This window comes from Oncorhynchus tshawytscha, linkage group LG22, assembly GCF_018296145.1.
Source record: "Oncorhynchus tshawytscha isolate Ot180627B linkage group LG22, Otsh_v2.0, whole genome shotgun sequence".
NCBI lineage: Eukaryota > Metazoa > Chordata > Actinopteri > Salmoniformes > Salmonidae > Oncorhynchus > Oncorhynchus tshawytscha.
The window spans coordinates 26,280,721-26,352,809 of record NC_056450.1 but is presented as its reverse complement, the minus strand read 5'-3'; the positions used below and the strand labels follow the sequence as shown (position 1 = coordinate 26,352,809).

Genomic DNA, 72,089 nt, shown 5'->3' with positions numbered 1-72,089 from the left:
AATCAGCTGTGTAGTGCTAGGGTAAAAAACAAATCGTGCACCCAGGACCAAGTTTGGGAATCCCTGACTTGGTAGAGGATTAGGCCTATTCATTTAGCATTAGAATTAAGTAATGGAATGTCTTCATTTTATGTTCTACATTTTATGTTCTACTACTCTAACCTTAAGTTGAGACCCCAAGATACATTTTGAGATTTTGCTATCCCCTCATGCGGACAATTACAACCTATTCCTGACTGTTTTGCATGATTTGACTAAATGTATACCCATACTTTTACTTTGAAAAATCAAGCAGTCACTTTTCGACTATTGAGTTGTCACGTCTTCCGCCGAAGTTGGCTCCCCTGCCTGTTCGGGCGGTGCTCGGCGGTCGTCGTCACCGTCCTACTAGACGCCACCGATCCCTTTTTCGTTTGTCTGTTTGTTTTGTCTTATTAGTTTCACCTGTGTTTCTGTCGTTTGGTTTAATGAGCTTCCCTATTTTTAGTAGGTGGACCCGCCCTTGTTTTGTGCGGGATTGTCTTTATGTTACGTGTGTGCATTTTAGGTAGAGGTGGATTTATTTTCTTAACTTGGCACCCTGTGTTTTTTCGGTTGTATGTCACGTTGTATGAACGCGCCCTGTATTGTTGGGCTTATCATTTTGTGTGTCGAAGTACAGAGCATTTTTCCCCAGTGGAACTCTCTGCGTCTGATTCCTTCACCCACCTAGTCCCACGTGACATGAGTTGTGTTCTATATTTCAATGTATTGCTGTATGTTTTTGAAGAAGTGTGGAATGTCGTGGTAATTCCCTGTATTACTAAGTGAAAGGAGAGTTTACAAACCACACACAAGTCAGAGTTATACTTTAAAATCCATCTTTTAATAATATGAGCTTCACCAATAGCCTTTTGACTCTCAGATCAATTTACTGTCTATAAATGAATTCTGAGAGTGCTTACAAAACAATTCTTAATATCATTTTTAGCCAAGACACACCCATCTCAACTCACATGACGAAACACAGATCTCAGGAACAGTTCACAAATAACCTTTTACTTGAAAGTGGAGTATCCCATAGCTAGATAGCATTAGCTATAAATTATCGTTCAGTTTGCTCTCTTAGACGAGGTTCTACTTCTCGTTCTTGGTACAACATAGTACCAAAACATTACCTCATCCAAAGGCATGTATCAATTGTCAACTCTAGATAATCCCATCTCAAATACAACCCCGCCTGGACAAGCTCACGGAGAGGAGAGTGAGCCTCTAGGTCAAGATAAGGGCAACATCAGAGGGGACATACAATGGTTCCAGACACTGCCATACTCTTCCCCCCAAATGGGAAAAGTAGGGAGTGACTAGCACACAGACATTGTGGAGCCCTTCACATGTTTGAACAGATACCCTCAACAATGAAGACAATCCTTACCTCTCCCCTCTCTGGGCCCCAAGTGACTTTCCCCACATAAGCATATTTATGAAAATTTATAAAACATCTTATTTATCAATGTTACCTAACTAATTCTGATTCTGCTTCGACATTCCCTTCTCAAGGGACTTGTCCCTTCTGGTGAATCAGAACATACTACAATATTTACTCAATATTTACTCAATATTTAAAATAAAATAAAAAATCAAATCCCTTCAAAGTGAAATACCTTAGCTTATATGTAAGCTTTCTCCCTTCTGAAACTAAGTTTACAACCTTTATTCTACAAGACAAACTTGCACAGGTTTAATCACACAGAATAATCCATTGTTGAGAAAAATAAAAACATAACATTGAAATGCTCCCTAAGTTACAGGAGAACCAGTGTCTAAACACAGGCCTCATCACAACATATAGGACAGGCATCCCTCTAAGTCCTTATGATCAGAGATGTAGTCAGGAATAAAAAAAATAGGTCAGGGAAATCATTCATATTCCAAATCATAATTAAAAACACAACTAATTATACAATTATCCCAAAATTTAGAATGACATTGCTCAGAGATTCAAATTGGTCTTATCACACAAAGTAAAAAACTCAATTTAACACACATCAATATTGGCAGAATTTAAATTCATATTAACATTCAGTATAATTATCCTATAATTCTACTATTAACATTTAAAAAAATACCTAAAGTTGTATTACAAAAGTAGCTCAAAATGTTTTGGCAAAGTTTACAGGCAACTTTTGAGATATTTTGTATTGATGTTGTGCAAATTGGAAGTTGTTTTTTTCTGGATCAAACGCGCCAAATAAATGGACATTTTGGATATATATGGACGGAATTAATTGAACAAAAGGACCAATTGTGATGTTTATGGGACATATTGGAGTGCCACCAAAAGAAGCTCGTCAAAGGTAAGGCATGTTTTATATTTTATTTCTGCATTTTGTGTGGTACCTGCAGGGTTGAAATATGCTACTCTCTTTGTTTACTGTTGTGCTATCATCAGATAATAGCTTCTTATGCTTTCGCCAAAAAGCCTTTTTAAAATCTGACATGTTGGCTGGATTCACAACGAGTGTAGCTTTAATTTAGTATCTTACATGTGTGATTTAATGAAAGTTAGATTTTTATATCATTTTATTTGAATTGCCGCGCTGCATTTTCCCTGGCTTTTGGCTGTAAAACATAATTTCTAAATCTGAGACGACAGGTGGATTAACAAAAGGTTAAGCGGTGTTTTGCAATATTGCACTTGTGATTTCATGAATATGAATATTTTTTGTAATATTATTTGGCTGTGGCGCTATGCTATTCAGCAGTTGCTGATGACAATTATCCCGCTTAAGGGATGGGTAGCGTCAAGAAGTTAATCCACCTGTCGTGTCAGAATTTGAAAATATGCTTTACAGCGAAGGCAATCCAAGCGTTTGTGTAAGTTTATCGATCATTAGACAAAACATTATGAACACCTGGCATCACAGTAGCTTGGTCACGAAAATCAGAAAAGCAATCAAATTAATCGCTTACCTTTGATGAGCTTCAGATTTTTTCACTCACGAGACTCCCAGTTACACAATAAATGTTCCTTTTGTTCAATAAAGATTTTTTTTATATCCAAAATACCTCCGTTTGTTTAGCGGGTTATGTTCAGAAATCCACAGGCTCGAGCGGTCACGACAACGCAGATGAAAACTCCAAATTGTATCCGTAATGTCCACAGAAACATGTCAAACGTTTTTTATAATCAATCCTCAGGTGTTTTTAAAATATATAATCGATAATATATCAACAGGCACTGTCTCTTTTTCAGTAGGAGAGGGAGACACAATGGCTGCCCAAGCTCTGTTGCGCAAGCAAAACTCATGCGAACACCTGACGCAATGTTATCTTTCTCGCTCAATTTTCAAAATAAATGCCTGAAACTATGTCTAAATTCTGTTGACACCTTCTGGAAGCGATAGGAAAAGGAATCTGGTTGATATCCCTTTAAATGGAGCAAAGACAGGCTATGGAACATGGAGCTTTCAAAATAGAAGCCACTTCCTGGTTTGATTTTCCTCAGGTTTCGCCTGCAATATCAGTTCTGTTATACTCACAGACAATATTTTGACAGTTTTGGAAACTTTAGAGTGTTTTCTATCCTAATCTGTCAACTATATGCATATTCTAGTATATGGGCCTGAGAAATAGGCTGTTTACATTTGGAACATTATTTTTCCAAACATAAAAATAGTGCCCCCTAGCTGAAAGAGGTTAATAAAAGTCGATTATGTTTACTCATGCAACGTATTTCAATTACTTAACTACATCACATTAATCGCACGATGATAATTAGTTTGATGGAAACCTTAGGCTTTGTACGACATTATGAATTACGTCTAGAATCCCTCTTAATTCGCTCTAACTTTATAGAAAACAGTTTATTCAATAAATCCCGCAACTCCTCTCATACTGGCAGTTTTATTTCAAATGTTTTACACAGAGCGTTTCAATTGTTGTGAAAAAGGCTTCAGGGTGCCCGAGAAAGTCCAGCAAGGTCCAGGACTGTCTCCTAAAGTTGATTCAGCTGCGGGATCGGGGCACCACCAGTAAAGAGCTTGCTCAGGAATGGCAGCAGTTAGGTGTGAGTGCATCTGCACGCACAGTGAGGCGTAGACTTTTGGAGGATGTCCTGGTGTTAAGAAGGGCAGCAAAGAGGCAACTTCTCTCCAGGAAAAACATCAGGGACAGACTGATATTCTGCAAAAGGTATAGGGATTGGACTGCTGAGGACTGGGGTTTAGTCATTTTCTCTGATGAATCCCCTTTCTGATTGTTTGGGACATCCGGAAAAAAACTTGTCCGGAGAAAACAAGGTGAGCACTACCATCAGTCCTGTGTCATGCCAACAGTAAAGTATCCTGAGACCATTCATGTGTGGGGTTTCTTCTCAGCCAAGGGAGTGGGCTCACTCACAATTTTGCCTAAGAACACAACCATGAATAAAGAATGGTACCAACACATCCTACGAGAGCAACTTCTCCCAACCATCCAGGAACAGTTTGGTGACGAACAATGCCTTTTCCAGCATGATGGAGCACCTTGCCATAAGGCAAAAGTGATAACAAAGTGGCTCGGGGAACAAAACATTGATATGTTGAGTCCATGGCCAGGAAGCTCCCCAGACCTTAATCCCATTGAGAACGTGTGGTCAATCCTCAAGACAAAACCCCCCCCACAAATTCTGACAAACTCCAAGCATTGATTATGCAAGAATTGGCTGCCATCAGTCAGGATGAGGTCCAGAAAAAGAAAAAGAAGGGTCAACACTGCAAATATTGACTCTTTGCATCAACTTCATGTAATTGTCAATAAAAGCCTTTGACACTCATGACATGCTTGTAATTGTACTTCAGTATTCCATAGTAATATTTGACAAAAACATCTAAAGACACTGAAGCAGCAAACTTTGTGGAAATTAATATTTGTGTCATTCTCAAAACCTTTGGCCACGACTGTAGATGTCCTAACTGACTTGCCAAAAATATAGTTTGTTAACAAGAAATTTGTGGAGTGGATAAAAAACGAATTTTAATGACTCCAACATAAGTGTACATGTATGTAAACTTCTGGCTTCAACTGTACATATACATGTACATATACATGTAATACAGACTATATTTTTTACTTTGCAAAATAATATTTTTATTTGTATTAGATCCTGTAAAAGCAATTACTTCTCTACTTCGGAGTGATATTCTATATTGAAATGTATTTCTTTATGTTTTAATAGAAGTGTGAAATTAAGCAAATCTCATTGATTCAAATGTTCAGCTCCTGTAACGGTTTTCTTGTGGCGAAGGAGAGGCGTGGTTATTTTGATTCATGTTTAATAAAGCACTTCACATGAACAAACTAACAAAAACAAGAAACGTGAGAAAACCCAAAACAGCCCTATCTGGTGCAAACACAGAGACAGGAACAATCACCCACAAACACACAGTGAAACCCAGGCTACCTAAATATGATTCTCAATCAGAGACAACTAATGACACCTGCCTCTGATTGAGAACCATACTAGGCCAAAACATAGAAATACCCAAATCATAGAAAAACAAACATAGACTGCCCACCCCAACTCACGCCCTGACCATACTAAATAATGACAAAACAAAGGAAATAAAGGTCAGAACGTGACAGCTCCCTGTCTGTCGCTTATGATTACAGCATGTCATCAAATATGTATCCCCGTTGAGCGGAGTAGCCTACACTTTACAGACCATGCTGTTTCTTATATAGCTTATATAGCAAGAATGCTCAGGCATGACTGGTTCAACCCTTCCGATATACATTGGCAGGCACCATAGGCCACTTTAGGTTCATCCTGTGGTCATCTGCCTCTGGTGTTGTCTCCCAGATGCAAGGACAATTAGGAATACTGAGGCCTTTGTCCGGTTCCTCCCGGCTATCTCTATCTCGTTGACACCCACCACATCTTATCTATGCAATGCCAGCTGTAGGTTTTAAGGCTCCTCTCAGATCACACAGACATTTAATAGAACATAAATGCCTTAGTGTTTAGTTAAGTATATAATCATCAAATATCCAACAAATCAGGTAAATATGTGGTTATAGAGTAAACATGCTATATGAGGTCAGAGCTCAGGCCAAGCTCATGGTCTTTGAATTACATAGCTGTACAGGATTCTGACAAGACATTCTAAATGTAAGCACCAAGCGCAGAAATCAAGTGGTCATACCTTAACTATTACCAACAAAGGCTAGTGACTTTCGTACATAAAAAATGACATAAATATGATAATTTATTTATTTTAATGCAGACCCACCTAAACTAAATAGTGAGCACACAATTAAAAAGACAGTTCAAACTTAATTTAACCAATGAAAATGTCTCAACAGAATAAAATACAACAGGTGTTTGCATATTTAAGAAACTGGTTTTGATTAATAAATAGGTTTACAATAATAACAATGATATACAATAATAATGATCAAACTAATTATTATACATAAGAAAATAAATACTTGTAAACATCCTCCATCCTACCTCAACAGCGAGTTCTACATTAGCCTGCATTTGACCAAGCCAACTTGGCCCGATTACACTTTTATTTATAGGCTTTAAAAAACTATATCTTCAAAAAGCCTGCAATTATCAGCTAATGGAAACCCTGGGATATTTTACTATCAGAGTTGTGTTTCCATCAAATTGACTTGTTGAGCATAAACGTTTGTGTATAATTACGTAGTGCACATAAACATTACTTTTGTAGTTAAATTCCCCAAAATGGGTTTCCATCACAATTTTTACTTGAACTACTGATGGTTTTGTCACTAAAAATGTTATGTACCTATACCAAATGTGTCCATTTTGGTATTGCCATGTGCGCTCTTGCCAACAGCTTGCTGATACACTGTGGGTAAAATATAACCTACTACATGATGAGATTATTATGGACAACAGTGTGAGATTATTTGTATTTGTTAAATGTCAACAATGCATTGACCATCCTGTCAACATGCACTTTACCCACTCTGTGAAGTTCATCATAATTGGTTTGATCTCTAGCCTAATAAACTGCATGCTTTCCCATGATGTCGTAAAAAATAATATCTGACATGAGCTACTTTTCTCGCATAAAAAGGTTGGATGGAAACCCGATTAATGTCAAGCCATTTGGAGGATGTTGGAATTATGTTTTGGATGAACGTGCGCAAGGAGAAGGAGCAAAATGTTGAGTTTTTCTAAATAACTGGGCCTGTTTGAAGTATATGTGACCACATTATTATAGAAGACTTGGGAGAATGATGATTTGCAACAGACAGTGCATTCAGTTTCAGAAGTAAAAGTATTCTCGCATTGAACAACCTTCATTTCTCAGTACAAGAATAGACTGATGAGTTTCAGAAGAAAGTTATTTGGTTCTGGCCATTTTGAGACTGTAATCGAAACCACAAATGCTGATGCTCCAGATACTCAACTAGTCTAAAGAAGGACAGTTTTATTGCTTCTTTAATCAGGCCAACAATTTTCAGCTGTGCTAACATAATTGAAAAAGTGTTTTCTAATTATCAATTAGCCTTTTAAAAGGATAAACTTGGATTAGCTAACACAGAGTGTCTTTGGAACACATGAGTGATGGTTGCTGATAATGGGCCTCTGTACGCCTACTTAGATATTCCATAAAAAATCTGCCTTTTCCAGCTACAATAGTAATTTACAACATTAGCAATGTCTAAACTGTGGTTCTGATCAATTTGACGTTATTTGAAATGCCATTTATTTACATTTTCTTGCAAATGATTGTGTATGTCTGAAGTCCATTTGACTTGATTATGTGAAAGAGTCCCTTTGCAGGTGGCTGGACTTACCTGGGGCTGGGACAGACGGGTGCTGAGTGATATCAGTGATGATCCTTCAATTTCTGCTCAGGCCAAATTGCTAATAACTGAGCCTTGAAATGCCATCTCTGTGTGTGTGTGTGTGTGTGTGTATGTGTGTACGTGTGTGTGTACGTGTGTTTGTGTGTGTGTGTACGTGTGTTTGTGTGTGTGTGTGTGTGTGTACGTGTGTGTGTGTGTGTGTGTGTGTGTGTGTGTGTCCGTGTGTGTGTGTGTGTGTGTGTGTGTGTGTGTGTGTGTGTGTGTGTGTGTGTGTGTGTGTGTGTGTGCATTTGGATAATCTGTATTTTGTTCCTGGTGATAGGATTAGATAGGATTTCTAGGCAAATAAAATGACCTGCTGTACACTAAACATACAATGGTGCTCAATTCATCAATGCACACAGGTGTGTGTATGTAAATAGAACAACATGTGCCTTGTTAGGAGGAACACAGGACAGAGAGCTTGGTCAAAAATCACTCATTCATGTAGGCGTTGTCCAATCGGGTTGTTCTCAGAGTTCTGCTGTAGAGAGAAGTATGAATATTGCAAAGAAAGGTCTGCGTTACCAAAACAACTAAGTCTGCGTTTACCAAAACAACTAAGTCTGCGTTTACCAAAACAACTAAGGTAGGTTATTTTCCATTTTAACATAATTGAAAATATTATCTTTAGCTGAACATTTTGCATGTTTTCTTTGTGTTTTCAGTCAGACTTTCTGAGACAATGCACATTGTTTTGGCTGAAAAAACAGTAGACCTACATGTATCTAAGTATTTGTTATGTATGTTGACATCAGCATTTTGCATCAGTATACTGCATCAGTACATTGCCAACAATATATTAAAACATAAAATCATAAATCTTGTAATCTCCCCTCTCTCATATCTTAGTTGGCTTAGATATTGTTCAAGAAGAATGAATGCCTCTTCAGGAAACAACACACAGCTCAGCTGGTATGTTTGCATTGACCAGGGCTATGCTGTGCAAATGCTGTTCGGTGCTGCCCAGGCCCTGTGCTTCCTCCTGGGGACGCCAGCCTTGGTCTGGTGCCTCTGGCTCTCTCTGAGTGGAAGTCTCTGGAGGTCTCAAACCCACCCAGGTCTTCCCTATTAACCTGTTTGCAGTGGAGCTGGTGTTCTGTGTCCAGTGTCTCCTTGAGGTGATCAGCTACCTATTCATCCCGAATTCTACAATGTTACGTCAGGCTGTGTATTTCCTCTATATCGTCTCCTGGACCTGCAGGCCCCTGATCCAGAGCTGCATCTGTGTGGAGAGATACCTGGCGGTGGCCCAACCTGTGACATTCCTCAAGTACAGACTCCGGAGGTACAGGGTGGTGTGTTCAACCATTGTCTGGGTGTTGTCACTCACTCATGCATGTTTCCCTATCGCTTTAATTGGTTTTAAAAAAACAGCAGCTTATGTGCTCATTAGTGTCTATTGCCTTGGGTGGCTGTCATTTCTCTCTGCTGCTTCTTCATCCTGCGTGTGCTGAAGCAGCCTGGTCCAGGAGAGGTAGAGGGAGGCAGAGGGGGAGAGAAGAAACAGGGGATGACAGACCCACATAAGATGAGAGCTTTTGTGATCATCTTATCCAAGTTGGTGATCATCTTGACGTGCTCCATCCTGGTGGTTGTTGGTTGGGCTACTCTGTCATCTAGTCTTGAAATAACCTGCAATGTCTTCCCCATGTTAATGATTGTCAACATCTTCAGTGTCCTGGTCTCACCCCTGATGCACCTCTACAGGGAGGGAAGGCTGTCATGCCGAAGAGGGCCAGAGACACGTTAGACTTACTGTTTTGGGCACTAAAAGAACACGTTTGTGACAAACTATCGCTAGCAGTCATTGTGTTAAATACTCATTGAATTAAAATTGTTCTGTCAATCCTGAGGCGCAGCCTAACTTCTTAGTGCCTGCAACTGAAGTTTAAATATTCATAGACACATCAAAGGCGTTGAAATTTAGTGTCGTTTTTTGTTTAATAAATCGTTTTCATTATTTTGATTTGGTGGCAAGTTGCAATAGCATTTTGTGAGATATAGCTTGTTATCATTAAAGTTGTTGTGAAAAGGGCAATCTGCAGTTCAATCAATAACAAAGTGGATTCCCTACCTCTGTTTTGGTATAAGGTTGGGTGATGGTGATGGAGAAACTATCAAATGTTGAGGCTGTACAGTGTTTTTTTAAAAACATTTATATTGTTTACAAACAAAGGAGTTAAACCAAATCATAGTTTTGGTTCTGATAGGGTGTGAAAGTTGAACTAAGCTCATGATGCATTTATGAGTTATATTTCCTAAGAGTCCAAGATTTAATGTAGCAATCACAGATTGTCACTTTAAATATAGCTGTGTCACATATTTAGAATTCAAAGTAAATGTTGGTTTGTTTTATTCATTATACAATTAATATTAGGATGAATGGCTTGATAGGTGACTAGGCTTTTTAATTTCGCATCATACTTAAATAATGGATTGTCTTCTTCAAAATATATTGTTTTTTAAAGATTAAGTTATGATATATGGGGACTGACTGTGCATGAGACTTGGCTAATGGTGTCAATGATACACAACATTCTAGCCCTTTCAGTGCAAAATCCTAGAAAGCCATGAGGCTCCATCCACACTGGAAAAAACATGGACTCCACTGACGTAAACGCTTGCTATTTGAATGACAGGTGCACATCAATTCAAATGTCAATGCGTTATCCAGATATAGGCTTTTCTAGATGAGTGTCATCTTGTTTTGATCACCCTTCAAAGCATACTGTAGGTGCCGAACCCCTGGGCAGAGGTATAGAAGGGAGGGAAACTGATAAAGAAGAGAGACTCCTGTACCGTACACATCATCCTGCTGACTTTGATGCTGAACCACACTCTTACGATCATCAGGGAAATCCTTCAGCATGTAGGGTAGCTTTAATCAGCCCCTTCTCTACCACCTCAGGGTTGGGAAACTGGCCTGCATTGGGAGTTAAAGGGAAGGATAACTCCTCTGTAGGGGAAAGGTTGTCTTGTATTTCTCTGTTCATTGTGCTCTTCCATTCCCTTTAATCATATTGTTCATGCTATTTAGAGGTTTTGACATTTTTAGTAAGTTAGTCATAGTTCAACTATGTAGTGTGTGTGGGGGGAGGGATGTGGGGTGGGGGAAGGGATGTGGAGTGGGGGAGGCTCTGCCATTTAATTTATCTTGTATAGCTGTTAATCTAAGGGAAATTAGGGAGATACATTGTGAGATTTCACTATCACCTCATGCTCACAATTCCAACCTATTCCTGACTGTTTTGCCTGTTTTTACTAAATATATCCCCATACTTTCATGTAGCTAAATCATCTTTTAACTTGTATTACATCCTGTAAAGCACTTTCTTCTCTACTATTGAGTGGGGTTCTATATTGAAATGTATTGCTGTATGTTTTAAAAGAAGTGTGGAATAAAGTATCTGTTTGATTCAACAGTTAAAGTCCCCGTCTCTCTGTCACATGATTAAAACATGTCTTTCAAATTTCAAGTTTTCAAGTTTAATTTATTTAAAATCATGTACTGTAGCAGTCAATACAAACTGAAATATATGATCATACAACATGTTAATGGATAAGAAACAACAACAACAAATAAATATTAAGAGTAAAAAAATGTAAAACAAAAATGCTGTCTTTGCGCCAATCAATAATCAATGAGCAGAAATATTATTGACCTCATGTTCCATACTTTGGTAAAGTAAGTTTGTTTTGGCAGCGCGTGTTCCTGCCTGTAACTGTGATTCGGTCAGGAGGTAGCCAGTCTCTGAACTTAGATTTTAGGAGGCTGACAGCGAAGGCAGTGCAGAGTTGTGTCCGTCTTTCATGAAGCCAGGTAGAGACAGGGTCTGAAATAACTCAGTATAACCAAAGTTTCTCCAGGATGGTGTGGCATGCCCTCTCCAGTTCATCACACTGGGCCTGGGTCAGTGAGCTGTGCCAAGCAGGAGCGGCATACTCCAGGTGGTGGAGTATTTAGCCGGTGTAAAAATGGTCCTTCTGTACCATTATCCCTAAACTCTTCACACTATCACACACTTTGAGATCCTGACACTCGATCCGGAAAGGGCAGTGGATAGGTGTATTTCTTGTGAAGGTCAATGATAGGACCTTGGACTTGGCAGGGGTCAGTGACATCATTTGCAAAATAGCCCCCAATACCTTACTCAACAAATTGGATGCAGTCTATCACAGTGCCATCCGTTTTGTCACCAAAGCCCCATATACTACCACCACTGCGACCTGTACACTCTCGTTGGCTGGCCCTCACTTCATACTCGTCGCCAAACCCACTGGCTCCATGTCATCTACAAGACCCTGTTAGGTAAAGTCCCCCCTTATCTCAGCTCGCTGGTCACCATAGCAGCACCCACCTGTAGCACGCGCTCCAGTAGGTATATCTCTCTGGTCACCCCCAAAACCAATTCTTCCTTTGGCTGCCTCTCCTTCCAGTTCTCTGCTGCCAATGACTGGAAGGAACTACAAAAATCTCTGAAACTGGAAACCCTTATCTCCCTCACTAGCTTTAAGCACCAGCTGTCAGAGCAGCTCACAGATTACTGCACCTGTACATCTATAATTTAGCCCAAACAACTACCTCTCACCCTACTGTATTTATTCATTTATTTATTTTGCTCCTTTACACCCCATTATTTCTATCTCTACTTTGCACATTCTTCCATTGCAAATCTACCATTCCAGGTTTTACTTGCTATATTGTATTTACTTTGCCACCATGGCCTTTTTTGCCTTTACCTCCCTTATCTCACCTCATTTGCTCACATCATATATAGACTTATTTTTCTAATGTATTATTGACTGTATGTTTGTTTTACTCCATGTGTAACTCTGTGTTGTTGTATGTGTCATACTGCTTTGCTTTATCTTAGCCAGGTTGCAGTTGTAAATGAGAACTTGTTCTCAACTGGCCTACCTGGTTAAATAAAGGTGAAATAAATCAATAAAAAATAGGCGGTGACCTGGCCCAAGTTAAAATTATTTAGCAAATGTGCCTGTGTGTGTGTGTGTGTGTGTGTGTGTGTGTGTGTGTGTGTGTGTGTGTGTGTGTGTGTGTGTGTGTGCGTTTGTATATATCAGTGGAAAACTACCCAATTGTCAGACTTGAGTAAGAGTAAAGATACCTTAATAGAAAATGACTGAAGTAAAAGTGAAAGTCACCCAGTAAAATACTACTTGTCTAAGAGTCTACACGTATTTGGTTTTAAATATACTTAAGCATCAAAGGTAAATGTAATTGCTAAAATATACTTAAGCATCAAAAGTAAAAGTATAAATAATGTTAAGCAAACCAGACAACACAATTTAAGTTTTTTATTTATTTATGTATAGGCAGGGGGATACTCTAACACTCAGACATACTTTACAAACCAAGCATTTGTGTTTAGTGAGTCTCCCAGATCAGAGTCAGTAGGGATGACTAGGGTTGTTCTCTTGATAAGTGAGTGAATTGGACCATTTTCTGTCCTGCTAAGCATTCAAAATGCAACAAGTACTTTTGGGTGTCAGGTAAAATGTGTGGAGTAAAAAGTACACAATTTTCTTAAGGAATGTAGTGAAGTAAAAGTAATTGTTGTCAAAAATAGAAATAGTAAAGTAAATTAATGTACAGATACCACAAAAAAATACTTAAATTGTACTTACAAATATTTTTACTTAAGCACTTTACACCACTGGTATGTATGATCTCTGTGGTTACTTCTTGTTGTTCAGAGTGAACTCTGATGACATTGTATGCAATTGTACTACCCAGCCCACCCTCTCAGTTCATCACACATAGACGTGACCCCCTTCTTAGAGGATGTTGGCCTTGTTGATCTGATTGGATATTTTAGTTTTACTGCCTTTGGTTTGGTCTGTGGATTGGTCAACAATTGATTTGGAATACAAACAAGTCAGACCTGATATGAATGGAATGAAATGCCTTTGTGGTCTCTCTTATCCTGTATCCAGTCCATGGAGGAAGGTTGTATGATCAATTCTCATTTCCTAGGCTTCTAGACCTCTGGCCTAGCAGGCATCTCTTTCTTCATGCCTTTTATTGTAAGTTAACCTTAGGTTTATGTGAATCCATTCATTTATTAAATAATACTTGCTTTGATATTCACCTCTCATGACCATTCGTTGATCTTAGTCAGCTAAACACATAATACTTAATTGCACATGGTTTTACTATAATGTTAAATGGAGTCAGATATACCTTTGTTTATTAATTTCATAGTCTTATTTTGGGTTACAAGTGGGGTATATAATATGCATATATGATAATTATTACCCCGCTATAGTTATTCCTCTGCTCCCAAGTGGTGCAGTGGTCTAAGGCACTGCATCTCAGTTCTAGAGGCGTCACTACAGACCCTGGTTAAATTCCAGGCTGTATCACAACCGGACGAAATTGGGAGTCCCGTAGGGCACCGCACAATTGGCCTGGCGTCGTCCTGGTTAGGGGAGGGTTTGGACGGGGTAGGCTGTAGGCTGACAAAACCCTGATACCCATACGCACGCACACACAAACGCACACGCACACACACAAACACACACACACACACACACACACACACACACACACACAGTGATGTCCTATCCGTGCCCTGCCGGCAGAGCGGGCCGGGTGGCAGGAGGGAAACTGGAGCTGGGTTAGAGTGCTGACACAGGGAACAGACCCAGAGAGAGAGGAGCACATTGTGCTAAAAGAGAGGATTGTTACACACACACAACCCTTTCTCCATCTGCTTTGAGGCTTCAGCCAATGTGTCCCAACCAGCTACTGGCAGGACAGCCTGCCCAGACTTTACACTCACATTCATGCCTTTCTGTCTTTCATCCCTCACTCACTGAATATCACTCTCTTCATTCTCTTTATTTTTTATTTATTCAACCTTTAGTTAACTAGGCAAGTCATTTAAGAACAAATTCTTATTTACATTGACAGCCTACCTCCCTGGCCAAACCCTCCCCTAACAAGGACGAACCTGGGCCAATTGTGCACCGCCCTGTGGGACTCCCAATCACGGCCAGTTGTGACACAGCCTGGGAACGAATCAGACTCTATAGTGACGCCTCTAGCACTGCACTAGGGTACCTTAGACCATTGCACCACTCAGGAGGCCCTCTCTATTTCTCTACGTCTCCCTCCCGTTTACTACGTTTTTGTGTCTGAATGCTTCTGCATTCTGTCCTTTCTCTTCTGTTTATAAAAGCTGCTGGAAAAAGTTGTGTCCACTGTAGACTTCTAGGAATGAGTTTGTGTGTGTGTGTGTGTGTGTGTGTGTGTGTGTGTGTGTGTGTGTGTGTGTGTGTGTGTGTGTGTGTGTGTGCGTGCTTGTTTATGCATGTGTGCGTGTGTGTGCATACGTGCGTGCGTGTATGTGCATGTGTTTGTCCGCGCGTGTGTGTACATACTGTATGTGTGCTTACATCTCTTGAATCCTCTTCTCCAAAATAAACATGAGCCTTTTGTACTATTGTAATACATACATTGCATAAAGCAACTCACTTTGTCACCTACTAAAAAGGTGAAAGACTAATCCAGACATGCCCAGATGGCTTCCACTGCCCTCTGGTTTTTCCTGCCAACCCCTTCAATTCAAAGGGGCTTTATTGGCATTGGAAACATGTCTACATTGACAAAGTAAGTGATTGAAACAATTAACAAAAGTGAGAAGAAACAAAAAACAACAACAGCAAAAAATCTACAGCAAACACTGCACTCATAAAAGTTTAAAAACGATGAATTACAGGGGCTGGGTCACTGGCTTACTGGGGCTCTCTCATGCCGTCCCTGGAGGGGGTGCGTCACCTGAGTGGGTTGATTCACTGTTGTGGTCATCCTGTCTGGGTTGGCGCCCCCCCCTTGGGTTGTGCCGTGGCGGAGATCTTTGTGGGCTATACTCAGCCTTGTCTCAGGATGGTAAGTTGGTGGTTGAAGATATCCCTCTAGTGGTGTGGGGGCTGTGCTTTGGCAAAGTGGGTGGGGTTATATCCTTCCTGTTTGGCCCTGTCCGGGGTGACCTCGGATGGGGCCACAGTGTCTCCTGACCCCTCCTGTCTCAGCCTCCAGTATTTATGCTGCAGTAGTTTATGTGTCGGGGGCTGGGGTCAGTTTGTTATATCTGGAGTACTTCTCCTGTCCTATTCGGTGTCCTGTGTGAATCTAAGTGTGCGTTCTCTAATTCTCTCCTTCTCTCTTTCTTTCTCTCTCTCGGAGGACCTGAGCCCTAGGACCTGAGCTCCAGGACTACCTGACATGATGACTCCTTGCTGTCCCCAGTCCACCTGGCCATGCTGCTGTTCCAGTTTCAACTGACCTGAGCCCTAGGACCATGCCCCAGGACTACCTGACATGATGACTCCTTGCTGTCCCCAGTCCACCTGGCCATGCTGCTGCTCCAGTTTCAACTTCCACCTGACTGTGCTGCTGCTCCAGTTTCAACTGTTCTGCCTTATTATTATTCGACCATGCTGGTCATTTATGAACATTTGAACATCTTGGCCATGTTCTGTTATAATCTCCACCCAGCACAGCCAGAAGAGGACTGGCCACCCCACATAGCCTGGTTCCTCTCTAGGTTTCTTCCTAGGTTTTGGCCTTTTTAGGGAGTTTTTCCTAGCCACCGTGCTTCTACACCTGCATTGCTTGCTGTTTGGGGTTTTAGGCTGGGTTTCTGTACAGCACTTTGAGATATCAGCTGATGTACGAAGGGCTATATAAATAAATTTGATTTGATTTGATTTGATGAATACGTTTCCAATATTCTATTATCAACAAGGACAACAACCACCCGAGCCACTGCCTGTTCACCCCACTATCATCCAGAAGGCGAGGTCAGTACAGGTGCATCAAAGCAGGGACCAAGAGACTGAAAAACAGCTTCTATGTCAAGGCCATCAGACTGTTAAACAGCCATCACTAACATTAAGGGGCTGCTGCCAACATACTGACTCATCTCTAGCCACTTTAATAATGAAAAATTGATGTAATAAATGTATCACTAGCCACTTTAAACAATGCCACTTGATATAATGTTTACATACCCTACATTACTCATCTCATATGTATATACTGAATTCTATACCATCTACTGCATCTTGCCTATGCCGTTCGTCCATCGCTCATTCATATATTTGTATGTACATATTCTTATTCATTACTTTACACTTGTGTGTATAAGGTAGTTGTTGTGAAATTGTTAGGTTAGATTACTTGTTAGATATTGCTGCATGGTCAGAACTAGAAGAAGACCTGACAGAAGACCTGACCACTGTGACTGACCAAAAATTAAGGACATACACTCTCAGCATAGCCTTGCTATTGAGATAAGCCGCCGTACGTAGACCTGGCTCTCAAGAGAAGACAGGCTATGTGCACAATGCTCGCAAAATTAGGTAAAAACTGAGCTGCACTTCCTAATCTCCTGCCAAATATATGACCATATTAGAGACACATATTTCCCTCAGATTACACAGACCTACAAAGAATTTGAAAAAACAAATCCAATTTTGATTAACTCCCATATCTATTGGGTGAAATACCACAGTGTGTAATCACAGCAGCAATATTTGTGACCAGATGCCACAAGAAAAGGGCAACCAGTGAAGAACAAACACCACTGTAAATACAACCCATATTTATTCTAAATGAGTATTGTTCTCAACTAGCCTACCTGGTTAAATAAAGGTGAAATAAAAGTATAATTCTTTTACAATCGAAAATAAAATGTATGTTTATTGTACTTGAACTATTTGCACATCGCTACAATGCCATAATATGCCATTTTAAATGTCTTTATTATTTTGGAACTTTTGTGAGTGTAATGTTTACTGTAGAGAGAGAGAGAGAGAGAGAGAGAGAGAGAGAGAGAGAGAGAGAGAGAGAGAGAGAGAGAGAGAGCAGGGGGAGAAAGATAGAGAGAGAGTTGACAGGCTACACTTGCGACTTGTAAGGAAATAAATAAATAACAAGTTCTCACTGCAGCGTTCACACTATGTAACTCGTGAGAGTCTGGCAAGGAAAGAGAGAGGTGTCAATGTAAGATCACAGTACTGCTGTTTCTATGGTAACGGCTATCTCAGGGAGACCCCGGACCGTAGTGATGATCTCTGGGGACTGTTTAAATTGAAACTGATTTAAGGTCAGCTTAGAGTTTCCCTTCCTAATGGTTTAGGTTGAGGCAGATCCTTTCTCTGTGCATAAGGGCAACTTCATCCAGAGGCTGCTCAATAACTCTTTTGCCATCTTTATGATTAGTAAAAACTGTTATGTAAGAGACGATCAGTCACAATCTGACATGGTCACACCTCTGCACCCCAACCTCCATCAAATGCAATATACACAGTGCATTCAGAAGGTATTCACACCCCTTGGCTTTTTCCACATTTTGTTACGTTACAGCCTTGTTCTAAAATGTATTTTTAAAAATCCCTCATTAATCTACACACAATACCCCTTAATGGCAAAGCAAAAACAGGTTTTAGACATTTTTGTAAATGTTTTACAAATAAAAAACTGAAATATCACATTTACATAAGTATTCAGACCGTTTACTCAGCACTTTGTTGAAGCGCCTTTGGCAGCGATTACAGCATCGAGTCTTTTTGGGTATGACGCTACAAGCTTGGCAAACCTGTATTTAGGGAAGTTCTCCCATTCTTCTCTACAGATCTACAGGCCATCATTGTAAATAGGAATTTGTTCTTAACTGACTTGCCTAGTTAAATAAAGTTGTTTTGTTTTTCAAACAGATCCTCTCAGATCCTCTCAGATCCAGCTCTGTCAGGTTGGAAGTGGAGCGTTGCTGTACAGCTATTTTCAGGTCTCTCCAGAGATGTTCGATCGGGTTCAAGTTCGGGCTCTGGCTGGGCCACTCAAGGACATTCAGAGTCTTGTCCAGAAGACACTCCTGCATTATTTTGTCTGTGTGCTTAGGGTCGTTGTCCTGTTGGAAGGTCAACCTTCACCCCAGTCTGAGGTCCTGAGTGCTCTGGAGCAGGTTTTCATCAAGGATCTCTCTGTACTTTGCACCGTTCATCTTTGCCTCGATCCTGATGTCTCCCAGTCCCTGTCGCTGAAAAACATCACCACAGCATGACGCTGCCACCACCATGATTCACAGTAGGGATGATACCAGGTTTCCTCCAGACGTGACGCTTGGCATTCAGGCCAAAGAGTTCAATCTTGGTTTCATCAAACCAGAGAGTCTTTACGTACGAGAGAGAAAGAGAAAGGGTGAGGCCGATCTGACACAGAGACATGACACAGGATACTTGTTATTTATGTGGAGGAAGGATAATGTGTGTGAGAGAGACTATATACAGTTGAAGTCGGAAGTTTACATACACTTAGGTTGGAGTCATTCAAACTTGTTTTTCAACCACTCCACAAATTTCTTGTTAATAAACTATAGTTTTGGCAAGTCGGTTAGGACATCTACTTTGTGCATGACACAGGTCATTTTTCCAACAATTGTTTACAGACAGATTATTTCACTAATAATTCACTGTATCACAATTCCAGTGGTTCAGAAGTTTACATACACTAAATTGACTGTGCCTTTAAACAGCTTGGAAAATTCCAGAAAATGATGCCATGGCTTTAGAAGCTTCCGATAGGCTAACTGACGTTTTTTTAGTCAATTGGAGGTGTACCTGTGGATGTATTTCAAGACCTCGGGGAAAAAAAATGTAGACCTCCACAAGTCTTGTTCATCCTTGGGAGCAATTTCCAAACGCCTGAAGGTATCTCTTCATCATCTGTACAAACAACAGTACTTTGGAGATAACGTACTTTGGTGCGAAATGTGCAAATCAATCCCAGAACAACAGCAAAGGACCTTGTGAAGATGCTGGAGGAAACAGGTACAAAATTATCTATATCCACAGTAAAATGAGTCCTATATCGACATAACCTGAAGGGCCGCTCAGCAAGGAAGAAGCAACTGCTCCAAAACTGCCATAAAAAAGCCAGACTACGGTTTGCAACTGCACATGGGGACAAAGATCGTACTTATGGAGAAATGTCCTCTGGTCTGTTGAAACAAAAATAGAACTGTTTGGCCATAACGACCATCGTTATGTTTGGAGGAAAAGGGGACACTTGCAAGCCGAAGAACACCATCCCAGTCGTGAAGTACGGGGTTTGCAGCATCATGTTGTGGGGGTGCTTTGCTGCAGGAGGGACTGGTGCATTTCACAAAATAGATGGCATAATGAGGGAGGAAAATTATGTGGATATATTGAAGCAACATCTCAAGACAGTGGGCAGAACTCAGAAAGCGTGTGCGAGCAAGGAGGCCTACAAACATGACTCAGTTCCTGCAGCTCTGTCAGGAGGAAAGGGCCAAATTCACCCAACTTATTGTGGGAAGTTTGTGGAAGGCTACCTGAAACGTTTGACCCAAGTTATAAAATGTAAAGGCAATGCTACCAAATACTAATTAAGAGTATGTAAAGTTCTGATCCACTGGGAATGTGATGAAAGAAATAAAAGCTGAAATAAATCAATCTCTCTACTATTATTCTTAAAATAAAGTGGTGCTCCTAACTGACCTAAAGACAGGGATTTTTACTTGGATTAAATGTCATGAATTGTGAAAAACTGAGTTTAAATGTACTTGGCTAAGGTGTATGTAAACTTCTGACTTCAACTGTATATAAAAGGTAGGCCGTCATTGTAAAATGCAATTTTTTTCTTAACTGACTTGCCTGGTTAAATAACGGTTAAAAAAGGATGATCAATGGAAATAGGATGCACCTGAGCTGAATTTGAGTCTAATAGCAAAGGGTCTGAATACCTTGTTGGTTTGTGTGTGTTTGGCTGGTGTGTGTGTGCCTGTGTGTGTGTGTGTGTGTGTCTGTTAGCCCTACCTGTGTTTTGTCAGCCTCGTTCTTCTCATGATCACAGTGATATTTGTGCGGCCTGCCATCTGGATACATCCCACACACATGTGAAAGAGACCGGCCTGGTTTAGGTCTGACTCACTTCAAACACACTCACATGCACCAACACACACTCAATCAGAGAGAAAAAAAAAGAGAGAGAGAGAGAGAGAGAGAGAGAGAGAGAGAGAGAGGGAGAGAGAGAGAGAGAGAGACGAAAGATAAGGTGTGTACTGAGTGCACAAAACATTAGGAACACCTGCTCTTTCCATGACATACACTGACCAGGTGAATCTAGGTGAAATCTATGATCCCCTATTGATGTTACTTGTTAAATCCACTTCAATTTGTGTAGATGAAGTGGAGGAGACAGGGGGTAGAGAAGGATTTGAAAGCCTTGAGACAATTGAGACAAGGATTGTATATGTGTGCCATTCAGAGGGTGAATGGGCAGACAACATATTTAAGTGCATTTAAACAGGATATGGTAGTATGTGCCAGGCGCACTGGTTTGAGTGTGTCAAAAACAGCAATGCTACTGGGTTTTTCACAGTTTCCCGTTTGTATCAAGAATGGACCACCACCCAAAGGACATCCAGTCAACTTGACACAACTTTGGGAGGCATTGGAGTCAACATGGGCCAGCATCCCTGTGGAATGCTTTCAACACCTTGTAGAGTCCATGCCTCTATGAATTGAGGCTGTTCTGAGGGAAAAGGAGGTGCAACTCAATATTAGGAAGGTATTGCTGTTTCCTACACTCCGTTTAATTTGTCAAAGTAAAAACAATTTTGAAGAACAATCAATCAATGTGTTTGTTGTGTTTCAGTTGTGATTGAATGTATGCATCAATCTGTGGAACAACCCGTGTGTGTGTGTGTGTGTGTGTGTGTGTGTGTGTGTGTGTGTGTGTGTGTGTGTGTGTGTGCGTGTGTGCGTGGAGAGACAGATCTAGGATACATCAGATGATCATCATCACAAGCAGACATTGCATTGAAGGGTTTTAGCAGAATACACAGCCCATTCAAAGAAAATCCAACCTGGATTGAGAGAGAGAGAGAGAGAGAGAGAGAGAGAGAGAAAGTGTCTTTATCTCTGAATATCTATGTTTCTGGGGCACCCGCTGAATGAGTGCAGCTTGAGAAATCCTTACACTGCACTGCCAGAGAAATAGAGAGAGAGAGAGAGAGAGAGAGACAGAGAGAGGGAGAGAGAGAGAGTGTGTGTATGAAAAAGAAAGAGACAGAAATGGAGAGAGCACAAGAGAGATATACACATCCTCCTCACCACAAAGTTTTCTGTGCTTATGATTAATTCACTGTGCTCTTTGATACTATGTGTGTGTGTGTGCGTGTGTGTGTGTGTGTGTGTGTGTGTGTGTGTGTGTGTGTGTGTGTGTGTGTGTGTGTGTGTGTGTGTGTGTGTGTGTGTGTGTGTGTGTGTGTGTGTGTGTGTGTGTGAGAGAGACATTTCTATGAAAAATGCTGAATGTGGAGAAGTTGTGTGCCCTGGTTTCAGAACACGCTGCCCCACTGATAACTAGGCTAATTATCAACATCAGTCTGAACATCAAACCCAGTTTCAGTATGACAAGGTAGAAACACATAGAGAGATAGTAAAGGGTAAACACCAATATTACAAAGGTGAACCACAATGAACCAGGAGTCATTACCAAACAATCTCTTTTAACACAGTGTTTGAATGTTGTATAGTATGGATGTGGTGGTCTGAGACTCAGTCTATAAGGCTTCATCTAAACAATAAAAATGGCTGCCATTGGATTTCTCCATCTCTATATTATCTCTAGGTAATACTTTCAACGAGGAAATACTCAGATGGACTAACGTGTGTTTGTGTTGACAGGTGGGAGTTTTTGTATTGGTTTGAAGAAGTGTGGTGTTTGAATCTGGCTATGTAAGAGCAGTATGAAAGTCCTATTTAACACTGTGGAGGTTTCTCCGGACTGTGTGATATATTTCTGTGGGCTTGTATGTGCATGTGAAAGCTGTTTCATAAAAGCTGCTGTAATGTTCACTAATATGCTAGAAAACTGCTGCATACTGTGTGGGTTCTTCTCATCACACCCCCTTCCTCTTCTGCCTCTTCCTCCTTTCTCTTTCGTTCGTTCGTACTTTCTTTCTCACCCTCTCTCTCTCTCGCTCTCTCTCTCTCTCTCTCTCCTCTCTCCTCTCTCCTCTCTCCTCTCTCCTCTCTTGCTCTGCCTGCCCTCTCTCTCTACCCCCCTGTCTATTTACACCCTCCTTTCTCTCTCTGCCTGCCTTCTCTCTCATCTATAATTGAGTGTTCCCACTTTAACAAATTCATTTGCTGCCTGTGAATAATGAATGAGACACAGAGTGGAGGCGCTTTTTCCCCTCCACTGGTTTGATACCCGATTAGCCGTTTATCTGCGCTATCCGTGACCAGGCCCGGGGGCGTGGGCATAATCCACCGGGTGCCACCCAGGGAAAGAGACTACCAGAAGGATTCTGTGAATGGAATCGCCAGGGGAAAAGCCAAAACGGCACGAAAATGCATCTGTCCCTCTTTATCAACATCATTAGGAAGAGGTCACGGATTTACAGTACTCACATGCAAGCCCATCAGTGGAGGAAAGGGAGGACCATCCTCCTCAGTGAATTTCATAAAAATAAAATAGTGAAACATTAAAAAAACATATCATTTTTTAGAGAAAACTATACTAAATATATTCACATGCCACAAAATAATTGATTAAAACACATTGTTTTGCAATGAAGGTGTACAGTAGACTCAAAAGCACTATTTAAGGTAACACCATGATGTAGCCGGAGGATAGGTAGTTTCCATCCTCCTCTGGGTACATTGACTACTGTAAAAACCTATGAGGCTCGTGGTTCTGACCCCCTTCCATAGATTTACACAGTAATTATGACAACTTTCGGGGGATGTCCTCGAACCTATCAGAGCTTGTGCAACATGTTGTCCACCCAATTAAAGGATCAAAGAATGAATCTAGTACTGAAAGCATACGCTACAGCTAGCTAGAACTGCAGTACTGTATAGAAAATGTGGTCAGTAGTTGACTCAAAAGACAATCGTTGAAAGAGAAGCAAAAGAGAGAGATTGTTTTTTTTTCACTTTCACTTACTTAGCTAGTGAATGTACCTAGCTAGTTTAGCCTATTCAAACACCTGACTCAAACAGAGAGGGATGCTATGTTACCTAGCTGGCTATGGCTATTCAACACTGGAACTCTTCCAAGGCAAGCTTTTGGTTTTATTAATTAATGCCAACTGGGTGCACCAATGTAACGGTTAAACTGCCTGCTAACTGTATACGGTACTGCATTATTGTAGAGATTTACTAACCCATTAGTTCTAGTAGCTATGTTGACTTGATTAATATGGTGACAACAATATAGGCTTTGTGTAGCCGTTAGTGGTTATGATATGAAGATTTGGCTTGGAAAGTTTTTTTCACCTGGTCACAGACTTCTGATGTGTTGTGCACTGAAGTCCACAAGTGAAGGGAAAAGTTGAGAGGAGGAGAGCGCGTAGATGCAAGAAGCAATTATCCAACTATCAATTATCCAACTATCAAAGAGATCATGCTACTCGTATGTGGCTGCAATGAAAGTCAACTGTGTTTGCAATTCTGTTGAAAAACGTTTCTTAAATGAAAGCAAACTAAACGAAACAGGGATAAACATAACTGAATTTGTCCAATAGAAACTCTCATTTGTAACTGTTGGACTAGTGATTACACCCTAGATCAGCTAGATGCAAGCAAGATTGTGCAAGGTGGTATTGAATGTGTAAATGTCTGTCACCTTGATTCTCAGGCTAGGTTGTAGCAACCTCATGATGGGTATAGGGAAAATTAGAGTATCACGTAGTCGCCTAAACCTATCTGTAAGGACAGATGCTGGAGACAAGAAAAAAGTACAGGGAGTGATCATTTAATGAAACACGGACAGGAACAGAGTATGGACAGCGTCTGGATGGGGGAAAACAACAATAATGCGGAGCATTGGAGCAGACAGATAACAAACTGAGGAGCAGATAAAGACGGGCAATCAACAAAATAAAGGAGTCCAGGTGAATCCAATGAGTGCGTAATGATGGTGACCCCCCCGGGTCACCACCCGGCGTCACATCTAGATGAGCTTGACGGGCCTGCTGAGGCATGGTGCTGGACTAGCCGGCTGAAGTGTAGAAGCTTGACGATCCTGCTGAGGCGTGGGAGCCTGACGAGCCGGCTGAGGCGTGGGAGCCTGACGAGCCGGCTGAGGCGTGGGAGCCTGATGGGATGGCTTCGGCATGATGTGGGATTGGAGACTGATGAGCCGACTGAGTCGTAGGAGCCCGACGAACCGGCTGAGGCTGTGGGATGGGAGCCTCTCGGAAACCTCTCGAACCAGCTAAGATGTGGAAGCCCGACGAGCCAGCTGAGGCACCCCCGATTCCATTGGTGGCAGCATCCGGACCCGACAGCACAGCTAAAAATTTAAAACACGAAATCCCTGATGCTTCAAATAGTTGTGTCAGCATTCTTAAGGACAGACACTGGAGACAAGAAACAAGTACAGGGAGTGAACATTTAATAAAACATGGACGGGAACAGAATATGGATAGTGTCTGGACAGGGGAAAACAAAACAACAATAATGCTGACACGGGGAACAAACTGAGGAGAAGACAGATATAGAGGGGCAATCAACAAAGTAAAGGAGTCCAGGTGTATACAATGAGTGCTGATGATGGTGACAGGTGTGCGTAATGAAGGACAGCCTGGCACCCACGAGCGCCAGAGAGGGGAAGCGGGAGCAGGCGTGACACTATCGATGTTATATTGAGCTTGGAGAATGGAATATGAATGACAGTCATCCAATATGCTGTAATAGAACATTTTTGAGTCATATTAAACGGCAATGATCTATGTGATATGTTACATTGCTTTGATGAATATTTAGTTAGGAGGCAGTGCTGAGTGCAGATATTCAATATACAGATTTCGAGATGATGCAATTTGTATAGAGTTTGCATCTGACAAGGGCAGTGGGAGGTTCCATGGTCTCTCCTATCATTGCTATACGGATGTCACTCAACTATTTTTCTCCTCCCCCCTTCTGACACCCAGTTGGCGACATACATCTCTGCATGCCTGGCAGATATCAACCCGACAAGATGGAGATGCTCTTCAGGGAAGGCCTGCCTGCTCACACAGGAAGCGGCGCAGGTCCTAATCCAAACAATTGTCATTTCCCTCCTGGACTGCTGCAACTCGCTGTTTGCTAGGCCCCCCGCTGTGCCATCAAACCCTTGCAACTGATCCAGAACCCTGCAGCCCGCCTGGTGTTCAACTTTCCCAATTTCTCCCATGTCACGCCACTCCTCTGCACACTCCATTGGCTTCCAGTCAACGTTTGCATCCACTACAAGACCATGGTACTTGCCTACGAGGCAGCAAGAGGAACTGCTCCTCCCTACCTTCAGGCTTTGCTCAAACCCTACACCCAAACCCGAGCACTCTGTTCTGCCACCTCTGGTCTCTTGGCCCTCCCACCCCTACCGGAGGGCAGCTCCCGCTCAGCCAAGTACAAGGTTTTCTCACTCCTGGTGGAACCAGCTTCCCTCTGGTGCTAGGAGAGCAGAGTCTCTGCCCATCTTCCCAAAACCTCTGAAACCCTACCTCTTCAAAGAGTATCTTAAATAATCCCACAGCTCTCCCCGTTGCACCCCCTCCTCACCCAGACACCATTTAGAGACATCAGTATCAAGCCCGTCTGTCAGTCTGGACTTTATCACATCATCATGCAAGTCTCCATGCTCTGGCTTCATACATGTTTCTGTGTACACATAAACACATAGTCACTGTTCTATTACCAATGGCAGTTAGGATAGGTCATATCTGACACACAAACAGGTCAGTTTGAAGAGGTCAGATAAAACCTACCCAATGATGGTCTCCCCATCAAACAATGAGGCTGCCATCTGGCAAAAGCATCTACAGTCCTCTCCATCTGTAGAAATAGGCAGTGTTGTGGCAGAGTTCATCAGTGACACATGGAATGAAAAGGGTGTTGCAAAGAGTGAACATTTCTTATGTACTGTATTATTAGTAATCAGTCCCACATTGTGGATGTGTTGAGTGTCAGATCTCTCTCCGTTGTGTTGAGTGTCAGACATGAGTTATCTACCACCATAGCTGCATCCATTATTTAGTTTTGACCTAGACAATACAGAATACACTTGTATGAGTTACGAACTAACTTGTAAATGCGATATTTAAGCTAATGCTAGCTATCTAGCTATTTAGCTAACATTAGCTAGCCTGTCTCACTAGCATTATCAAATGATAACGTTACATAACCAGCAGTATCTAGACAATACACAATACACTTGTATGAGCTACGACCTAACTAAGTTGTAATGAGGTAGCTAAAATGTTAGCTAGCCTTCCTTGCTAACTAACATTAGCTAGCCTGCCTCGCTTTATCAAAACATAGCTACCTAGCTACATAACCAGAAATAACGTTATCTAAATTATACCAGAGAGGTCATTATATTCTAGTATCTCACCACCATCGGTCATTGCAAACCAAGCTAGTGTTACTGGTGCAGACTTGGGGACCGATGAACTCCAAGCACCTATTTCGACCACATACTATGTCCTTCGGCAGGGCATGCAAACCATAGAACATTGGTTGTGGATCCTTTAAATGCATTGTGGACGATGAAGCTCCATTCAGTGAAGCGAAGTGAAGAGGGAGGAGGGGTGATTTGCATGTGGAGCTTGGCAAAAGGATGCTTGATTTGTTGACAATTGTAATCCAACCCCACTCATTGTGACACACTGAGGTTCCAAACTCCGTTTTAGATGAGACTGACTTTATAACCCAAATGATCCTATTTACACTTTGTAGTAAATCTTGACACTAGAATAAATGTTTCTGACTCATTTTGATGCCACGTATGCTGTTTCGAAAGGGATTAGTTGCTTTTTATGGGCAGTCGCTCATTAAGATGAATGCACTAACTGTAAGTTGTTCTAATGGATGACTATTGAGGCAGCCCCCCCCCCGCACCTCTCTGATTCAGATGGGTTGGGGTAAATGCAAAAGACACATTTCAGTTGAATGCATTCAATTGTACAATTGACTAGGTATCCCCCTTTCCCTTTCTAAATAGGAGCATCTGCTAAATGACTAAAATGTAAATGTAAAATGTTCACTTAGTGCTGGTGAACTCTTGCACCTTTAAAACAAAGTTAGACACTAGTCATCCTATAGTAACTGTATTACCTTTCGCCTACGGTAATGGTGCCGGTATTTCTTACAGTATGAACATTGCCACACACACTACTGTGTCATAGCGTACTACTGTGGGATGAGTTGTTTTGAGGTACAAGCCACGATGCATGTTCCGGGGTTTACCACCTCTGCTCAGCTCGGTGGACTTTGAAGCTGCACCTTTCACGAACGTTTGCGTACACACACACACACACACACACACACACACACACACACACACACACACACACACACACGGACACACGGACACACGGACACACACACACACACGGACACACACGGACACACACACACACACACACACAGACACACACACTCTCTCACAGTCACCGTGCTTATTAATAGAATGTTTTAGTTCCACAACCCCGCAGAGAAGTGCAAGCAAGGCAGTTTTGATTCGGGGGACCATAGATGACGTTACTCCTCTGGGAGTAAAGTTACGTAAAGTAGCGACTGAAACTGCCCATTTCTTCCTGGAAGGCCATGGTTTATGTGAGTGGCATGACTGAGTGTGAGAAGACCCCTCCACCTGCTAGATACAACCCCCTACAGATACACCCCCCTACACCCCCCTACACACACACACTACACAAACACACACATGCACATGCACATGTGTGTGTGTGTGTGTGTGTGTGTGTGTGTGTGTGTGTGTGTGTGTATGATTAGTGCAATACAGTGATGCTGTGATGATGATGATGACAGTTATTGTTTTTGCTCCCAGAAATGCAGCTATGACTACGTTGACCAGGGTCAATTTAGAAACAACGTTTTGTGACTCAACAATTTATTTTGCACTCCCACAGACATAGAGACTCATCTGAATCAATCCACCTCCACAGACATAGAAACACACCTGAATCAGTTCACCCCCACAGACCTAGACTCACCTGAATCAATCCCCTTCCACAGACCTAGAGACAGACACCTGAATCAATCCCCCTCCACAGACCTAGAGACAGACACCTGAATCAATCCCCTTCCACAGACCTAGAGACAGACACCTGAATCAATCCCCCTCCACAGACCTGGAGACAGACACCTGAATCAATCCCCTTCCACAGACCTAGAGACAGACACCTGAATCAATCCCCCTCCACAGACCTGGAGACAGACACCTGAATCAATCCCCTTCCACAGACCTAGAGACAGACACCTGAAACAATCACCTTCCACAGACCTAGAGACAGACACCTGAATCAATCCCCTTCCACAGACCTAGAGACAGACACCTGAATCAATCCCCTTCCACAGACCTAGAGACAGACACCTGAATCAATCCCCTTCCACAGACCTATAGACTCATCTGAATCAATCCCCTTCCACAGACCTAGAGACAGACACCTGAATCAATCCCCCTCCACAGACCTAGAGACAGACACCTGAATCAATCCCCTTCCACAAACCTAGAGACAGACACCTGAATCAATCCCCTTCCACAGACCTAGAGACAGACACCTGAATCAATCCCCTTCCACAGATCTAGAGACAGACACCTGAATCAATCACCCTCCACAGACCTAGAGACAGACACCTGAATCAATCCCCCTCCACAGACCTAGAGACAGACACCCGAATCAATCCCCTTCCACAGACCTAGAGACAGACACCTGAATCAATCCCCTTCCACAGACCTAGAGACAGACACCTGAATCAATCCCCCTCCACAGACCTAGAGACAGACACCTGAATCAATCCCCTTCCACAGACCTAGAGACAGACACCTTAATCAATCAACCTCCACAGACCTAGAGACAGACACCTGAATCAATCCCCCTCCACAGACATAGAGACATACCTGAATCAGTTCACCCCCACAGACCTAGACTCACCTGAATCAATCCCCTTCCACAGACCTAGAGACAGACACCTGAATCAATCCCCCTCCACAGACCTAGAGACAGACACCTGAATCAATCCCCTTCCACAGACCTAGAGACAGACACCTGAATCAATCCCCTTCCACAGACCTAGAGACAGACACCTGAATCAATCACCCTCCACAGACCTAGAGACAGACACCTGAATCAATCCCCCTCCACAGACCTAGAGACAGACACCTGAATCAATCCCCTTCCACAGACCTAGAGACAGACACCTGAATCAATCCCCCTCCACAGACCTAGAGACAGACACCTGAATCAATCAACCTCCACAGACCTAGAGACAGACACCTGAATCAATCCCCCTCCACAGACATAGAGACACACCTGAATCAGTTCACCCCCACAGACCTAGACTCACCTGAATCAATCCCCTTCCACAGACCTAGAGACAGACACCTGAATCAATCCCCTTCCACAGACCTAGAGACAGACACCTGAATCAATCCCCTTCCACAGACCTAGAGACAGACACCTGAATCAATCCCCCTCCACAGACCTAGAGACAGACACCTGAATCAATCCCCTTCCACAGACCTATAGACTCATCTGAATCAATCAACCTCCACAGACCTAGAGACAGACACCTGAATCAATCCCCTTCCACAGACCTATAGACTCATCTGAATCAATCAACCTCCACAGACCTAGAGACAGACACCTGAATCAATCCCCTTCCACAGACCTAGAGACAGACACCTGAATCAATCCCCTTCCACAGACCTAGAGACAGACACCTGAATCAATCCCCCTCCACAGACCTAGAGACAGACACCTGAATCAACCCCTTCCACAGACCTAGAGACAGACACCTGAATCAATCCCCCTCCACAGACCTAGAGACAGACACCTGAATCAATCACCTTCCACAAACCTAGAGACAGACACCTGAATCAATCCCCTTCCACAGACCTAGAGACAGACACCTGAATCAATCCACTTCCACAGACCTAGAGACAGACACCTGAATCAATCCACTTCCACAGACCTAGAGACAGACACCTGAATCAATCCCCTTCCACAAACCTAGAGACAGACACCTGAATCAATCCCCTTCCACAGACCTAGAGACAGACACCTGAATCAATCCCCTTCCACAGACCTATAGACTCATCTGAATCAATCAACCTCCACAGACCTAGAGACAGACACCTGAATCAATCCCCTTCCACAGACCTAGAGACAGACACCTGAATCAATCAACCTCCACAGACCTAGAGACAGACACCTGAATCAATCCCCTTCCACAGACCTAGAGACAGACACCTGAATCAATCCACTTCCACAGACCTAGAGACTCACCTGAATCAATCCACTTCCACAGACCTAGAGACTCACCTGAATCAATCCACTTCCACAGACCTATAGACTCACCTGAATCAATCCACTTCCACAGACCTAGAGACTCACCTGAATCAATCCACTTCCACAGACCTATAGACTCACCTGAATCAATCCACTTCCACAGACCTAGAGACTCACCTGAATCAATCCACTTCCACAGACCTATAGACTCACCTGAATCAATCCACTTCCACATACCTACAGTAGAGACTCCAATACAGCATGTCAGACAATGTTAGGAGACACTCACACAAAAACATTCCTTTCTTACAGACATACGCACACTAACAAACACACTTTCTTTTTTGATCTAATATCTCTGCCAGTGTCAGCATCTGAGTGAGTCTGAATAACTCTTAAGCTGCGGGGCCAGAGAGAGAGATAGAGACAGAGGGAGGGATAATACAGGAACACTGCTGCCGTTGAGACGTGACCCAGTCATTCTTTTGTTCTGTATCTGTATCCCAGTCGTTCGTTTTAAATGTTCCATAGCCGTTCTGGCTGGCAACGTTCTTATCCAGTGCTTGCTAACTAGCCTAACTAACTTACAGTCACGTCAAACAGTGCAGCCAGAATAACAACAATATTTTTTTTGCTGTTTTCTAGTTACATTTATTTGGACACATCCATAACAATGAGCTAATGAGGCGTGATTTCGCCTGACATTGAAAATGTGCTCTCGTCAGCACATTGTTGTTCAGAGGAGCTAGCCAACAACACCGCTAACACAATCACTTCAAACTGAAGCTGGACACTGATGTTCAGAGGAGCTAGCCAACAACACCGCTAACACAATCACTTCAAACTGAAGCTGGACACTGATGTTCAGAGGAGCTAGCCAACAACACCGCTAACACAATCACTTCAAACTGAAGCTGGACACTGATGTTCAGAGGAGCTAGCCAACAACACCGCTAACACAATCACTTCAAACTGAAGCTGGACACTGATGTTCAGAGGAGCTAGCCAACAACACCGCTAACACAATCACTTCAAACTGAAGCTGGACACTGATGTTCAGAGGAGCTAGCCAACAACACCGCTAACACAATCACTTCAAACTGAAGCTGGACACTGATGTTCAGAGGAGCTAGCCAACAACACCGCTAACACAATCACTTCAAACTGAAGCTGGACACTGATGTTCAGAGGAGCTAGCCAACAACACCGCTAACACAATCACTTCAAACTGAAGCTGGACACTGATGTTCAGAGGAGCTAGCCAACAACACCGCTAACACAATCACTTCAAACTGAAGCTGGAAAGATGGCAAACTAGCTGCACTTTGTTTAATTTGATATTTTTTCAATTGTCATTTCTTTGTATATATCCATAAAAATTATGCCAGTTGATTCATGATTTTGACCGGCTGAAAACCGTTGCCTGTCTGTCTGTCTTGTTCCGACTCACAACATGTTCATTACTATGGGACAGCTGGAGATCGAATTTGAATATTGAAACAATGTTGCAAATGTGGGAGAGACAGACAGCAAGGTTTATACAAATCTCTGCTGTTGAAAACTAAATATTAGTCTAAAAAGAAATGTGAGATAACGTCTAAATAATGTCTAAATGCTTTTTATAGTGGCGTTTATAAATTGCCTGGCTGGGCTGATTAGACAGTGGATTGCACAGTCAGATGGAACAGAGTAAATGGGTGTTTTAACATCATAGATTTAGCTGGTGGTAACTTGTGGAATAGACACCAGCTGGAATGCGGTTTTAACAAATCAGCATTCAGGATTAGAACCACTCGTTGTATTATCGCACATAATTCTGAAATTCCACAGAAATTGTCACAATGGTTTTTGGGAATATATTCTTTCCTATTGCATTTATTCTACTAACCACTACTGTTTATCACAATATTCACTATTTTCACTCACTGTCAACCAGCTAGTTCTGCTCTACACACATATTGTGCTCATTGTGAATAATATGACTCAGAATGCCCTTTAGTTTCACTGAATTAAACTTTCACACACATGGGAGAAACAAAGTGAAACAAAGAGTAAGTACAAGACATGGCGAGAATGAGAGATTCAGAGACTAATACAGATACAGAAACAGAGACAGAGACAAAGACAAAAGCAAAGACAGAGATTGACAGACATAGACACAAACAAATAAAGAGATAGACTGACAGAGACAGAGACAGACATACACAGAATTAGAGACAGAGGCATAACAGAGACAGAAACATTGATAGAGACAAATACAAAGACAGAGACAGAGACAGAAACAGAGACAGGAAAAAGAGACATAGACAGAGACAGAAGACAGAAACAGAGACATAGACAGAGACAGAAGACAGAAACAGAAACAGAGACAAATAGAAAGACAGAGACAGAAACAGAGACAAATACAAATACAGAGACATAGACATAGACAGAAAGAGATACAGAGAGACAGAGACAGAGACAGAGAGAACGAGAGAGAGAGACAAACATAAGCCGGTGTAAGTTGTGTGTGTGTGTGACTGATATCTTCCACAGGAGAATATGAAGGTCACTCTTCTCTGCTCAATTCTCCAGGCAGAGTCAAACCGATACTGTCAGTCAGCCAGCCTCAACAGCCTGCACTCTCTCAATGACTCACTAACCCTCATTTAGACACAGAACAAACACTGCCTACCTTGCCATATATCACCATCCTCGTCACAACACCTACTAAATAGAGAAGACCTAACCAGGGGCCTTACGTATCAAGCGTCTCAGGGTAGCAGACCTGACTTAGGATCAGTTTTGCCTTCTAGATCATAAGGACAGGGGAAACCTGATCCTAGATCAGCACTCCTACTCTGAGATGCTAGATACATACAGACTCAGATCTCCTACCTGTCCCTTAGATCTCAACCCTACAGAGACATAACCCTACAGAGACATCAGCCTACGGAGACATAACCCTACCGGATCACACTAACCATGACAGACAACGTCATGATCACAAGGAATCCCAGAAGATCACAGAAGACCACAGAGAAATATTGGACTTGTTGCTTGTTTATTGTACAGCAGACTAAGCTATGGCTTCCTTGGAGAAAGTGTAGAATGGATGCTCACTTAGTTTAATTTGAAGTGACAGACTTAACAAGTGGCCTTTACTGTCTGCCCAACAGGGGGTTTAGTGCAGGTGGTTTACAGGCAGCAACTAAAAGGAGAAGGACACCTTCTGCATACCACGTTAAAAGCATGTCTTTAAGACACATTGTGTCACGGAATACCTCTCTCTGACTTTCTCTCTCTCACTTCTCTCTCACTCACAACATAAGGTTCTCCTACAGTAGACATGGTGATTAATGTAGTTTCCTTTCATCATTTAGTGAGCACAATCATCTCGCCCTTCCAGCAGCACGACAGCTAATTAGCACTGTTACAGACTCCTCTATTGAAACAAAGACAGCTACTGTATGGCTGTTCTCACCTCACAGAACTAGCAGACACAGACACAAACTGTGTGTGGCATGTCGATGTCTGTTACCATGGTAACATCAAGATAAACACATTGGCTAGATGGTGTACGGTGATAGATAAAAAATATATAAAACAATTATAAATATTAAAGAAGGTACTAGCACAACAATTATGTCAGCAGACTTATTGAGTCATCTGATGTATTGCTGAAGTCTAGTGAATGAGGAAGGCATGTGGCTGGTGTGTGTGTGTGTGTGTGTGTGTGTGTGTGTGTGTGTGTGTGTGTGTGTGTGTGTGTGTTTACCACAACAACAACTAATGAGCCACATCAGAGACTACGCTGCAGCACATTGAGACTCCACAGTTTCATACAGGAAGGCAACACTGATAGAGAGCAAATCATTTGCTCAAAGAGAAAATAAGCACACGCACGCATACACGCACAAACACACACACACACACACACACACACACACACACACACACACACACACACACACACACACACACACACACACACACACACACACACACACACGTACACACACGTACACACACAATAGTGTGGAGCATCAATAGTGGAGAATCAATTTTGTTTTTGATCATGTGGCAGTAAAAACATCCTTTAAATATTATTTTGAACCGTTTTCAAATTGAATGAATGTATTTCTCCATTATTAACACAAATACATGTTGATCTTTTTTACGGAAAGTGTTTTAGTTTGTGAGTGTGCAAGCCCAGCTTGATCCTTATCGTTAGTTTCTGATGTGTAATACACAATCCCCTCCACTAGGTGGTGAGAAACACCAGCAAATACAGCCAAAAGCTGAGGAAATCTGTTGAAGTGAACACACGAAAGATTCCTTTACTGTAATTCCACTTGCTGGACCTTAGGTGGCAATGTATTATAGCAGTGATCAAGTGTTTTGGGAAGTGTGGTGTTGCCGCTTCAGTCTCTGTGTATCATAACTGCAGATGGATTCTTCCCTAAATGCCATCGTAATGTAATCCTGTGTTGACCTACCCGTCATGTCCCTTTATTACATTGGTACAGTATTGCTGTAACTCTCCCTTTGACTCTTTTTAACAGTGTAATGTCTCTGGTTAATCATGGTGCAGCCACGTCTGAAATGGCTCTCTCTCTCTCCCTCACACACACACACACACACACACACACACACACACACACACACACACACACACACACACACACACACACACACACACACACACACACACACACACACACACACACACACACACACACACACACACACACACACACACACTAATCATGATGCAGCCATGTCTGGTATGACTCTGGAAATCTCTGGGAATTTGTCAGTTCTACCAGTTCAGATTGAGGCAGTTGTGAAGGAGATTATTACATTTGATTACAATAGACTCTCTCTCATTCACCCACTCTTTCCTGCAATTGGTTTTACCACTGTAATTTCCCTCCTCATTCCTGATTCTCTATCGCTTTATCTCTTCTTCCCCCATGCCATTATCCCTTCCCCTCCCCCTCTCCTCTCTCTCGCCCCCTCCTTCCCTTCCTGTCCTTGTCTTATCAGACAGATGTAATCCCTGCAGCAGGTGCTCTAGTCTGTTAGAGATGTGTGAGTGGACAGCTGGGAGAAGATGAGGTCATCCCAGCACCACAATGTAACTATGTCATAAAACATCATAGCCCAATTCCCTGTATTTAATTTTTTACCTTTATTTAACTATGTAATTTAGTTAATAAGAACACATATTTATTTTCAACAACAGCCAAGGAACAGTGGTGTTAACTGCCTTGTTCAGGGGCAGAAAGACAGATTTTTACCTTGTCAGCTTGGGGATTCGTTCTTGCAACCTTTCGGTTACTAGTCCAACACTCTAACCCCACCGCTTTACGCTGCTGCTACTCTCTGTTTATTATTTATGCATAGTCACTTTAACACTACCTACATGTACATATTACCACAATTACCTCTACTAACCGGTGCCCCCGCACATTGACTCTGTACCGGTACCCCCTGTATAAAGCCTCGCTATTGTTATTTTACTGCTGCTCTTTAATTATTTGTTACTGTTATTTTTGTACAACAAATTTTACATACATTTTTTACTTAACACTTATTTTTCTTAAACTGCAGTGTTGGTTAATGGCTTGTAAGTAAGCAATTCACTGTAAGGTCTATACCTGTTGTATTCGGAGTATGTGAACCCAGTGCGCTACAGATTAAGAAGGAGTTTTATTGGTTAGCTGATGAGTTGCCTCGTGTTTCCCAGCTGCATGTTTGATGCAACTTAGCCCCTTACTAGAGAGAGGCCTTGTCAGAACCCCTCAGATTCAACAGCTCATAAACCACCCGCAAGGGCCCATAGTTAATTTGCTGTGTGTGTGTGTGTGTGTGTGTGTCTCTTTATTTCAATTGTCTAAGGTGCAGCAGGAGAAGTCAAGCTCACAATTACCCTACAATGGAGCCGGCCACTTACTGCAAGAAACTTGCTGGTAAAGAGACATACAGTTGAAGTCGGAGGTTTACATACACTTTGGTTGGAGTCATTAAAACTAGTTTTTCAACCACTCCACAAATTTCTTGTTGACAAACTATAGTTTTGGCAAGTCGGTTAGGACATCTATTTTGTGCATGACACAAGTAATTTTTCCAACAACTGTTTACAGACAGATTATTTCACTTATAATTCACTGTATCACAATTCCAGTGGGACATTTACATACACTAAGTTGACTGTGTCTTTAAACAGCTTGGAAAATTCCAGAAAATGATGTCATGGCTTTAGAAGCTTCTGATAGGCTAATTGACATAATTTGAGTCAATTGGAGGTGTACCTGTGGATGTATTTCAAGGCCTACCTTCAAACTCAGTGCCTCTTTGCTTGACATCATGGGAAAATCAAAAGAAATCAGCCAAGACATCAGAAAACAAATTGTAGACTTTCACAAGTCTGCTTCATCCTTGGGAGCAATTTCCAAACACCTGACGGTGCCATGTTAATCTGTACAAACAATAGTATAAACAACATGGGACCACACAGCCGTCATAACACTCAGGAAGGAGATGCGTTCTGTCTCCTAGAGATTAACATACTTTAGTGCGAAAAGTGCAAATCAATCCCAGAACAACAGCAAAGGTACTTGTGAAGATGCTGGAGGAAACAGGTACAAAAGTATCTATATCCACAGTAAAACGTGTCCTATATGGACATAACCTGAAGGGCCGCTCAGCAACGAAGAAGACACTGCTCCAAAACTGTCGGAAAAAAGCCAGACTACTGTTTGCAACTGCATATGGGGACAAAGATTCTACTTTTTGGAGTAATGTTCTCTGGTCTGATGAAACAAAAATAGAACTGTTTGGCCATAATGAACATCGATATGTTTGAAGGGAAAAGGGGGAGGCTTGCAAGCTGAAGAACACCATCCCAAACGTGAAGTACGGGGGTGGCAGCATCATGTTGTGGGGGTGCATTGCTGCAGGAGGGACTGGTGCACTTCACAAAATAGATGGCATCATGAGGTAGGAACATTTTGTGGATATATTGAAGCAACATCTCAAGACATCAATCAGGAAGTCAAAGCTTGGTCGCAAATGGGTCTTCCAAATGGACAATGACCCCAAGCATACTTCCAAAGTTGTGGAAAAATGGCTTAAGGACAACAAAGTCAAGGTATTGGAGTGGCCATCACAAAGCCCTGACCTCAATCCTGTAAAAAATGTGTGGGCAGAAATGAAAAAGCGTGTGCGAGCAAGGAGGCCTACAAACCTGAGTCAGTTCCACCAGCTCTGTCAGGAGGAATGGGCCAAATTTCACCCAACTTATTGTGGGAAGTTTGTGGAAGGCTACCCGAAATGTTTGACCCAAGTTAAACAATTTAAAGGCAATGCTGCCAAATACTAATTGAGTGTATGTAAACTTCTGACCCACTGGGAATGTGATTAAAGAAATAAAAGCTGAAGTAAATCATTCTCTTTACTATTATTCTGACATTTCACATTCTTAAAATGAAGTGGTGATCCTAACTGACCTATATTTTTACTTGGATTAAATGTCAGGAATTGTGAAAAACAGAGTTTAAATGTATTTGGCTAAGGTGTATGTAAACCTCCGACTTCAACTGTATATATAAATATATGGATGAGCAATGATCGACCGGCAAATGCAAGATGCAATAGATGGTATAAAATACAGTATATACATATGAGATGAGTAATACAAGATATGTAAACATTATTAAAGTGACTAGTATCCATTTCTTAAAGTGGCCAATGATTTCAAGTCTGTATGCAGGCAGCAGCCTCACTGTGCAAGTGATGGCTGTTTAACGGTCTGATGGCCTTGAGATAGAAACAGTTTTTCAGTCTCTCTGTCCCAGCTTTGATGCACCTGTACTGACCTCGCCTTCTGGATGGTAGCGGGATGAACAGGCAGTGGCTCAGGTGGTTGTTGTCGTTGATTATCTTTTTGGCCTTCATGTGACATCGGGTGCTGTAGGTGTCTTGGAGGGCAGGTAGTTTGCCCCCGTTGATGTGTTGTGCAGACCGCACCACCCTCTGGAAAGCCCTGTGGTTATTGGCGGTGTAGTTGCCGTACCAGTCGGTGATATAGCCCGATAGAATGCTTTCAATTGTGCATGTAAAAGTTGTGCATGTAAAAGTTTGTGAGGGTTTTAGGTGACAAGCCAAATTTCTTAATTCTCCTGAGGTTGAAGAGGCGCTGTTGAACCTTCTTCACCACACTGTCTGTGTGGGTGAACCATTTAAATTTGTCCGGGATGTGTACGCCGAGGAACTTAAAACTTTCCACCTCCTTCACTGCTGTCCTGTCGATGTGGGTAGGGGTGTGCTCCCTCTGCTGTTTCCTGAAGTCCACGATCATCTCCTTTGTTTTGTTGATGTTCAGTGAGAGGTTGTTTCCTGACACCACACTCCGAGTGCCCTTACCTCCTCCCTATTGGCTGTCTCGTTGTTGTTGGTAATCAAGAATACATATACCTATATAAAAAATCGAAACTGAAATATTTATTCAAAATCAAAGTACTTAACTGGTTTGGGGAGAGAGGTAGTGAACTTCCTGTAAGTGATACCATTTTCCATTTTAAAACATTGCTGCTTAATATACATTAGCAACAAGGTCATCAGCAAGCTGCACCGCATCACTTTTCCCCCCAAGAGCTACGTATTATGTACAACTCAGGAGGAATGAGAGATGCAGAATGTGTGCATCAAAAGCTACATGTATTATGTACAACTCTGGAGGAATGAGAGAATGTGTGCGCTTAGAAGGTCAGGGCTTGTTACATGTTGATACACAGCCTGTCCTGTACTCTGTCATTCAGTGTCAGATAAGTCAAAATAATCCTCGCTGCAGTACCTTTCCTTCCCACCATGCACATGAACAGAAGAGTGAACCAAAGATGAGGATGACATTTAGTTAATCTTAGGAGACAATTAACCCCCTAGAGTCGATTGACGCACCAGTGCCTCAATCTAAGTTACGCAACAAAACAATCCCCATCAAAATCCGCCAATTCGTTTTTTTTTTACATCCGATGCATCTCAATCAACCGCATCCACCAGTGTCTCACTTCCGCATCTGCGGTGAAAGGTGGCAGAGCTAGAGCGATGTATGCTCTACGACCCCCACAAGTATCATGGGACTCATCTGAAGGTAACCGGTAATGATGAAAGTAAAGTATGAAAGTAGTTTTGTGCCTACCCAAAAAAGGGGTTAAATATGTGTAAAAATATATATACAGTACCAGTCAAAAGTTTGGACACACCTACTCATTCAAGGGTTTTCTTTATTTTCACATATTTTATTTTTCATTGTAGAATAATAGTGAAGACATCAAAACTATGAAATAACACATATGAAATCACGAAGTAAACAAAAATGTGTTAAACAAATCAAAATATATTTTATATTTGAGATTCTTCTAAGTAGCCCCCCTTCGCCTTGATGACAGCTTTGCACTTTCTTGCCATTTTCTCAACCAGCTTCACGAGGAATACTTTTCCAACAGTCTTGAAAGAGTTCCGACATATAATGAGCACTTGTTGGCTGCTTTTCCTTCACTCTGCGGTCCAACTCATCCCAAAACAAGTGTATTGAGATTGGGTGATTGTAGAGGCCAGGTCAACATATGCAGCACTTCATCACTCTCCTTGGTCAAATAGCCCTTACAGAGCCTGGAGGTGTGCTGGGTCATTGTTCTGTTGAAAAACAAATGATAATCCCACTAAGCACAAACCAGATGGGATGGCATATCGCTGCTGAATGCTGTGGTAGACATGTTGGTTAAGTGTGCCTTGAATTCTAAATAAATCACAGACAGTGTCACCAGCAAAGCACCCCCAAACCATCACACTTCCTCCTCCATGCTTCATGGTGGGAACCACACATGCGGATATCATCTGTTCACCTACTATGCATCTCACAAAGACGTTGAAACCCAAAATCTCAAATTCGGACTCGTCAGACCAAATGACGGATTTCCACTGGTCTAATGTCCATTGCACATGTTTCTTAGCCAAACAAGTCTGTTCTTCTTATTAGGGTCCTTTAGTAGTGGTTTCTTTGAGGCAATTCGACCATGAAGGCCTGATTCATCCTCCTTTGAACAGTTGATGTTGAGATGTGTCTATTACTTGAACTCTGTGAAGCATTTTTTGGGCTGCAATCTAATGAACTTATCCTCTGCAGCAGAGGTAACTCTGGGTCTTCCTTTACTGTGGTGGTCCTCATGAGAGTCAGTATCATCATAGTGCTTGATGGTTTTTGCGACTGCACTTGAAAGTTCTTCAGATTTTCCGCATTGACTGAAATTCATGTCTTAAAGTAATGATGGACTGTCGTTTCTCTTTGCTTATTTGAGCTATTCTTTCCATAATATGGACTTAGACTTTTACCAAATAGGGCTATCTTCTGTATACCACCCCTACCTTGTCACAACACAACTGATTGGCGCAAACGCATTAAGAAGGAAATCAATTCCACAAAATAACTTTTAACAAGGCACACCTGTTAATTGAAATGCATTCCGGGTGACTACCTCTTGAAGCTGGTTGAGAGAATGCCAAGAGTGTGCATAGCTGTCATCAAAGACAAAGGGTGGCTACTTTGAAGAATCTCAAATGTAAAATATATTTTGATTTGTTTAACACCTTTTTGGTTACTACATGATTCCATAAGTGTTATTTCATAATTGTGATGTCTAAACTATTATTTTACAATGTAGAAAATAGTAAAAATAAAGAAAAACCCTAGAATGAGTAGGGGTGTCCAGACTTTTGACTGGTACTGTATATATTTAGGACAGACACTTCAAAACCTTGTTTCTAATTACTTATTTTTTGACTGTCCTTTTTGCCATTTATGATAATAAATGTGTTTCTATGGGCTTCAGTAGTAAAGGTCCAAATCAATATTTCATCAAATATTTTTTAAATATATTTTTTATACCAAAATGACCATCTTAAAACAATCCCATGTCAGCTTAGCACCCCCACTCCCCCCAACGGCTTAGACTCTAAAGAATGAAAGTGTCTTCTTGATTTTATTATTATTATTTTTTATTGACATCCACTTAAATTTTCCTTCAAGAGTTGTTGAATATTTTCCTCATATTTACTATTGGTCAGATACAAAGCTTCTGTTCTTTTCACCCTGTCCCTTAGATAATTACAGATCTATATTTTTATACAGAGTAGGGGTTTTACTTATCCTGGTACGTTCCTCCACATTATGTAAGAAGCACTGCTCCACCTTATCCTATCACATGCTGTCCCCTCTGTGGGTGTCCACTTGGTACAGGCCGCACTGCCTTAACCCACACTCTCTCCCTCTGTTCCTAAGCTGCAGCTCTGCACCGCTCTGCACTACCCTACCAGATTTGAGAGAGAGAGAGAGAGCCGCAAGAAAGAGAGAGAGATAAAGAAAAATATAAAGAGAGATAAAGAGAGAGTGTGATAAAGAGAGAAATATAGAAAGAGATAAAGAGAGAGAGAGAGAGAGCTGCTGAAAGAAAGAGTAGCAAAAGAGGACAGAGAGAGGGAACTACAAAGCCAAATCAGGTGAGAGAGTAAAAAAGACAGAACAGACAAGAGGAGAACAGAAGGAGTGTTTTCCTGTGAGGCCTATCTTAATGTTCTTGTTTTTTAAGCATTCTCAACAGATCTAGAGACTAGATGACCAGGCTTTACACACCGCAGTGTCCTGTCCTGGAACTCTGACAGGAGTGGACACACACTCATACACACACTCCCTCTCTCGCACACATACCTGCATACACAGAGGGTAGACATTCTCCATCACTCTCTGCAACCCCCCCTCCCCCTCGATTGGACCATGTCCACGTCCTCGTCTGGATCGACCAACCACAACAAGCGTCAGTCATGTGAGTAACTCACTTTATGTTGCCGGTCTCTACCAGCTCTGAAAGTAATTTAAAGTGGTAGTAGTTATACCTAATAGACTGGAGGGAGTTCATCACAATGGTGCATTTATATTCAATTATGTAAACACCTGTCTACCACTGTCCTGTAAATTTTCCACACTTACAGTAAGCATATCATTTCTGGCCAATAAGTTAATAATTATGCTTTAATTGTGATCCTAATCATACTGTAAATCAAATTGATTTTTTTTTTGCATTTTAGGATATTAGGCTTCAGTAGGACAGTCATATTACACTGTAACGGTCTTTGGATAACTTTCCATGTCTAATTAATAGCTGTCTGTCCATCTTTATGTACTGTAGATTGGTTTAAACTGATACATACTGTACTAAAGAGATGGATACTGAGATTAGTCCAAAAATAAGATACATATATATTTAGTATTCCACAATAGGTGTGATTGACACCACGGTCAGTGACAGAAAATGTATTTTTGATACAATCACCTGACGCTATTGTCACCGCAGCTTCACCGAATCCAAACCTCACCTACCTGGTTTAAGTTAAAGGAGGTACAATTGATGATGACATTGTCAAAGTGTTTGACCAGTAAGGTCCTCTGTGATTGGAAAAATGACAATAAGCAGGGATGTGGTTGACTTTGGTTTGTGTTTGGTTCCTGTTGAACATGTGTGGTCCATCACAGGACCACCATGGTCAGAGTTACAATGAGGTCGTCACATGTGGTCCATGCTGCAGAGAGAGAAAGAGGAGGAAGGAGGGAGAATAGTATTAAAATATACACTACTTGGCTAAAAGTATGTGCACACCGAACATCTCATAAAAAAATTATGGACATTAATATGGAATTGGTTCCCCCTTTGCTGCTATAACAGCCTCCACTCCTCTGGGAAGGCTTTCCACTAGATGTTGGAACATTCCTGCGGGGACTTGCTTCCATTCAGCCATAACAGCATTAGTGAGGTCGCGCACTGATGTTGGGCAATTAGACCTGGCTTGCAGTCGGCATTCCAATTCATCCCAAAGGTGTTTGATGGGGTTGAAGTCAGGGCTCTGTGCAGGCCAGTCAAGTTCTTCCACACCGATCTCGACATACCATCTCTGTATGGACCTCGCTTTGTGCACAGGGGTATTGTCATGGTGAAACAGGAAAGGGTCTTCCCAAAACTGTTGCCACAATGTTGGAAGCACAGAATCGTCTAGAATGTCATTATATGCTGTAGTGTTAAGATTTATCTTCACCGGAACTAAGGGGCCTAGACCGAACCATGAAAAACAGCCCCAGACCATTAATCCTCATCCACCAAACTTTACAGTTGACACTATGCATTGGGGCAGGTAGGGTTCGCCTGGCATCCACCAAACCCAGATTTGTCCATCCAACTGCCAGATGGAGTGCAATGGTGGCGAGCTTTACACCACTCCAGCCGGCGTTTGGCATTGCGCATGGTGATCTTAGGCTTGTGTGCAGCTGCTCGGACATGGAATTCCCTTTCCTAAAGCTCCTGACAAACAGTTATTGTGCTGACATTGCTTCCAGAGGCAGATTGGAACACGTTAATGAGTGTTGCAACCAAGGACAGACGATTTTTATGCGCAATATGCTTCAGCACTCAGCGGTCCCTTTCTGTGAGATTGTGTGGCCTGACACTTCGCAGCTGAGCCATTGTTGCTCCTAGACGTTTCCACTTCACAATAAGAGCACTTACAGTTGACCAGGGCAGCTCTAGCACGGCAGAAATTTGACGAAGTGACTTGTTGGAAAGGTGGCATCCTATGACGGTGTCACATTGAAAGTCACTGAGCTCTTCAGTACGGGCCATTCTACTGCCAATGTTTGACTATAGAGATTGCATGGCAATGTGTTCAATTTTATACACCTGTCAGCAACGGATGTGGCTGAAATAGCTGAATCCACTCATTTGATGGGGGTGTCCACATACTTTTGCCCATGTAGTTACAACCCTAGTGTAGATGATTGAATATCTACTTGAAGGAGTTGGTGGTCTGACATCAGCAACAGACAGTTGAAATAATCCTGTGGTAGATTGTAAGAGTCTCTGGTTGGCAAGATGTTCTCAGGTCTCTCAACAGTATGGTGTATGGTCTAACAGGTGTATGTCTCTCCAAGTCAACACCTTGTCCATACCTACCTACCTAATATGAGTTGATCTAGCAGGATCTGATAGGTGTGGGAGATTTGTTGAAAACCTATCCATTGTTTTTAGATCTACCAAATGTGGCAATGGGTAGAGGGGCACAGGGTTCATATGGAACCAGACAGTACAGTCGGGGCACCTCACTTTAACCCTTCCACAGCTGAACTATACATCTTAAGATACTCAGACATGTTGTCAACCAACCAAACAACATGACCAACAAAATAAGAGTCTTCAGTGGGTCTGTTATTGGCTGCCTTACTGTTATCCACAAGGGGGGTGTCTCAGTTTGGATGTATGTACAGTAGGCTACACACCACAGGAGACTGCTGATGGCTCAAAACAATGTCTGGAGTGCAGTGAACGGAATGGTATCAAACACATGTGTTTGATACCATTCCATTTATTCCTTTCCAACGATTACTATGAGCCTGTCTTCCCTAATTAACCAGACACCAGCCGCCTGAGCTACACACATAGTAAGGGGTTAACACTCTAACACCATTATTTCACTAAGCCAGAAAAGGACTGCCTAACAGACTTAGACTAGACACGCTATAACATACCTCCTCCATCTAAGCTATAGGAAGAGGTGTCTGGTTTAGCTAGCGGCTTAGCATGCTAACACTAATCTGTAGAAGGTGTCAAGTGTAGCCAAATTGGGTAAGCAAGCTAAATCCTCAAAAATAATACTGTTTTGATTGTGTCATGAAGACAGTAGATTAAGTGTGAGTGGATAATGGTGTAGTCATTCTGCCAATAGGCCTAAGTGATATAATTTGCAATAAGCTAAATGTTAGCTAACAAAACCTAAGATGTGTTTGAAATGTGTTTGAGTGTTGGGCTGGGAATGGGGGTATGTGTGAGGTTATTTGGCACCAGACCGTTTCATCTCTGGAGGTTTAGCATCTCTATTCTAAGTGTCTGTGAAGGTTATGGAGACCGAGTTAGAGACCTGCTCTGATTGAACTAAATGTGCAGCCTTGGGAAGGGATGAAGGTCAAACATTTACCCCTCACTGAAGTGCTTTAATGGCTCTGGGAATACAGGCCTACAGGATTAGCCCATGGACATAGAGTGGACCTCCCTCTTCTGACTAAGGGAGAAGAGAAATGGAAGAATCAGAGAGATGGACAGAGAGATTAGCTAGAAGGAAGATGGATAACCGATCTCATCCAGTACTCTATTACCACTAACCCTGAATGTATACTGACAGGTCTTCATAGCCCCATGATATATGTGTCTCACATAATGGTCCACTCACACAGACAGCATTGTGAAGAAGGCGCAGCAGCGCCTCTTCAACCTCAGGAGGCTGAAGAAATTCGGCTTGTCACCAAAAGCACTCACAAACTTCTACAGATGCACAATCGAGAGCATCCTGGCGGGCTGTATCACCGCCTGGTACGGCAACTGCTCCGCCCTCAACCGTAAGGCTCTCCAGAGGGTAGTGAGGTCTGCACAACGCATCACCGGGGGCAAACTACCTGCCCTCCAGGACACCTACACCACCCGATGTTACAGGAAGGCCATAAAGATCATCAAGGACATCAACCACCCACAGAAGGCGAGGTCAGTACAGGTGCATCAAAGCTGGGACCGAGAGACTGAAAAACAGCTTCTATCTCAAGGCCATCAGACTGTTAAACAGCCACCACTAACATTGAGTGGCTGCTGCCAACACACTGACACTGACACTGACTCAACCCCAGCCACTTTAGTAATGGGAATTGATGGGAAATGATGTAAATATATCACTAGCCACTTTAAACAATGCTACCTTATATAATGTTACTTACCCTACATTATTCATCTCATATGCATACGTATATACTGTACTCTATATCATCGACTGCATCCTTATGTAATACATGTGTCACTAGCCACTTTAACTATGCCACTTTGTTTACATACTCATCTCATATGTATATACTGTACTCGATACCATCTACTGTATCTTGCCATTGCTGCTCTGTACCATCACTCATTCATATATCCTTATGTACATATTCTTTATCCCCTTACACTGTGTATAAGACAGTAGTTTTGGAATTGTTAGTTAGATTACTTGTTGGTTATTACTGCACTGTCGGAACTAGAAGCACAAGCATTTCGCTACACTCGCATTAACATCTGCTAACCATGTGTATGTGACAAATAAAATTTGATTTGATTTGATTTGGCTTAGGGCGGGAGGAGGGTGTATTTGAATTGCCCTAAGGGTGATGGTGGTTGGGGGAAGGACAAAAGTTGCGCTGTGACCATTATCGCTCTACTCTACTGTGTTGTGTTGAGTGTTGTGCTAATGATACGACCGTGTGAAGGAATAGTTAACAGGCTATTGTGGTGCTGCAGTGAGCAATCATGTATCCCTATTCAGACTACTGAGGGGAGAGGGAGAGAGAGAGAGAGGGATTGGGTCTGTAAATAATGGCAGTAATAATGAGAGATAGGTCAGCTAGAAACTGTAAAGAGGTGGGGTAGACTATCACTGCACCCCCGAGGGGAGAGGATTGGGTGTGAGCCAGAAAATCTCTACTCTCTCTCTCCCTCTCTTTCTCTTACTCTCTCTCAAACTCACACACTCACACACACACACACACACACACACACACACACACACACACACACACACACACACACACACACACACACACACACACACACACACACACACACACACACACACACACACACACACACACACACACACACACACACACACACACACACACACACACACACACACACACATACATAGTTTGCTACTGCTTGGCCCTCACAAGATATGGTCAGGGAGACAAGCCCAGACCTGGGCACGGGAAGCCTACAGAGAGGAAGAGGAAGAGAAGAGAAGAAAAGAGAAGAGAAAGGTCAGATCACGGATGGGTAACCATGGGGATGAGGGATAATCATGTGGTCCAGCTCCCCCAGTCAGTCTCCACACTCCCCCGGCCCCTTTAACCACTACCTCCCCCCTCATCCCCCTCTCTTCTCTCTCTGCCTCTTCGCCCTCTCCTCTACATGCTGGGGAGAAATTCTTGGAGAGATTAATCTGCTACACAGGAAAATGGAGAGGAAAATGGATGCATCTCTAAAGCAAACCTATTAGCTTTTTGACCCGCAGAGTTCGTGCAGCAAATCAAAGTCTTTCATTGTGTAGCTTGCCTCAGGGTTTTTGGTTGTATCCTATTCAGTTCTACTTGGTCCTATTCAGTTCTACTTGGTCCTATTCAGTTTCACTTGGTTCTTTATGTTAAATAGATGATCTTCTGTAATGAAATAACGATAAATACACTCAGTGTACAAAACATTGCGGATACCTGCTCTTTCCATGACATAAACTGACCAGGTGAATTCAGATGAAAGCTATGATTCCTTATTGATGTCACCTTTTAAATCCACTTCAGTCAGTATAGATGAAGGGGAGGAGAGAATTGAGACATGGATTGTGTATTTTTTTCCATTTAGAGGGTGAATGAGCAAGATAAAATATTTAAGTGCCTTTGAACAGGATTTGGTAGTAGGTGCCAGGAGCACCTGTTTGTGTGAAAAACTGCAACGATGCTAGGTTTTTCATGCTCAACAGTTTCCAGTGTGTATTAAGAACTGTCCACCACCCAAAGGACAGCCAGCCAACTTGACTTATCTGTGGGAAGCATTGCAGTCAACATGGGCCAGCGTCCCTGTGGAAAGCTTTTGATACCTGTTTTGTACACTCAGTGTATATAACATTGTAAAACTGTAAATATAAAAAATTACTGACTTTCTAGTCTTCTTTTGGTTGACCTCGATATACACAATGGCATTAAAATACATGAAATCATGTGTTTGCCTGAGTGCTATTGGGGTAAACACTCAAACACAGCTCACAGCTGAAAGCCTTTACAATGAAGGACAAAAACATCAGACATAAAGTACACTAAGGCACAGACACTTGGGTTGCGTAACATCACTGTCACTTTTATTTTACTGACATGCACGCGCGCACACACACACACACACACACACACACACACACACACACACACACACACACACACACACACACACACACACACACACACACACACACACACACACACACACACACACACACACACACACACACACACACACACGAACACACAGCATGTGTATGGGTCCACCACCCAAAGGACATCCAATCAACTTGACTTAACTGTGGGAAGCATTGGAGTCAGCATGGGCCAGCATCCCTGTGGAAGGCTTTCGATACCTTGTATCCATCCTTGAGTCCATGCCCCTACTCAATATTAGGAATCTGTTCTTAATATTTTGTACACTCAGTGAATATAACATTGAATAAGAATTTGTTCTGAACTGACTTGCCTAGTTAAATAAAGGTAAAACAAAAAAAATGGGTCGAAAAAATGGATCACTGTAAAACCTAGAGGGCTTGTCTATGCATTATGTCAGTGACGGAGGGCTTGTCTATGCATTATGTCAGTGACAGAGGGCTTGTCTATGCATTATGTCAGTGACGGAGGGCTTGTCTATGCATTATGTCAGTGACAGAGGGCTTGTCTATGCATTATGTCAGTGACAGAGGGCTTGTCTATGCATTATGTCAGTGACAGAGGGCTTGTCTATGCATTATGTCAGTGACGGAGGGCTTGTCTATGCATTATGTCAGTGACGGAGGGCTTGTCTATGCATTATGTCAGTGACGGAGGGCTTGTCTATGCATTATGTCAGTGACGGAGGGCTTGTCTATGCATTATGTCAGTGACGGAGGGCTTGTCTATGCATTATGTCAGTGACGGAGGGCTTGTCTATGCATTATGTGAGTGACGGAGGGATTGTCTATGCATTATGTCAGTGACGGAGGGCTTGTCTATGCATTATGTCAGTGACGGAGGGCTTGTCTATGCATTATGTCAGTAACGGAGGGCTTGTCTATGCATTATGTCAGTGACGGAGGGCTTGTCTATGCATTATGTCAGTGACGGAGGGCTTGTCTATGCATTATGTCAGTGACAGAGGGCTTGTCTATGCATTATGTCAGTGACGGAGGGCTTGTCTATGCATTATGTCAGTGATGGAGGGCTTGTCTATGCATTATGTCAGTGACAGAGGGCTTGTCTATGCATTATGTCAGTGACGGAGGGCTTTAAGGTAATTATGGACCCGTATGAGGTGAGACAGAAGGAAGAGGACTGGAGGTGGCAGAGGTCTTGCTATGGATCAGAAGTATTGTGGAATGGCGGAGAGTAACTCATTGGATCAAATCAATGCCAGCTCTGCGGATGGCTTAAGTTGGGGTAATGGCCTACTACTCTGGCCTGTACAAGCAGTTGAGGCGTTCTGTGATGTTATGTCCCAAAGTCGTATCATAGGATGATAGCTTGTCTGGAGAGGAGGCTAACACAGAAAAGTGTCTTTGACATGCTCTAGTCACTGAACAGGTCCTTGTCTGGAGAGGAGGCTAACACAGAAAAGTGTCTTTGACATGCTGTAGTCACTGAACAGGTCCTTGTCTGGAGAGGAGGCTAACACAGAAAAGTGTCTTTGACATGCTCTAGTCACTGAACAGGTCCTTGTCTGGAGAGGAGGCTAACACAGAAAAGTGTCTTTGACATGCTCTAGTCACTGAACAGGTCCTTGTCTGGAGAGGAGGCTAACACAGAAAAGTGTCTTTGACCTGCTGTAGTCACTGAACAGGTCCTTGCCAGTATGTGTTGGTCATACATTGGTCTGTGGAAAGAGATAGAGCAGGAGAGGGGGGAGAGGGGGAAGACAGAGAGAGGGAGATAGAGAGAGATAGATGGAGAGAAAGAGAGAGGGGGAAGACAGAGAGAGGGAGAGAGAGATAGAGGGAGAGAAAGAGAGTGGGAAGAAAGAGAGAGAGAGAGAGAGAGATGGAGGAAGGGAGGGAGGGAGGGAGGGAGGGAGGGAGGGAGGGAGGGAGGGAGGGAGGGAGGGAGGGAGGGAGGGAGGGAAGGGAGGGAGGGAAAGGGGGGGGAAGGCAGAGAGAGGGAGAGAAAGAGAGAGAGCTCTGCTATCAGACTGCAGATCTGCTGCTGGCTATTGTTTTGCCATCAGAGCCAGAACTACGTTAAGACTGCTGGCCTTGCTGCTAGTGACATTATTCTATGTTGCTGTGGTCTTAGACGTTACTATTTCATGACCAGTAATGTCATACAAAATCTAATCACATCAAATTGTATTGGTCACATACACATGGTTAGCAGGTATTAATGTGAGTGTAGTGAAATGCTTGTGCTTCTAGTTCCGACAATGCAGTAATATCGATCAAGTAATTTACAAATTCGTCTACCTTATACACACAATGTAAAGGGACGAATAACAATATGTACATATAAATATATGGATGAGCGATGGCCGTGCGGCATAGGTGAGATGGAGTGGTATAGAATACAGTATATACAGTGGGGCAAAAAAGTATTTAGTCAGCCACCAATTGTGCAAGTTCTCTCACTTAAAAGGATGAGAGAGGCCTGTAATTTTCGTCATAGGTACACTTCAACTATGACAGACAAAATAAGGAAAATCACCTTGTAGGATTTTTTTATGGCCCATTCCTCCATGCAGATCTCCTCTAGAGCAGTGATGTTTTGGGGCTGTTGCTGGGCAACACGGACATTCAACTCACTCCAAAGATTTTCTATGGGGTTGAGATCTGGAGACTGGCTAGGCCACTCCAGGACCTTGAAATGCTTCTTACGAAGCCACTCCTTTGTTGCCCGGGTGGTGTGTTTGGGATCATTGTCATGCTGAAAGACCCAGCCACGTTTCATCTTCAATGCCCTTGCTGATGGAAGGAGGTTTTCACTCAAAATCACACGATACATGGCGCCATTCATTCTTTCCTTTACACGGATCAGTCATCCTGGTCCCTTTGCAGAAAAACAGCCCCAAAGCATGATGTTTCCACCCCCATGCTTCACAGTAGGTATGGTGTTCTTTGGATGCAACTCAGCATTCTTTGTCCTCCAAACACGACGAGTTGAGTTTTTACCAAAAAGTTATATTTCGGTTTCATCTGACCATATGACATTCTCCCAATCTTATTCTGGATCATCCAAATGCTCTCTAGCAAACTTCAGACGGGCCTGGACATGTACTGGCTTAAGCAGGGGGACACGTCTGGCACATAATGCATAGACAAGCCCTCTGTCACTGACATAATGCATAGACAAGCCCTCCGTCACTGACATAATGCATAGACAAGCCCTCCGTCACTGACATAATGCATAGACAAGCCCTCCGTCACTGACATAATGCATAGACAAGCCCTCTGTCACTGACATAATGCATAGACAAGCCCTCTGTCACTGACATAATGCATAGACAAGCCCTCTGTCACTGACATAATGCATAGACAAGCCCTCTGTCACTGACATAATGCATAGACAAGCCCTCTGTCACTGACATAATGCATAGACAAGCCCTCCGTCACTGACATAATGCATAGACAAGCCCTCTGTCACTGACATAATGCATAGACAAGCCCTCTGTCACTGACATAATGCATAGACAAGCCGTCTGTCACTGACATAATGCATAGACAAGCATTATTTAACTAGGCAAGTCAGTTAAGAACAAATTCTTATTTTCAATGACGGCCTAGGAACAGTGGGTTAACTGCCTGTTCAGGGGCAGAACGACAGATTTGTACCTTGTCAGCTCAGGGGTTTGAACTTGCAACCTTCCGGTCCAACGCTCTAACCACTAGGCTACGCTGCCGCGATGACATCACCTGGTTTCAATGATGTTTCTAGAGACAATATCTCTCTCATCATCACTCAATACCTAGGTTTACCTCCACTGTATTAACATCCTACCATACCTTTGTCTGTACCTTTGTCTGAACAGGCAGTTAACCCACTGTTCCTAGGCCATCATTGAAAATAAGAATTTGTTCTTAACTGACTTGCGTAGTTAAATAAAGGTAAAACATTTATTTTTAATTTTTAAATACCTTGAAGCTATTTTATTGCCCCCAGAAACCTCCTTTTACTCTCTGTTCTGGACGTTCTAGACGACCAATGTTCCTCTGGTGATGTAGAGGTGGATCCAGGCCCTTCAGTGCCTAGCTCCACTCCTATTCCCCAGGCGCTCTCTTTTGATGACTTCTGTAACCGTAATAGCCTTGGTTTCATGCATGTTAACATTAGAAGCCTCCTCCCTAAGTTTGTTTTATTCACTGCTTTAGCACACTCTGCCAACCCGGATGTTCTAGCTATGTCTGAATCCTGGCTTAGGAAGGCCACCAAAAATTCTGAAATCTCCATCCCTAACTAAAACATTTTCAGACAAGATAGAATGGCCAAAGGGGGCGGTGTTGCAACCTACTGCAAAGATAATTTTTTCCCCCACCTTTATTTAACCAGGTAGGCTAGTTGAGAACAAGTTCTCATTTGCAACTGTGACCTGGCCAAGATAAAGCATAGCAATTCAACACATACAACAACACAGAGTTACACATGGAATAAACAAAACATATAACACATATAATCAAAATACAGTAGAACAAAAGAAAACAAAAGGTCGATATACAGTGAGTGCAAATGAGGTAAGTTAAGGAAATAAATAGGCCATGGTGGTGAAGTAATTACAATACAGCAATTAAATACTGGAATGGTAGATCGGCAGAAGATGAATGTGCAGGTAGAGATACTGGGGTGCAAAGGACCAAAATAAATAAATAAATACCAATATGGGGATGAGGTAGGTAGATGGGATTTTTACAGATGGGCTATGTACAGGTGCAGTGATCTGTAAGCTGCTCTGACAGCTGGTGCTTAAAGCTAGTGAGGGAGATGTGAGTCTCCAGCTTCAGAGACTTTTGCAATTCGTTCCAGTCATGGGCAGCAGAGAACTGGAAGGAAAGACGACCAAAGGAGGAATTGGCTTTGGGGGTGACCAGTGAGATATACCTGCTGGAGTGCGTGCTACGAGTGGGTGCTACTATGGTGACCAGTGAGCTGAGATAAGGCGGGGCTTTACCAAGCAGAGACTTGTAGATAACCTGTAGCCAGTGGGTTTGGCGACGAGTATGAAGCGAGGGCCAGCCAACGAGAGCATACAGGTCGCAATGGTGGGTAGTGTATGGGGCTTTGTTGACAAAACAGATGGCACTGTGATAGACTGCATCCAGTTTGTTGAGTAGAGTGTTGGAGGCTATTTTATAGATGACATCACTGAAGTCGAGGATCGATAGGATGGTCAGTTTTACAAGGGTATGTTTGGCAGCATGAGTGAAGGATGCTTTGTTGGGATATAGGAAGCCGATTCTAGATTTAATTTTGGATTGGAGATGCTTAATGTGAGTCTGGAAGGAGAGTTTACAGTCTAACCAGACACCCAGGTATTTGTAGTTGTCCACGTATTCTAAGTCAGAGCCGTCCAGAGTAGTGATGCTGGATGGGCGAGCAGGTGCGGGCAGTGATCGATTGAATAGCATGAATTTAGTTTTACTTGCATTTAAGAGCAGTTGGAGGCCACAGAAGGAGAGTTGTGTGGCATTGAAGTTCGTCTGGAGGTTAGTTAACACAGTGTCCAAGGAGGGGCCAGAAGTATACGGAATGGTGTCGTCTGCGTAGAGGTGGATCAGAGAATCACCAGCAGCAAGAGCAACATCATTGATGTATACAGAAAAGAGAGTCGGCCCGAGAATTGAACCCTGCGGCACACCCATAGAGACTGTCAGAGGTCCGGATAACAGGCCCTCCGATTTGACACACTGAACTCAACCAGACGAGGCAATCATTTGAGAAACCAAGGCTGTCGAGTCTGCCAATAAGAATGTTGTGATTGACAGAGTCGAAAGCCTTGGCCAGGTCGATGAATACTGCTGCACAGTAATGTCTCTTATCGATGGCGGTTATGATGTCGTTAGAACCTTGAGCGTGGCTGAGGTGCACCCATGACCAGCTCTGAAACTAGATTGCATAGCGGAGAAGGTATGGTGGGACAGGGTAGGATAGATATAGGTCTGTAGCAGTTTGGGTCTAGAGTGTCACCCCCTTTGTAGAGGGGGATGACCGTGGCAACTTTCCAATCTTTGGGAATCTCAGACGATACGAAAGAGCGTTGAACAGGCTAGTAATAGGGGTTGCAACAATTTCGGCAGATAATTTTAGAAAGAGAGGGTCCAGATTGTCTAGCTCGGCTGATTTGTAGGGGTCCAGATTTTGCAGCTCTTTCAGAACATCAGCTATCTGAATTTGGGTAAAGGAGAAATGGTGGGGGCTTTGGCGGGTTGCTGTGGAGATTGCCGGGCAGTTTACCGGGGTAGGGGTAGCCATGTGGAAAGCATGGCCAGCCGTAGAGAAATGCTTATTGAAATTCTCAATTATAGTGGATTTATCCGTGGTGACAGTTTTTCCTAGCCTCAGAGCAGTGGGCAGCTGGGAGGAGGTGCTCTTATTCTCCATGGACTTAACAGTGTCCCAGAGTTAGTACTACAGGATGCAAATTTCTGTTTGAAAAAGCTTGCCTTAGCTTTTCTAACTGCCTGTGTATATTTGTTCCTAACTTCCCTGAAAAGTTGCATATCACGGGGGCTATTCGATGCTAATGCAGAACGCCATAGGAAGTTTTTGTGCTGGTCAAGGGCAGACAGGTCTGGAGTGAACCAAGGACTATATCTATTCCTAGTTCTACATTTTCTGAGAGGGGCATGCTTATTTAAGATGGTGAGGAAGGCACTTTTAAAGAAGGCATCATCTACTGACTGGATGAGGTCAATGTCATTCCAGGATACCCCGGCCAGGTCGATTAGAAAGGCCTGCTCGCAGAAGTGTTTCAGGGAGCGTTTGACAGTGATGAGGGGTGGTCGTTTGGTCGCAGACCCATTACGGATGCAGGCAATAAGGCAGTGATCGCTGAGATCTTGATTGAAAACAACAGAGGTGTATTTGGAGGGTGAGTTAGTTAGGATGACATCTATGAGGGTGCCCGTGTTTACTGATTTGGGGTTGTACCTGGTAGGTTCATTGATCATTTGTGTGAGATTGAGGGCATCAATCTTAGATTGTAGGATGGCCGGGGTGTTAAGCATGTCCCAGTTTAGGTCACCTAGTAACGAGCTCAGAAGATAGATGGGGGGGCAATCAATTCACATATGGTATCGAGGGCACAGCTGGGGGCAGAGGGAGGTCTATAGCAAGCGGCAACAGTGAGAGACTTGTTTCTGGAAAGGTGAATTTTTAGAAGTAGAAGCTCAAATTGTTTGGGTACAGACTTGGATAGTAATACAAAACTCTGCAGGCTATCTTTGCAGTAGATTGCATCACCACCCACTTTGTCAGTTCTATCTTGGCGGACAACGTTATAGTTAGCGATGGAGATAGCCTACAGAGTTCTGTCCTACTATCCAGGTCTGTACCCAAACAATTTGAACTTCTACTTTTAAAAATCCACCTCTCTAAAAACAAGTTTCTCACCGTTGCCGGTGAGGTATATCTCTCTGGTCACTCTCTCTATCTCTCAAACCAATTCTTCCTTTGGCCGCCTCTCCTTCCAGTTCTCTGCTGCCATGACTGGAACGAACTACAAAAATCTCTGAAACTGGAAACACTTATCTCCCTCACTTGCTTTAAGCACCAGCTGTCAGAGCAGCTCACAGATTACTGCACCTGTACATAGCCCATCTATAATTTAGCCCAAACAACTACCTCTCCACCTACTGTATTTATTTATTTGGCTCCCTTGGCTGCCTGTTGAACACACATCCTCAGCCTTTGCCACCTTCTATAGGAATTTAACGACTGCATAGGGCTATGTTTTGGATGACTGGCTGCGACTGTTTATTGAATTGTTTTATTTCTGCCTTTTCTATTCCAGACATTCTGAAATTCACTAAAGCATCCCATGTATGTAACTTTAGTCTTTCACTTTTCAATGACTTTGCACATTCTTCCACTGCAAATCTACCATTCAAGTGTTTTACTTGCTATATTGTATTTACTTCGCCACCATGGCCTTTTTTTGCCTTTACCTCCATTATCTCACCTCATTTGGTCACATTGTATATAGACTTATTTTTCTTCTGTATTATTGACTGTATGTTTGTTTTACTCCGTGTGTAACTCTGGGTTGTTGTATGTGTTGCACTGATTTGCTTTAACTTGGCCAGGTCGCAATTGTAAATGAGAACTTGTTCTCAACTTGCCTACCTGGTTAAATAAAGGTGTTCTCAACTTGCCTACCTGGTTAAATAAAGATGAAAAAATAAAAAATAAAATAAAATGCTGAGCTGTAGTTAATGAACAGCATTCTTACATAGATATTCCTCTTGTCCAGACGGGACAGGGCAGTGTGCAGTGTGATGGCGATTGCATCGCCAGTGGACCTATTGGGGCGGTAAGCAAATTGGAGTGGGTCTAGGGTGTCAGGTAGGGTGGAGGTGATATGACCCTTACTAGTCTCTCAAAGCACTTCATGATGACAGAAGTGACTGCAACGGGATGATAGTCATTTAGTTCAGCTACTTTAGCTTTCTTGGGAACAGGAACAATGGTGGCCATCTTGATGCATGTGGGGACAGCAGACTGGGATAGGGATTGATTGAATATGTGAATATGTACACTTATAGATACTGTGTGATGGGTACAGACTATATGGATTTACATGTATCATGTCTATGCAACAGCTACTGTAACTGAGTGTTTAACTATGTGTTAGTCACAGAACACCCACTGACAGAACTCTGGCCTGGCTGCAGTATTCTGACCTCACCATCTGGTCTCTGCAGATTAAGAAAAACATGTAACCATGAAAATGCATTCATTTAATAAGTACAGTTTGTGGGATAAAAGTAATAACATGACACAATCACCAAATGAGAATGGGAACCTCCATTAAATTCATATTTGGTTTATGTGAGCACCCAAACTCAACAGTCAACAGAAGCTCTTACCCAGTGGAAATTTTGAGTGCTCTGAAGAAAAGCCACTGGGACTTATGTGTTCTTTTGTCGCATTATTGTATAACCATGCATTGGCTTATTATTTTGGACAGTTGCATAAGACAGTGTGTCAGAGGTGCATGGCATATATCAGGACACAGATGCAGCAGGGGTCTCACAGTCACATTCAAGCCCAATTGATGGTAATATTACTCACTGTTGTCCCCATTGGCCGGTTTTGAAGGCATTTCCCGACGTCCTCGGGACATGGAAAGACGTACAATTTCAATGTCAAAATACACTTTATGACACTGTCATGAAGCATTATGACCGTCATGTGTCACTTTACTTAGACTAAGAAAAAGCACTTTATGACATTGTCAAGAAGCATTATGGCCATCATAATCATATAAGCCAGATAGGCCTATCACGTACATGCCATTATGTCAGTCATCAGTCAAAAAGAGGGTGTCTTCTCTTGTTCCTGAAATCTGCTCCTGCATTCATTCCAGTCATCATCTGCATTCATTCCAGTCATTCCTGTCATCAACAGAGCATTGGGGTAGGTGCATGTCTGAACAATGTGTGAGCAATAACAATGATGATTAACAAAATGTTAAACAGCATAAACAGACTGTTGAAAAGTAGGCTATGGTGTAATGGAATGTTTTGCCTTGTGTGATAGGTTTTGTGGGTTTTTACACTATAGTGTTGTTGTCACAACCAGCCATAAACTAACGCAATATATGTCACAACAGGTTTAAATATATGTGTCATGACAGTGTTATGATCATATTATAACAGATTATGACCGTGTCATGACAGTGTTCTGATCATATTATAACAGGTTACGACCGTGTCATGACAGTGTTATGATCATATTATAACAGGTTATGACCGTGTCATGACAGTGTTATGATCATATTATAACAGGTTATGACCGTGTCATGACAGTGTTATGATCATATTATAACAGGTTATGACCGTGTCATGACAGTGTTATGATCATATTATAACAGGTTATGACCATGTCATAACGTGTTATGACGCTGGATGTTAACTAAAGTGTTACCAAACTTACATACTTTACACCAGTTTCCCAACTACTTCTACATGGCTGATGAGTCTTGACATATACATAATCACTAATGGCAAGTTGAACAATGAACTCCCATACTCAGTGTCTGACTCAGTCTCATTGCACTTGACTGAACTGGCCCTGAACATCAAGCCCAGTCTTTGAAGTTGCCCACTTAGAGATGAATGGAGAATGCATCATTATTATACCACGCTCATTATACAATGATCAAATCAAATCAAATCAAATCAAATTTATTTATATAGCCCTTTGTACATCAGCTGATATCTCAAAGTGCTGTACAGAAACCCAGCCTAAAACCCCAAACAGCAAGCAATGCAGGTGTAGAAGCACGGTGGCTAGGAAAAACTCCCTAGAAAGGCCAAAACCTAGGAAGAAACCTAGAGAGGAACCAGGCTATGTGGGGTGGCCAGTCCTCTTCTGGCTGTGCCGGGTGGAGATTATAACAGAACATGGCCAAGATGTTCAAATGTTCATAAATGACCAGCATGGTCGAATAATAATAAGGCAGAACAGTTGAAACTGGAGCAGCAGCACAGTCAGGTGGAAGTTGAAACTGGAGCAGCAGCATGGCCAGGTGGACTGGGGACAGCAAGGAGTCATCATGTCAGGTAGTCCTGGGGCATGGTCCTAGGGCTCAGGTCAGTTGAAACTGGAACAGCAGCATGGCCAGGTGGACTGGGGACAGCAAGGAGTCATCATGTCAGGTAGTCCTGGAGCTCAGGTCCTAGGGCTCAGGTCCTCCGAGAAAGAGAAAGAAAGAGAGAAGGAGAGAATTAGAGAACGCACACTTAGATTCACACAGGACACCGAATAGGACAGGAGAAGTACTCCAGATATAACAAACTGACCCCAGCCCCCCGACACATAAACTACTGCAGCATAAATACTGGAGGCTGAGACAGGAGGGGTCAGGAGACACTGTGGCCCCATCCGAGGTCACCCCGGACAGGACCAAACAGGAAGGATATAACCCCACCCACTTTGCCAAAGCACAGCCCCCACACCACTAGAGGGATATCTTCAACCACCAACTTACCATCCTGAGACAAGGCTGAGTATAGCCCACAAAGATCTCCGCCACGGCACAACCCAAGGGGGGCGCCAACCCAGACAGGATGACCACAACAGTGAATCAACCCACTCAGGTGACGCACCCCCTCCAGGGACGGCATGAGAGAGCCCCAGTAAGCCAGTGACCCAGCCCCTGTAATAGGGTTAGAGGCAGAGAATCCCAGTGGAAAGAGGGGAACCGGCCAGGCAGAGACAGCAAGGGCGGTTCGTTGCTCCAGAGCCTTTCCGTTCACCTTCCCACTCCTGAGCCAGACTACACTCAATCATATGACCCACTGAAGAGATGAGTCTTCAGTAAAGACTTAAAGGTTGAGACCGAGTTTGCGTCTCTGACATGGGTAGGCAGACCGTTCCATAAAAATGGAGCTCTATAGGAGAAAGCCCTGCCTCCAGCTGTTTGCTTAGAAATTCTAGGGACAATTAGGAGGCCTGCGTCTTGTGACCGTAGCGTACGTGTAGGTATGTACGGCAGGACCAAATCAGAGAGATAGGTAGGAGCAAGCCCATGTAATGCTTTGTAGGTTAGCAGTAAAACCTTGAAATCAGCCCTTGCTTTGACAGGAAGCCAGTGTAGAGAGGCTAGCACTGGAGTAATATGATCAAATTTTTTGGTTCTAGTCAGGATTCTAGCAGCCGTATTTAGCACTAACTGAAGTTTATTTAGTGCTTTATCCGGGTAGCCGGAAAATAGAGCATTGCAGTAGTCTAACCTAGAAGTGACAAAAGCATGGATTAATTTTTCTGCATCATTTTTGAACAGAAAGTTTCTGATTTTTGCAATGTTACGTAGATGGAAAAAAAGATGTCCTTGAAATGGTCTTGATATGTTCTTCAAAAGATAGATCAGGGTCCAGAGTAACGCCGAGGTCCTTCACAGTTTTATTTGAGACGACTGTACAACCATTAAGATTAATTGTCAGATTCAACAGAATATCTCTTTGTTTCTTGGGACCTAGAACAAGCATCTCTGTTTTGTCCGAGTTTAATAGTAGAAAGTTTGCAGCCATCCACTTCCTTATGTCTGAAACACATGCTTCTAGCGAGGGCAATTTTGGGGCTTCACCATGTTTCATTGAAATGTACAGCTGTGTGTCATCCGCATAGCAGTGAAAGTTTACATTATGTTTTCGAATAACATCCCCAAGAGGTAAAATATATAGTGAGAACAATAGTGGTCCTAAAACGGAACCTTGAGGAACACCGAAATTTACAGTTGATTTGTCAGAGGACAAACCATTCACAGAGACAAACTGATATCTTTCCGACAGATAAGATCTAAACCAGGCCAGAACTTGTCCGTGTAGACCAATTTGGGTTTCCAATCTCTCCAAAAGAATGTGGTGATCGATGGTATCAAAAGCGGCACTAAGGTCTAGGAGCACGAGGACAGATGCAGAGCCTCGGTCCGATGCCATTAAAATGTCATTTACCACCTTCACAAGTGCCGTCTCAGTGCTATGATGGGGTCTAAAACCAGACTGAAGCATTTTGTATACATTGTTTGTCTTCAGGAAGGCAGTGAGTTGCTGAGCAACAGCCTTCTCTAACATTTTTGAGAGGAATGGAAGATTCGATATAGGCCGATAGTTTTTTATATTTTCTGGGTCAAGGTTTGGCTTTTTCAAGAGAGGCTTTATTACTGCCACTTTTAGTGAGTTTGGTACACATCCAGTGGATAGAGAGCCGTTTATTATGTTCAACATAGGAGGGCCAAGCACAGGAAGCAGCTCTTTCAGTAGTTTAGTTGGAATAGGGTCCAGTATGCAGCTTGAAGGTTTAGAGGCCATGATTATTTTCATCATTGTGTCAAGAGATATAGTACTAAAACACTTGAGCGTCTCTCTTGATCCTAGGTCCTGGCAGAGTTGTGCAGACTCAGGACAACTGAGGTTTGGAGGAATACGCAGGTTTAAAGAAGAGTCCGTAATTTGCTTTCTAATAATCATAATCTTTTCCTCAAAGAAGTTCATGAATTTATCACTGCTAAAGTGAAAGTCATCCTCTCTTGGGGAATGCTGCTTTTTAGTTAGCTTTGCGACAGTATCAAAAAGGAATTTCGGATTGTTCTTATTTTCCTCAATTAAGTTAGAAAAATAGGATGATCGAGCAGCAGTAAGGGCTCTTCGGTACTGCACGGTACTGTCTTTCCAAGCTAGTCGGAAGACTTCCAGTTTGGTGTGGCGCCATTTCCGTTCCAATTTTCTGGAAGCTTGCTTCAGAGCTCGGGTATTTTCTGTGTACCAGGGAGCTAGTTTCTTATGAGAATTTTTTTTAGTTTTTAGGGGTGCAACTGCATCTAGGGTATTGCGCAAGGTTAAATTGAGATCCTCAGTTAGGTGGTTAACTGATTTTTGTCCTCTGGCGTCCTTGGGTAGGCAGAGGGAGTCTGGAAGGGCATCAAGGAATCTTTGTGTTGTCTGTGAATTTATAGCACGACTTTTGATGTTCCTTGGTTGGGGTCTGAGCAGATTATTTGTTGCAATTGCAAACGTAATAAAATGGTGGTGAAAAAAAATGATCACTCATTACATTAGATTCAGATGCCTCTGATTAGTGAGTATCTATCTGTGGAACCTTGTCTGAGCCAGCCTACTTACAGAAATTATGAGGGTACGTTTAGATGATATTCCAGTTCATTTAATATTTCTACATGTTGAAACGTCATTAGTGGACTAAGACAGATGCAGGGAGTGGGAGAACAACGTTTCTGTGTGTGTGTGTGTGTGTGTGTGTGTGTGTGTGTGTGTGTGTGCAGCGTGCATGTGCACACCCGTGTGTGTTTCTGCTTGCCTATATGTGTGGGACCTCTTTGACAGATCCGTGGGTTCGGTGGCTAAGGGCGCTGTAGTTTACATAAGCTGTACAGTCAAGTCATCATCAACCGTCTCTTAGCTCTTAGTTGCCGTGGTATTCCTGTGTGACTCTCTTATTAGAGCGACCCCCCCCCCTCGGTTTGTGGGTGTCTCCAACCCCGTGTCCTTCTGCATAGGGCACAATCCAGGCTGCATGGCATGAGACACACATAACTCTCAGCCTCCCTCCTAAAGCAGAGAGGCCTCACAGAAATGGTTAAATACAGCAAACATTCTCAACCTCTTTTTTTATTAAATATACAGGCTGAATGCATCTTTTCTCCATGGTAACATCCCCTATATCAACAAATGGTCTAACAAACTGGAGTCAGAAAAGGTCTCTGCCTCCAACAAATGAGCGAATTACAGGCTTCTAGAAGGAATGAGTGACAACTTACTAACTTCAGTATCAGGAGTGTTGATTGATGACACTTGTGATTGACAGCGTGAAAACAGACCATATAAGAACTCTGAAGAAGGATGGCCACTCAGATGGCAGAAGTTAGTGTTTAAATGTTTAGCTGAATCCACAGCCAAGTCCAATGTCAGGTCATTTGCATGCACACACACATGCAGTCATGCACACACACACAGTCACACACACAAGATCACACACATGCACACGCAGTCACACACATACACACACAAACACACAAGCAGTCATCCACACACACACAAGGTCACACACACACGCAGTCACACACACAGGGGGTGACATGAGTCACAGTGTCAGCTCATTAAGCCCAGTGGGAGTGTGACTGGAGTGTGCTGAGGAGGACATAACACAGTTATACAACCCCAGCTGGTTAGCCCAGGACAAGACAGGACTGACTGGAGGTGTGCCTGGGGACATGTGTCCTCCCTTTCTCCTGGGAATAGACTGCAATTTGTTACCCACATTTTGGATTTCAGAATGGCTCCAGTGAAATGGCATAAATTACTTTCGCGAAATAAATGCATAAATCAAATCAAAGTTTATTTGTCATGTGCACCGAATACAACAGGTGTAGACCTTACAGTGAAATGCTTACTTACAGGCTCTAACCAATAGTGCAAAAAAAGGTGTGTGTGTGTGTGTGTGTGTGTGTGTGTGTGTGTGTGTGTAGGTAAGTAAAGAAATAAAACAACAGTAAAAAGACATTTGAAAATAAGAGTAACAAGGCTATATACAGACATCGTTTAGTCAGGCTTATTGAGGTAGTATGTACGTGAACGTATAGTTAAAGTGACTATGCATATAAGATAAAGAGAGAGTAGCAGCAGCGTAAAAGAGGGGTTTGGGGGGAACACAATGCAAATAGTCCGGGTAACCATTTGGTTACCTGTTCATGAGTCTTATGGCTTGGGGGTAAAAACAGTTGAGAAGCCTTTTTGTCCTAGACTTGGCACTCCGGGACCGCTTGCCATGCGGTAGTAGAGACAACAGTCTATGACTGTGGTGGCTGGGGTCTTTGACAATTTTTAGGGCCGTCCTCTGGCACCGCCTGGTGTAGAGGTCCTGGATGGCAAGCAGAGGTCTCTGACCTCCTCCCTATAGGCTGTCTCGTCGTTGTTGGTGATCAGGCCTACCACTGTTGTGTCGTCTGCAAACTTAATGATGGTGTTGGAGTCGTGCCTGGCCATGCAGTCGTGGGTGAACAGGGAGTACGGGAGGGGACTGAGCACGCACCCCTGGGGAGCTCCAGTGTTGAGGATCAGCGTGGCAGATGTGTTGCGACCTACCCTCACCACCTGGGGGCGGCCCATCAGGAAGTCCAGGATCCAGTTGCAGAGGGAGGTGTTTAGTCCCAGATTCCTTAGCTTAGTGATGAGCTTTGAGGGTACTATGGTGTTGAACGCTGAGCTGTCGTCAATGAATAGCATTCTCACATTGGTGTTCCTTTTGTCCAGATGGGAAAGAGCAGTGTGGATATAGAGATTAGAGATTGCATAGAGATTGCAATAGAGATTGCATCATCTGTGGATTTGTTTCTGCGGTATGCAAATTGGAGTGGGTCTAGGGTTTCTGGGATAATGGTGTTGATGTGAGCCATTACCAGTCTTTCAAAGCTATTCATGGCTACGGACGTGAGTACTAAGGGTCTGTAGTCATTTAGGCAGGTTGCCTTTGTGTTCTTGGGCACAGAGACTATGGTGGACTGCTTGAAACATGTTGGTATTGACACACTCTGACCATTATTTGAGTTGTTTGTTTCTATGTTTTGTTTGGTCAGGGTGTGATGTGAGTGGGCATTCTATGTTGCATGTCTAGTTAGTCTGTTTCTATGTGTTTTGGCATGATATGGTTCTCAATCAGTGGCAGGTGTTTGTCGTTGTCTCTGATTGGGAACCATATTTAGGTAGCCTGTTCTGTATTGTGGTTTGTGGGTTATTGTCTATGTGTAGTTGCCTGTGTCTGCACTTGTTGTCATAGCGTCACGTTTGTTTTTTTGTTTTTGTTAAAGAGTTCGTGTTTTTTCGTCATTCAATAAAATAATGGATTCACACCACGCTGAGCTTTGGTCTACTCCATTCAACGAATGTGACAGGTATTACAGACTCAATTAGGGACACGTTGAAAATGTCAGTGAAGACACCGGCCAGTTGGCCAGCACATGCCCGGAGCACACGTCCTGGTAATCCGTCTGGCCCCACAGCCTTGAGTATGTTGACATGTTTAAAGGTTTTACTCACGTCGGCTACGGAGAGCGTGATCACACAGTCGTCCGGAACAGCTGATGCTCTCATGCATGCCTCAGTGTTGCTTGCCTCGAAGCGAGCATAGAAGTGAGTTAGCTCATCTGGTAGGCTCGTGTCCCTTTGTAGTCTGTAATAGTTTGCAAGCCCTGCCACATCCGACGAGCGTCGGAGCCGGTGTAGTATGATTCAATCTTATCCCTGTATTGACGCTTTGCCTTTTTGATGGTTAGTCGCAGATCATAGCGGGATTTCTTGTAAGCTTCCGGGTTAGAGTCCCCCACCTTGTAAGCGGCAGCTCTACCCTTTAGCTCAGTGTGAATGTTGCCTGTAATCCATGGCTTCTGGTTGGGGTATGTACGTACAGTCACTGTGGGGACAACGTCCTCAATGCACTTATTGATAAAGCCAGTGACTGATGTGGTGTATTCCTCAATATCATCGGAAGAATCCCGGAACATGTTCTAGTCTGTGATAGCACATGTTTTATTACATGTTCAAAGAAATTCATTGTTTTTGGTCTCCTCATCCTGAGTATATCCCACATGTTTTAAATGGGTTTTCTCAAACTTATATCTATGCAATCCAATACATTCAGGTAGTCCCAAGCTGAAAATGTTGATGCTTTACCGCCCTCTGTTGGCCTGACAATGTAAACGTCAACCTATACAACACATACCTGTTGAGGATTTTGATTGACATTTGGGTTGTATGTGTTATATTTTGATTGCTAGTGGAGACAGACAACTCTCAGATTGTGTTGGACAATGACTCAGCCCAGCATCTGAAGCTGAGGGAGAGACAGCGCTTCTTTGAGGAGGTGTATCAGCACGATATGGACATCCTCCTGTCCTCGGCTCACCTGCACATTGACAGCAGGAAACGTGAGAGATGCTCAATACGCACACCTACACACACACACCTACACACCCACACCCACACCCGCACACTCACAACCACACACACACACACCCCACAGACAGTCTTGTACAGCTAACCTTGTGGGGACACACAATTCAATCCCATTCAAAATCCTATTTTCCATAACACCTAACCCAAACCCAAAAACCTAACCTTAACCATAAACCTAACCCTAGCTCCTAACCCTAACCATAAAACTAACCCTAGTTCCTAACCCTAACCCTAATTATAACCTTAACCCTAAACCCCTTAGAAATAGCATTTGACCTTGTGGGGACCAACAAAATGTCCCATTTGGTCAAATGTTGGTTATTTTACTATTCTTGTGGGGACTTCTGGTCCCCACAAGAATAGTTAAACATGTACACAAAGGATAAGCCTCTATTATGTAATCTATGGACTTATTAGAATGCACATTACAGTCCAAATAAACAGCACATAATTGATTTAATGATAAGTAGTAAATATACAGCCAGTATCTGAGTGTGATGTGTTGTCCATACAGCTCCCATGGGCAGTATCTCCTCTATGGAGGTGAACGTGGACATGCTGGAGCAGATGGACCTCATGGACATCTCTGACCAGGAAGCTCTGGATGTGTTCCTCAACTCTGGGGCCAACAACAGCCCACTGGCCTCCCCTTTACCAGGTAATTATGCCACCTTCCTAGCCCCATAAATAACAAACTTACCAGGTGTGCTTTTAGGGGGGGGCACCCATAATAATTGGTCACTTTGTTTCTTAAAATAAGGTTTAAATGTGGAGAGATTTTCTTTCTAGAGTGGAATGTACAATTAGCCATTCTAGAGTGGAAATCAGGTCATTATAAAAAAGGAACAAAAGCAGTAGTGACTTTATACTTAGAATTTGAGGAGGATCGAGGACATTTTTGGGGAAAAAAATACCATATTTTTCATCAAGCTGTTAGTAATTTCCCTGCGCTCACTATAACATTGCAGCACCAATGTGCATTGTTTACGTCTGGCATCAGCAAGCCCTAAGTTACGCCATAGTCGAGAGCTAGCTAGTAGCTAGCTAACAAGCTCATGTATGCACAATAGCAGCACAATTAAAAACACAGTCTTACCCTTTTGAAATGAATAACTCCATTGTGAAACATGCTAGCTACAGTATGCTTAGCTAACTTGAAAATGTCTATGTATTCTTCTCTGAATTAAAAATCTCTCTCCCTATATTGATCTTCTGAATCAAGCATGTGCGCTACAGCATGTGAGATTATTCAATTATTTGATTGGATGGGAAATAAAAAATTACTTGCTACTGCAAGAGATCTGATTGGTTACCTGTTCTTTCTCCCTGGGTTTGAACTGGAGTCAATGGAGCTGGAGGACAAACTTTGCCCTCCTCCCGTATATGAGGTGCTGTTGAGACAACCTTGCAAAACCTTTTTTTTTGTGACATGCATTTACATTTAAGTCACTTAGTAGAAGTTATTTTACAGAGCGACTTACAGTTAGACGTTTTAAGATATTTAGTACATCAAAAAAGTATACATGTTTTCATGTTTCATGCTTCTTTTAAAAATGGTTTAAAAAAATTCAGATAGGAGGATGATGGTCGCACACTTCCTAAAATTACCAGTCTCTTCTGAACTAGAATGTAGAACTGTTCTGTACTTGAGTGCAAAGGCCTATCAATTCCAGTGGTGGCTCTAGTGGTTAATCTAGTGGTTCTGGTGGTTCTAGTGGTTCTAGCGGTAGTTCTAGTGGTGGTTCTAGTGGTGGTTCTCATGGTTCCAGTGGAGATTCTAGTGGTTGTTCTAGTGGTTCTAGTGGTAGTTCTAGTGGTTCTAGTGGTGGTTCTAGTGGTTCTAGTGGTAGTTCTAGTGGTTCTAGTTGTAGTTATTCTAGTTCTAGTGGTGGTTCTAGTGGCTCTAGTGGTAGTTCTAGTGGTTCTAGTGATGGTTCTAGTGGTAGTTCTAGTGGTGGTTCTAGTAGTTCTAGTGGTTCTGGTGTTAGTTCTGGTGGTTCTAGTGGTGGTTCTAGTCTTGGTACTAGTGGTGGTTCTAGTAGTTCTGGTGGTGGTTCTAGTGGTTGTTCTAGTGGTAGTACTAGTAGTTATAGTGGTGCTTCTAGTGGTTCTAGTGATGGTTCTAGTGATAGTTCTAGTGGTTCTAGTGGTAGTTCTGGTGGTTCTAGTGATTGTTTTGGTGGTGGTTGTAGTGGTTGTAGTGGTGGTTCTAGTGCTTCCAGTGGTGGTTCTAGTTGTTGTAGTGAAGGTTCTAGTGGTGGTCTAGTGGTTCTGGATGGAACCTTATTATCTCTCTGGTTTTCCTGCTCCTGTCATTGTGACCCTACAGGTTTATCAACTCATCCCTGTCCTCTTACAAAACTCTGCTGCTCTACCCTCACCCACAGAGACTTCACAATCTGATTGGTGCAGTATCACATTTAAGATGTGAAACTAAAGATAGAAGTCTGCTTTTGTATTATGTGTGTGTGAAATGTCTGCATCACCCAGAAAAGGTTGTTGTGTTTGTCTTTCATGCAAACTGACATTTGGAAAATAGGGATTCTGTTTTCAGAAGCAGCTTTATTTACCCTGGCATCAGATCACTGTGGTGAGAGAGATGGATCAGGGGTATCGAGAGACTCAGGGAGGAAATCGGTGCAAACCTTTTGGTTTGTTTTATATATATATATCTAAAACTCAGTATGAAAGGAACAGCTTTATTTGTTAGACACCATTGACATACTGAAGACAAAGACCTCAGTATTTCTCTATTATAGCCAATATTACTGTCATTAACTGGTTTACCCATCACACCCACTAAAAACTCAACAGTTGCAAACAGTTGAGGAATGTTCACTTGAAAGCATGTGGTTTGCCCCACTTATCATCAAGGGATATATGGTCACACTTTATTTGCTCTACAGATGGTCATGCTGTCTGTTGATAAGTAACTGTTTATAAGCAACTGACGATCTGTTGATAAGCAGCTGCTTGCTAAGGTTACCGTTAGGTTAAGGTTTAGATTAAGTGCTAGGGTAAAGGTTAAGGTTAGAGTTAAGGCTAGGGCTAGGGTTAGTAGATAGTGTGGTTAACCGTGGGGTGGTGGGTTGAGCGTGCAGAGATTGACACAGAGACAGGGAGGTTTTAGTCAGTAAAAACAACTTTACTAGGACAGAAAATAAACATAACAAAGAAAATCACTTTGGTTTGGCTCCGTCCTTCCTCTACTTTTGCTTGGTGTCATCTCTCCCCGTTCTCCCTCGCGGTGTGCCACAGTCCTCCTTTTATTTGGCCTCCACTCCTGGTTGGCACTTTCCCCTAATTACCCCCACTTGGAGCTGTCCATGTCGGGGTGCCCAGCTGCCGTAATGTTGTTGATAGTTTGTAGAACATCTACAGATGGACTATCCAAATAAAGTGTTACCATTTTTTCATCCGTCTGTTATTGCATTTGATTTAATAATAGAGATGGTATCAACAGAACATAAAACTTCCATCTCAAATGTTATGGCAGTGCGACTGACGACATCCTGTTGTTTACAAAACACTGAGAAAATGGTGAGGTACTGTGAAAGGATGGTAACTGTAAGTGGCATTTCAAATTATCCCAACAAAGACTCTGGATTGATACAAATTCCTTTCAGTGGTAATTAGTCTTTTCATATCATTTCTATGCCTTGAATCTCAGTGTCATGATGTTTGTTCCTTTTCCTATTATTTTCTACTCATGTCTTCTGTCTGCTCCTCTGGCCCACACCAGAGGTAGACGATGAAGAGGAAGATGAGGAAGACGAGAGTAAAGAAGTTGTCTACAGGGAGCGTGTGCCAACTTGCGACATTCGCCGGGGGTCAAAATCTCGCATGTCATCCACCTCTTCCGGTTCCAGTGACACCAGCGGGGGCGGGACCGACACCCATGTGGTCCAATCAGATGATGAGGAGGTGCACGCAGACACCATGTTGCTGACCTCCGTGCCTCGAACAAAAGATGAAGAGGCAGAGGAAGAAGATGAAGAGAAGTGAGGCCTGTCCGCTCCGTTGTCATAGAGACACAAGCCATTTGCTGTTCTGACTGTTGTCAATGACAACAAGGAGATGGTAAACAGACTAACTCGGAGATCCATACATATACAGTACCATCACTTCCTCTTTACATGTTACTGACGCCCCTGGAATTCCTTGTGGGAAACCCCTAGCATGGACAACCCTTGTTATTCTTTGGTGTGTTGTTATGGGTCAACCCACTGGGCACAGACACCATTTAAACGTCAAATGTTTATTTACATTTGGTTGAAATGTCAACTAATGTGAATTCAACATGAAATAAACAAAAAATATCACCATGTCATGTGATTTAGGTTAAAAGTTGGGTGAAAGAAAGACTAAATTCCCTTACGTTGAAGACTTTTTGCAAATCTAATCAGTTTTCCACATTTGATTCATTGTCATCAGATTGCATTTTTTGGTTGAAATTATGTGGAAACAACATTGATGCAACCAGTTTTTGCCCAGTGGGAATTGATTCTCTGCGTAACTATGAAACTACTTATTGATGACTCCTCATTGTGTCTACTTAGCACTATTATAAGGAACACTCAGTTCACTGTTTTTTCTTCTGTTGCTTCAGAGCAATATATGTGTATTGTGTTCAACCATTATTAAGGTGCCAATATTGTGTTCTCCATATTTATCATACACAGAATATCATTGTTTGAGGGAGGAATGTCCAGATAGATGTCTGTCTCACATCTACTTTAGTGAGACTAAATTCTAGATCCAATCCTATCCATTCATTAATGCTGCTATATAAACACTGAATTCTAACATGACTCTTTGCTGCATGATTTGGAACAGTTAGTAGGGGAAGTCTCAAGCGGTTTGGTTTCATTTGTTCTCAGTCAAGGTATTTACCTCCCTTTATGTGACCGTTGACAGAGGATCCAACATGTAGTAACATAACACAGTCAACACACACACACGTGCACTAGTCTACATTAGCATACTGGATTCTCTTCTTTGGTTTCTGCTATTGCTATTCCCTCCAGCTCAGGACACCTTGACCACGGCCATTTCAAATCTTTAAGTCAGTTATCTACAGTAGCTACATACATTTTTTTACTTATGAGCTAATGACATGTACCCATTGATTCTTGAAGAACGTATAAATGCCTCATGAGCTTAGCTCAACTGTCATACCCCATCAGAGCCCAAAATGTAAGCTTGTTTTACTTTGTAAAACAAAGGCCTTGGTCTCATTCAGACAATACCAGCCAGTTACAGGAAATTCACGACACTAGCTACTAGACTAGGGAGGCGTAACCTTACCCAGACTTTTGTTTCTGCTTG

The 72,089-nt window shown here is 42.6% G+C and overlaps 1 protein-coding gene across 1 annotated transcript; it reads left to right on the top strand.

Annotated features, from left to right (window-relative positions):
* The first annotated feature begins 42,658 nt into the window (after positions 1 to 42,658).
* On the top strand, positions 42,659 to 71,055 carry LOC112221454 (dysbindin). The gene is made up of 4 exons (XM_024383597.1): positions 42,659 to 43,072; positions 66,584 to 66,733; positions 67,276 to 67,419; positions 70,504 to 71,055. Exons 1-4 carry the CDS (start codon positions 43,024 to 43,026, stop codon positions 70,764 to 70,766), a joined length of 606 nt encoding a protein of 201 aa, XP_024239365.1. The 5' UTR covers positions 42,659 to 43,023; the 3' UTR covers positions 70,767 to 71,055.
* The last annotated feature ends 1,034 nt before the right edge of the window (positions 71,056 to 72,089 follow it).

What these genes read in the sequence shown, in the direction of transcription:
- LOC112221454 (XM_024383597.1), top strand. Translation starts at nt 43,024, where the DNA reads ATGTCCACGTCCTCGTCTGGATCGACCAACCACAACAAGCGTCAGTCA. An exon ending in CCACAACAAGCGTCAGTCAT is followed by an intron (nt 43,073 to 66,583) that starts GTGAGTAACTCA and finishes TTTGATTGCTAG; the next exon opens with TGGAGACAGACAACTCTCAG. An exon ending in ACTGGCCTCCCCTTTACCAG is followed by an intron (nt 67,420 to 70,503) that starts GTAATTATGCCA and finishes GGCCCACACCAG; the next exon opens with AGGTAGACGATGAAGAGGAA.